Source organism: Impatiens glandulifera, chromosome 9, assembly GCF_907164915.1.
Source record: "Impatiens glandulifera chromosome 9, dImpGla2.1, whole genome shotgun sequence".
Classification (NCBI taxonomy): domain Eukaryota; kingdom Viridiplantae; phylum Streptophyta; class Magnoliopsida; order Ericales; family Balsaminaceae; genus Impatiens; species Impatiens glandulifera.
The window spans coordinates 32,329,139-32,390,086 of record NC_061870.1 but is presented as its reverse complement, the minus strand read 5'-3'; the positions used below and the strand labels follow the sequence as shown (position 1 = coordinate 32,390,086).

General features: G+C 30.7%; 5 protein-coding genes across 7 annotated transcripts; 2 read left to right on the top strand and 3 right to left on the bottom strand.

The window, feature by feature from the left end:
- Nucleotides 1–6,088: 6,088 nt before the first annotated feature.
- On the bottom strand, nucleotides 6,089–11,326 carry LOC124914102 (splicing factor 3B subunit 1). Of its 3 annotated transcripts, XR_007096800.1 has the most exons (4): nucleotides 11,204–11,326; nucleotides 7,083–11,089; nucleotides 6,608–6,730; nucleotides 6,089–6,393 (listed from the first exon to the last, which is right to left on the bottom strand). XR_007096800.1 is itself a non-coding variant. In XM_047454582.1 (3 exons), the coding sequence occupies exon 2, from the start codon at nucleotides 10,947–10,949 to the stop codon at nucleotides 7,104–7,106; it is 3,846 nt and encodes a 1,281-aa protein (XP_047310538.1). In that variant the 5' UTR covers nucleotides 10,950–11,089; nucleotides 11,204–11,326; the 3' UTR covers nucleotides 6,089–6,393; nucleotides 7,083–7,103. The 3 variants fall into 3 exon arrangements, 2 of the variants coding, with proteins under 2 accessions (XP_047310538.1, XP_047310537.1); XM_047454582.1 differs by lacking the exon at nucleotides 6,608–6,730; XM_047454581.1 differs by lacking the exon at nucleotides 6,089–6,393 and having other exon boundaries at nucleotides 6,479–6,730.
- Nucleotides 11,327–17,870: 6,544 nt separating this feature from the next.
- On the top strand, nucleotides 17,871–19,835 carry LOC124915484 (high-affinity nitrate transporter 2.1-like). Its single transcript, XM_047456207.1, has 3 exons — nucleotides 17,871–18,690; nucleotides 18,810–18,925; nucleotides 19,020–19,835. The coding sequence occupies exons 1-3, from the start codon at nucleotides 17,902–17,904 to the stop codon at nucleotides 19,678–19,680; spliced, it is 1,566 nt and encodes a 521-aa protein (XP_047312163.1). The 5' UTR covers nucleotides 17,871–17,901; the 3' UTR covers nucleotides 19,681–19,835.
- A 7,081-nt stretch (nucleotides 19,836–26,916) lies between these two features.
- LOC124915228 lies at nucleotides 26,917–28,284 on the bottom strand. Its single transcript, XM_047455906.1, has 4 exons — nucleotides 28,169–28,284; nucleotides 27,602–27,801; nucleotides 27,338–27,486; nucleotides 26,917–27,256 (listed from the first exon to the last, which is right to left on the bottom strand). The coding sequence occupies exons 1-4, from the start codon at nucleotides 28,215–28,217 to the stop codon at nucleotides 27,169–27,171; spliced, it is 486 nt and encodes a 161-aa protein (XP_047311862.1). The 5' UTR covers nucleotides 28,218–28,284; the 3' UTR covers nucleotides 26,917–27,168.
- Nucleotides 28,285–28,496: 212 nt separating this feature from the next.
- LOC124916480 (cell division cycle protein 48 homolog) lies at nucleotides 28,497–33,678 on the bottom strand. The gene is made up of 9 exons (XM_047457195.1): nucleotides 33,515–33,678; nucleotides 33,257–33,425; nucleotides 32,199–32,427; nucleotides 30,554–31,320; nucleotides 30,231–30,452; nucleotides 30,083–30,154; nucleotides 29,710–29,991; nucleotides 29,179–29,538; nucleotides 28,497–29,070 (listed from the first exon to the last, which is right to left on the bottom strand). Exons 1-9 carry the CDS (start codon nucleotides 33,541–33,543, stop codon nucleotides 28,759–28,761), a joined length of 2,442 nt encoding a protein of 813 aa, XP_047313151.1. The 5' UTR covers nucleotides 33,544–33,678; the 3' UTR covers nucleotides 28,497–28,758.
- Nucleotides 33,679–54,304: 20,626 nt separating this feature from the next.
- LOC124916643 lies at nucleotides 54,305–55,091 on the top strand. The gene has a single exon (XM_047457387.1). It carries the CDS (start codon nucleotides 54,467–54,469, stop codon nucleotides 54,989–54,991), a length of 525 nt encoding a protein of 174 aa, XP_047313343.1. The 5' UTR covers nucleotides 54,305–54,466; the 3' UTR covers nucleotides 54,992–55,091.
- Nucleotides 55,092–60,948: the final 5,857 nt, after the last annotated feature.

The window sequence follows — 60,948 nt, the reverse complement described above, 5'->3', positions numbered from 1 at the left end:
AGAAACTAGAGTAGACTACAAAGAAAAAACAATATCAAAACACAATTAAAAGACTTGAAACAACGAAAGAGATCAAATCAAATCGTAAGAACTAGCTCAAATCGATGCCAGTAATTATACTGTCGTGAATTTTTGGACTTTTGGCGTTTCTCTCTTTTTTCGATTTAATTTACTTCACTTCACTTCGTCTTCTCTACCCTCTTCTCCGATCTTATAAAAAAAAAAGTTTTTATCAATTCTTTTTCATAGATCATCATTATTTGTGTGTTTAAGAGCTTCCTTAAATAATATATTCTAAGCAAGATCTTATCTACATTCATCATAAATAAGCTGAGGTAGCTCCATTAACAATGTCTAGAAGAAAAAAAAATGTAATTGTGACTAAATATTATATAATAAAACAAAAATAAATAGAAAATAATATTTGAGCACGTTGGAGGATGAAAAGAAAGTTTGCTGAGTCAAGTAGGGAAGAAAGTACCAATAATTAAATATGTGGTACAAATTAGATATTCCTACTTTTTAAATGGCTTTATTCAATCTGGGTGATTACCCTCAAATTTGTCCCAAGTTATTGTAAAACCAAATGTTATGATTCTTTCTACTTTTTTATGTAATATTCTTTTGAAATATTTCGTTTTTTAAATTTAATTTTTATTAGATGATTTTGAGTTTGGGTTCTTTATTATTTATGTGAATAAAAAATTCATTATCCCGTTCAATAAAATCTCTTATAACAAAATCGATTGTATTAATGGGCTGGGCTTTAGTGTGGAAATAAGATCCAGTCCAAAAGCTGTAAGTTTAGGCCTAATACAGTTTTAAAAAGGAAAATAGAAAAACCTAAAAGGGCAGGGACCAACAAAAAGTATAAAAACTCTCTCTATCAGTGGATTCTATGGACATCGGCCAATCAAATGATGAATCCCTCAATTTAAAATAAAATAATATATATTTTACTTTGTCACTTTAACAATTATTTAATAAAAAAAATATAGTTTATTTATTATTTTTAGCATAAATAATTAAAAATGTATTTAAAAATTTTAAAAACTTTTCGAAAAATAAAAATAAAATTCTTCTATATCAAACAAAAATGTGACACTAGCTAATACCAACTCATCTAATCTATATCTCAATTGTAAAGATTTAATATATGATATTAAAGTCTTAAATTTATTTTGTATTAAAAATATTTTAAATTATATAAAAATATTTGTAAAGATAAATATCAAACCACAACTCTAGCTAGGATATAAACTATAAATAATTAAGTGGACATGATTAAGATTATTATTTCAAAAACTATATAAATCAAAATGTTTGAAATGATTTAGAAAAAATAATTAAGAAATTAATTATTAAATTATGATAGTAATTTTGAAGCATGATAAGCATGAAATCAAAAATGTTACGGATTTGATTAAGTTTAGGTTAGGAATCATATCGGGCGGATTGTTTCCCATGTTTAAAAAAAAATAATAATAATAATTTTGAAGCATTATATTTTTTTTTGATTAAAATAATAATGAATTGTTACGAAGGAAGGAGGGTATGAATAGCTGATGCGTCCGTCCTTAAAGGGTTCAAATTCTCCGAATTGAAATTTCATTGTGCAAGAAGGAAGATTTACTGCTTGGGCATTTGCATGCCAAAGCAAGCGGGTGTCTTTTGAAGAAAACAAGCTTTCCCCCATTTCCAAACAGCTATTGACGCCTGTAATTTCTTTTGGCGGAATCAGCTAGGTGAGTTTCAATTACTTTACTCATCAATAGGGTTAGCCTACCACTCTTCCCTTCTTCGTCTTTTCCGATGTTGCTGCCTTTCCTTTTCGATTCCAATTGAGTTAATTCAAATTTAAGATTGAACCTGGATGGATGATGTTTCTTGGCTCCTTTTCTGAATTCTGTGTTTCTTGTTCCTCAGATTTTTATGATCTGTGAGTGTGACTTTGACCGTTCAATTGCTTGCTCGAGGAGAATATTGCTAGAAGAAGCACAGGAGGGTACTCATCTAAATCAGGTTTAACTTCTTTTCGAATGCTGCAATTTCATGTTTATTTGATAGGTTTTATTTAAGGGATTCATTCCTCTTTAATTTAATTATGTGGACAAGTGTCTTATGTGGGATACAATCAGTTTGGATGGTAATGTTGTGGCAAGTTGGATAAAGAAGAGAGATGATAGACAGCTTAAGATTAGGTTTACCAGTTTGAACATTTATCAGTCGAGTAGGATATGTCTGAAGGCTATACATTTATATCTGGGTCCTTGTTTTAGTGTGCTTAGTCCTTGCCTTTGTTTGTGATGAGCGGCTTGAAGTTTGATAATGGGTGCTTGTAGTTACTTGAAAATATTTTTGTTTAGATTTCATAAATATGTAGTAGTATCACAAATCAGTCAACTTTAAGACTATAACCAAATCACGTCTTCTGACTCTTCTGCGATTTTTGGAGAAACTGGATTCTTACAGAAGGTGATTGACTGATATGGCTTTGTCTTTTATAGATGTTGCATTGTTTGTTTTCTCCAGTTATTATTAGTGGAAGTTTACAAATAGCTTAAAATGACATGCTATGGTCTTGGTATCACTTAATCCCGAATTTTGGAGTTTGAACTTTTATTGTGTAAAGTATAATCTCGTGAATAATAAAGTTTTTCCTTGTTTAACTCGGAAAGTTTAGCCTTTCAATATCTAAACAAAAAGTAGGTAACCAGATAAGGACTTTCCTTGTTCGATTTGGCAGTTGGAAAAATAGGGTTTATACGCAAATATACGTACAATGGACAATATTTGTTTATATTTTACCTTAACAAAACAATCTGATAGAGTCAAAACTCTAGGGGTTTAAACAATCTAGGAAGAGGTTGTGAGATGCCAAGGGAATCTAAACGAGAAGTATATAACCTTCTTATAACATAGATATGTTCTTATACTAGTCTAGCCCTAACCTGGAAAGGTAACGCCTATCCTACTAATTTGGAGCAGATAAATACTATTCTTATAAACTAGAAAGATAACTACTTCCATAATAAATTGGAAAGATAAATACTATCCTAGTGACTAACTAAAATAAATTACAATAATTAAATATGCTAACCCTAATACTATTTATTCTCCGGCCACGTGTTGTTGATTGATTGGCCCTTCGGAACATCTAGTTTTCCTTTCCTCCGCATCACAATCACACATTCACCTGAGAAATGAAGAAAGGATTTACCAAAGACGATTTTTAGCAGAAGAGAAAATTTATTTTTTACAGGACATATTCCGTAAGGAAATGATTGACAAGACTGTATAATAGGCTTTCTGGGCATGAGATTAAGAGTCTACTTTTTGTTGCTTTTTCATTTCTTCCACTGAAGTTCCTCCATTGATTATACACATCTAGATATTAGCTCAATCAAGTAATGATTAAAGCCGGAATAAGCACAAGAATGCACATGACAGAATATGTTGGACTTTGACTTATTTCATAAGTATACTAGGTCTATGTTTCGTTCGAGCGGAATTCAAATTGGGGGTTCCAATTCTAAGTACTTCTTTGTTTGACGACTTAAAATAAGGAATTGATATTATAAATCAAATGGAATTGAATGTATATACTTTCCAAGTGTCAATTTATCATTTCCACTTCAGAATTGCAATTCTACAATTTCTCCAAACATAATAATTGAATTGTAATTCAATTCAATTCCAATTCTTATAAAATATTGGAATTATGATTCTAAATTTCAATTATACACCTCCAAACATAGCCTAAGAGTTGTTGTGATATCAATTCAATAGTAAAATTGAAGGGTAAACCCTAGATGGTGGACACACAATAGATTAGTATCTAATATGTTAATGTTTGTTTTAGCATTAATTTCATATGTAAGTTTGAATTGCAGTGGGTTGGACCTGCCAAGTGTCCACTGTGAACCAGTTTCCATGTTGGGAAGTATAATCCATTGGTGACTAAAATTATTTTCTCCTTTTGTGAAATCATTGCATTATAGTGATACCAAGTCAAACTATGTTAATGGAAAATTGTGTGCCTTATGTTGATTTGTCAATCCCGGTTGAAGTGCTTGAGTTGCTGATGTCGGTCTATGTTTTAGTCCACTGTTGTGGATGAATTTTGTGATCCAATGAGTTTTTTTTTCTTCTTTTTTTGTCGCCTTTATTGTTTAATAGTTTGCTTGATGGCTTTATTTTGGAGGAACTTATTGTCATAATAGTGAACATATTGTTTCTTGTTTGCTTGACTCCGTGCCAGCTAAATTTGTACTGCATAAAGGGTGATTGGGTTTCTGGTAAATTATTTGCTATCCTAATTTCTTAACTTGTAAATAGTAAGAGTCGTGAACTAAGAGGCTGCACTCTCAAGAGTTCGATTCCCACTGAGAACACGTGATTTGTGTGTTGAAGTTGAATATTGGTTTGTACAGCTTGCTTTCAGAATACTAGTTGTAATCCTTTGGAGTTCAATTTATATATAGGGAATGATGCAATTCTACATAATTCATGACCATATAATATGTGTGTATATTGATTTTGCTTACTTTTTTTTATCATGATAATGAGATGAGACTAATTGGACCTGCATGTATATCACATTGCATATGTTATTGGCAGATTGTGAAACTTGCAGTTGGCAATTCGATATGAACCCGTCATTTGGTGAAAGTGAAGTAAGTCTAGTAGGACCTACATACATGTATAAAAACCAACCAATCAAAGGATCTTATCTAATCTATTATCATCAAACTAAACTTTACAGGAGGAGCATACTGTGGTGGGATTTGAGATTCCAAAATCACCGGAATCAAGTTACAACAATGTGTATCCAGGGAATGAAGATGCGACACGGGACCCGCCTCTAGCCCCTTTGCAACTCCATCATACAATCATGAACTGCCCCCCAGCAAACCTGGACCACTACCCTGGATCATCATCCCTCCCAGAACCTCAGAATGCGATACTCAACCATCTTTACATAGAGACCAGAGAGCCTTCAAGACCTGTTGTGGCACTTGGCCTCACTCATCGTTTTCGTTCCAAATTCGTGACGGTTGTTCTCTATAAACCTGTTCAAAGAAGAGGCAGTAGTGCCAGAGCTTGAACCGGTCGGTATCTCTCTTAACATCCTTTAATTTGCCCAGATTCTTTAAATTTCAGTTCTAACTGTTTTTAATCATTGTAGGGGTTAGTGTTTGTAAGATGCAAGAAGGGAGTGGAGCTTTGAATTGGAAAAGAACAACTTCCTTGGTGTGTCTGTCCTTAAGAATTTGAGATGAAAAGAATAGATGGTGGGATTGCAACTGACAACTTTATTCAATCAATCCGGCAAAGGATAGAACTGAAATTATTATCAGTTTATACAACTTTCAATATTGTTGGTTTTCCCTCCAGTATTATATTATATTATTATTATTATTATTAATATTAGCTTTATTTGTGAGCTTAACTATGAATAGCTTTATTGTCTGAGAATATCTTCCTTGCCTCCTTCACAGCCATGTGTTGTTTAGCACAAGTTAGAATATCTATCAATGAATTAGTTTATCTGGACACTACCACTCTTTTTTCTTTTTCATTTTTTTATACATGAACTCATGTAGGTTTTTTTCCACATCACATCAAGCAGCAGAATGAAGGCAAAGTTATTTATCTGATTTGTTGATGCTTAAACTGAGCCCATTTCAAAACACTTTTAACATCATCTTATTTTCAAAATATGTATTATAATTTTTGTTTTTTTTTAACTTCTCAACCTTGACCTACACAATCAACCTAAAAGGCGGATATTAGCTCAAAGCTTACCTTGGATTCGGTCATATCATCATGAATCGGTTCTTTTGGTTCAATTTATACTTGTTTGGTTTGTTTCTCTTGCACCCTTAGTTTCATGAAACCAATGTGGGGGCTGACTTATTTGTTTCAAGAAAATTAAATATTTAAAATGTTCTTGAATCAAAAATGAAAAATTCTTGTCATTTTCTTATCATTATTAATTGTTTATGGGTTTATATAGAGAATAAGAATTGCTTTTTTATTAAATGAGGTCATTATTATTTAAATAGTTTTCAAAACAATTAAATCATAATGAAAATCAAGTACATGTTTAAGTAGTAAGAATAATAGTGTCAAAAATAGATCAAAAAAACAGTATTTGCATAAGCCATTGAACAAAAACAAGTCCAATAAACATAAGAGAGTTTCATCAAATTCAACCTCTCCAAATCTCAAGATAATCCCACAACAGTTGGGATTATTACCTATATAACTATTTAAAGATGAATCGATTTTTTCATGTATCCAATCTGCCACCAAGCATTGTATAGAAGAGAAAAATGATAAATCATTGGCAGTTTCTCACTTATATCCCATCCATCCATCCATCCAAATCTGTATCCACAAACAAGAAGTCATTATTTGTATAGTTCTCAAAACAATTAATATATATAATAAAAAAAGCATCATAGCATACACATGATGAAATATATATAATTGTTGTTTTGTCTGAAATTGCAAAACCACATACATAATAAACAAACAAGTCAATAATCAAGAAAGAGTTGTTGGGATTAACAACAATCACACAACAGTTGGGATAATCTACCATAGTCATTTCGAATTTCCTGTATCCAACCCACCACCACCAAGCATTGTATAGAAAAAAAATAATAATAATTCATTGGCTGCGGTTTGTCAGCTTATATCCATCCAATCCATCCATCCAAATCTGTATCAAAAAACAAAAGTGTTCCTTTCTTTATCAACTAGCAATTAACAAAGTTAAATAAGGCGAAAAACATCATAAAGAAGAAACTCCCACAAAATGGCAACAATTTCAATATATGAAGTAGTTTTAACAATGTAACAAATCATTTCCAGAATATCGAAATCCCAGTCTGCGTCAGGTAGCAATTACAACAAGGTTAAATAAGAAGAAAAACATCATCAAGATTCAAGAACAAACTCACAAGAGCATCATAGAAATTAAAACTCTACAAAATGGCAACAAATTTCAACATATCAAGAAGAATTCCCATGTCAAACCAAATAATTGAAGAAAAACAAATGGATAAACTTACAAGTTTTTTGGTAGCTCATCTTCAAACAAACATCATCAACTCCGGTCTGCTATACGAATTACTTCCTTCATCCTCGAGAACCGGATAAGCAGCCACAAGAGCATCCTGCCCACCAATATACAACGAATTATAAATCTTCCAATAAACCTCCCTAACTTTCCTCGCCGGATGAAACAACCCCTGAAGACAATAATTCAACACAACCGCCGCCCCCAACGCAACCCTCATCCCCTCGATCGCCTCCATAACCGCATTTATCACATGAGGCGAAGTCTCAAATATATTCGGCCAAACAAAATTCAACAAATGAACCAACGCATCCTCACACCCCAAACCCGCCACTCCCAAAGCCATATGCTTCACAGCCGAAGCCGCCGTCTGCCTATGAACCAAATCCCTATCCATCAAAGCATCCTCCAACAAAGGAGTAACCGCGTATATATAATCCTTTCCCATCTCCCCGATGTACTCGAACAGAAACGAAAGCGATTTCAAAACTCCATTCTGAACATTCAGCTCTGGCACCCTGTACTCGTTCATCAGCGCCGGCAAGACAGTGAAGGGTGAACAAGTCTCAGCCACAATCGCAATCGCGACGGTTGTGCAAACACGATTCTGCCTCTCCTGAACCTTCAAGTTGTTAAGCAAGGTGGCCAACACGTCTTGAGGACCGATCGCTTTCGCGATGTAACCAAAAGTGTTGACAGTCGCACGACGAATACCCTTCTTATGAGCCTTCAGCATCTCGAGAAGCTCGAAACAAATCCTCATCCATTCCCTAGCAGGCACGAATTCTGCCCCTCGATCTGCTATCCTCCCCACAAGATCGATGCAATTCTCCTGCACCTTCTCGTGTCTGTTCTTCAAAATCGGGGTTAATCGAGGGAGAAGATCTTTAATAGGAGGGGTCATCTTAGTCATACCAATTACATTCACGATAGATTTCAAAGCTCCCAAAATCGACCCCAAAACTTCTGGATACTCCTCCCCTAAATATTCGTACAACACGACCCCGAGATGACCCATCAGCTGTTCTTCCTGGCATTGTTTCATCACAACTGCAATCCTCGAGATCAAATCTGCCGCCTGCTGCCTCACCTTAGCGCTCTTGTTATTCAGCCTCCACTTAATCGTACCGCATATCTGAGGAAGATAAGGCTTCACCTTCATTCCAAGAGCATTCACAACCGCACCAAACCCATTAAGCATCACATTTGCATCGTCACTAGTCTGCTCCTGAAACGCGTAGAGTATACCGTCGATGAGAAGCTCCTCCAAACGAGAATCGATATCGGAAGCACCCAGATTCGCAACGACTTTCTCGATGGTTTCCATAACCATACGTCGATAAGGCTCGCTCTCGTCTTTCAAATCCTCGACTATCCTCCCCACTATATCCGCAACTCCAACTTTGTTCGCTATCTCTACAGTAGTATCCACCAGCTGCCTGTAGTTTCTCCGATCAAGCGCCATCCTTCTCACCCAGAAGTTCCTGAAGAATTCGGGGAGAATATCGCTACGAATATAATCAGCCTCCACACCCTCCGTGCTCACACATTGCTTCACCACTTTCAGAACGATCTTCTTCATTTCTTCGTCGGGCGACTGGAACTCGCGAATCAAGATCACCATGACTTCTTTGGTATAGTAGCTAGCGTATATAGCGTCCATTAGAGGAATGATAAAACCGATTGCCTTCAAAAACGCAGCGAGGACCTTCCCACGGTGTGATCGAATACCCTTCCATAGAGGCTTCAATACAGAATCAAAGCTCTCGATACCATAAGGAGCAGCAGCCTCGGCAAGTGCAGCCAACGATAGCGCAGTAATGGTTCTAACCTTCTGATTCTCGTCGTTCAGCCCGTGTTCGATGATCTCCACTAGTGACCTTAAATGAGGAAGGACAGCACAACCTATTAAAATAGCAATCTGCTGAACGATCTTAATCCCAGTGTGACGTGCCTGCCATGATTTCTTACTCTGACAGACTGCTTTCAAGAATGGTAACAGAGCAGGAATTCCGAGAGCTGATGCGACGACACTAAAAGCTCTTGCAGTTGTGTTTCTCACGTATTCGTCTATGTTATCGATATCTGGACGCATAGCAGCAATCATCGTAGCCAAACCTGCAGCCTTGCTGAGATTTGAAATGATCTCACGACCCTCCACACGGGCATAATAATCTTCATCGATCAATAAAGGCTCAATCACGACTAAAATCTTGTGTACGTAGGGACGAACAAGTTCATCCAACTTATACAACACCCTGTCGATAACCTTAACCAGAAGATGCCTCTCTTGATCTTCTAAAGTAGGCTGCATGAGCAAAGGCAGGATGCGGTTAAACAAAGGGCCAGCACCGAGCTCTCGCGCCTTATCAGTCAGCTGTCTCAAAGCTGTCTTCCTCTGAGGAGGCGTCCCGTTCTTCACCTTGAGCAGAAGTTTCATTATCTTACGCTCCTTCTGCTCTTCAGGAGATAACTCCTCCTCGTTTTCTTCGTTCAATAACGGAGCAAAATACTGATAGTCTTCCGGTTTCATGAACGGTAACCCACCTGGCAATTCCTTCGGAACGTCGAACTGCTGACCGCGATTCTCCTCTGGGATCGAATAAAGTGGAGTTGCTAGTGGTGTGGGAGTAGCTAGAAGCTTCCTTGCAGGTGTTCTAATGGGAATGTAAGATGCAGGTGGATCTAGAATCTTGTACCCATCTTGTGGGAACATTGAATCGAGTTCTTCATCGGTCAATGGCCTATTCCTTTCTTCAATATCTTTCTCCCATCGAAGAAGGTTGTACTGCTCGGGTGTGATCGCACCGCGAAGATTGATGGCACCGGGAGTTGGAGTTGCAAGTTCGACTCCACCGATTGGAGTTACTCCAGGAGTGTAAGCAGCTGTGGGTGTGGCTCCGGCCATTGGAGTTGCACTTCCCATTGTGGCTGGAGTTTCGTCCCATCTTGACCTTTGCCTCTTTGGGGTTGGGGTAGCTAGACCGCCCAGCTTTGGAGTAGCATCCCATGTCATACCGTGTGGGGTGGCACCAGGAGTGGCACCGCCAGCAGATGGAGTCACGTCTGAATCAACCAATCGACCGGGGGTGGGGGTTTCGTCCCATCTGTTTCTTCTAGATAAGGATGGAGTTGCATCACCGATGACTCTTCCTGGTGTAGGGGTCGCATCCCATCTTCCACTTCCAACTCCAGGGGCGGAATCGGGCATGTCCCAATCGGAATCCATCTTTGCTTTCTTAGCAATTGAATCGTCCTGATTCTGATTAGGGTTCTGGTTCTGATTCTGATCCCACCTGTTCCTCCTCTTCTGGGAAGGCTGAGAAGCAGCAACCGGCTCCCTTTCCTTCTCAGATGACTTATTCTCCTCTTCATCCTTCTTCTTCTTAGCAATCAACCTTAAAGTCTCCTCTTTATCTCTTTTCAAAGCTTCATCCCTCATAATATCTGCATATGTCCTCACATTAATATCTGGAGTCTTGTCCCCAGAAGCGAATGCATCATGCCTGTCTGGAGAGATGATACGAGTCAGTCTCCTCCGTCGGTAGTCATCTTCTCTGTCAATAATCCTCTGCGGCTTCTGAAATCCACCCATGGAATCCTCCTCCTCACCGCCTTTAGGGATTTCGTTCATGATTGATTTTGGAGCAGTATATGAAGACAACTTCTTCCTGAATTCCGATTCCGTGGATTCCACGATCTCCTCTTCCTCGTTTACAGGAATCGACTTCTCGTACCCGTCGAATGGATTGTTGCCGCCATACAAATCAGTGTCGAAGGTAACTGAAGTGAGCGAAGCCAGTTGCTGCTCCATCTTTTTCCTCTCTTCCTGAGTCTTCGCAATCTCATCCGAATCCATCTCTCAATATTCGAGCTTCACAGCCAAATACTACTACGACAGTCACCCAAGAAAACTACAGCTATCGTGTTTTCTAATAAAGCTAGTCGAATTCAACAAGAAGCGCTAAGATATTGCCGTCAATCTTGAAAGAAGTAAACCTGTTGAAGAGAAGCATAAACAGAGCTATATAACTCAATCGTAAACCCTAAGTTCCAGAAACAAAATGAAATGAAAAAAAACAACAAAAAACCCAAAGAGAAACTCCGGCGTACCTGCTGTGATATACGAAGAAAGCTAAAGAAATTGATCTTGAGATCCCCGATCTTCGATTTGAAGCAGAGACAAGAAGAAATGAAGAACAGACCAATTAGGGCAAATCGCGATTTTGGGTATTGTTATAACACAGTGCACCATTTCATTTCTACCGAATATATTCACAATAAGGTCCTCCAATTTGTGAATGAGATACAAATGGTTGTTGAAGTATTTTAATTAATAAAAAGTATAACTATATTTCTAATGTTGACAAAAGTGGCGTGAAGTTGAGAGATTAATTTTTTTTATATAAAATACTTCAAGTAACTACTCATTAAATAAGTAGGAAATCTTACAAAATTTCAAATCAAGATGATCATGGAATATGATTTTTTTTTTTTAAATCATCTCAATCTCAAATAATACTTAATAAAGTAAAAAAAAACAAAAAAAAACATGGTTAACAATAATCGTTTTTTTTTTCTTTCTCATATTACAATTTACATGCAACGTTGAAGTTTATGTTGATTTCTTATATTTTACTTTGATAAGCTCTAAATAGTCTTTTCATTCTTAATCTATACATTTTTTTCATTTCTCATAGTTTGGGAGGCTCATTTTACTTTTGTTCCTTTTAGTTAAAACTCTATTTGACTTCCTATTGCTCAAACATCAATTAGAGATGGGCTAACTTCGTTAATTATCCTTTTCATTTCGTATCTTCTTAGTTTTGAAAAAAGAATTTATTGCTAATAATTCAATAAAATGGTATAACAAATGGGGTAGCTATTCTCAGGGGTGGAGCCAGGATGAAAAATTATCTGGGGCTGACTCCAACTTGCATCTCAGATTTAACTTTCTATGTTCCGCTTTTTTTCAATAAAATTTCCACGATTATTAGAAGATGGAAACTCGTCATGCTCTCTCAATGCACACGCTTGCAAAGTGAGTCACCGAGTAATTTCAATAGTTGCTGTAAGCCGTAATCTATTATTTTGTTTTTCATCTGAAGACTGTGCATTTAGTATGACAAGGATATTCATTAGATTATCAAGATATTCAACTGCCCTATTATGTGGTGAAATATTATATCCTATATGCATAACAAAAGAGCATATATCCTCATCATTAACTCGCTTTCAATATTTGAATCCATCTATTGTAAATGTAGGTTTTTGGGTTGCTTATGTTAAAACAAGAAACATGAGAAACAAAAAGCAGCATCTTTCAAATGAGAGTATTCTAACCAAGTAAATTTCTTAAACCAATGACTTTGGAACCGTCGATTTTGATTTCCAAATTTGGTCGGCGGGTACTCATAATTAATAGGTTGATATGACCCAATCTTGATATAAGCTCGTCTAATTTCATCCCTTTGATTAAAAGGATATTTCTATATCGGAATACTTAATGTTGGATCAAGTTTAAGAGAAATTACATCAACATCAATTCTATGAGATTTGTTAAATTCTTGAGTAGAGATATCAAATTCTTTATTTTAACTTGTTTATTAATATTAATTTTTATATTTTACTCTTATAAATAATTTGTATTATTAAAATTGATGCATTATTATAAAATAAGTTAAAGGTTCAATTCTAGGAGATTTGTTAAGTTCTTGATGAGTAGGGATATCAAATTCTTTAAGGCCATGGTTTGATCACCTGACCTCATATTCACATTTCATTAACATAGCCAACTAGGCTAAGACTCACATGTCAAACATATATATAAAAAAATTTCTTTTAGGATTTTAAATTAGGTGGGGCTGGAGCCCACCCTAGCCCATGGGTGGCTCCGCCCCTGGCTATTCTGTATAAAGAAAATTAGGATAACAAGCGCGAAACCCACTTGACAGGTGGAAGAAGCTATTTCGCTCGACTAGAGGGTATCGCACGCGTCAATGATCAGTTAGACCGGACCCAGATTTGAGACCATTACTCACGTTGAATGCCTCACAACCCAATCTTTAAAATGCAAGGTAAAGTCAGTCTATCTATTTTTCTATCGAGGTAAAGTTTTAGACTATATAATTTTTTGGGAGGACTTCGTACAATACAAATGACAATTCAAAGAAAATGTATAGATAGTTGAAAAGTGAGAGGGAATTCGTGAGAAAATAACATCTTTAATCTCAAAATATTTGTCAGAAAATATTTGGGCCCCATCTTGGTATGACATTTGTTTTTTATCTTGATCATTATAGGTATAGGCCACAAACACGATCCATATGTGATTACCAAACAAAACTGATACTCTAGAAAAAATAAAATAGAATCACTATTCTAAGCAATAAATCATTTGTCAAAATGAAATATTATATAACAAAATTTAACATAAACAAATATTTTACAAAAAGTTGTATAAAGAAATTTTAAACGTAACTTAAACAACTAGCACGAGTAAACAGGCCCATTGACATTTATATCCATAATCAAATTTTGAAGTTATATTTATTATTATAAATGTATATTCAAATCAATAAAAAAATTCATGTTAACATTAAAAATAAATAATGTTAAAAAACAATTACAATTGAGTTATACATAACCTTTAAGCAGTGAAGTTTCAACCTTAGAACCTTTGGAATGCCTCTATAATTGAACTTTTTCATCCTGTTGGATACAAGGATCGGATACAAACAGAGCCGACCTCAAATTTTGGACTGCCTAGCCCATGGTAGAAAAAAAAATTAATTTTTTGTTGTTGCCCTAGATTTTGTTTAAAAAATTAATAAAAAAAAATTAATTTGAGTGATATCTTTACTCATAACTAAATAAAATTTATAAGTTTGTACCGTGAACCATTAAATTATAAAATTTTATGTTTAAATAAGCATAAATTTATCTAAATACCTTGTATATTTTATTAAAGGGACTACGGGAGTGGGTGGCCTAATCTAAAAGCTTGCTGGGCTTACCGCAGGCCCGGCCCGAATACAAAGGATCCTTGTTCGCCCCAAAAATTACGAAAAAAAAAACTTGCATACCAAAGCTATTGTGTGCAATCTCCTGAAAAGTTCTCCAACGTTGTATAAAATAATTTTAGTTACAACAATATAATTTCAGAATTTGCCAAAAAGTAAAAAAAAAAAAATTAAAAATTGACATAGTTAGTTATACTTCTACTCCTCTCTTATTCTAAATTGTAAGTTTAAGTGAGAATAAGAATATTAATCTATATAAGTTTGAGATTGAAAACGTCAATAATATTTGTTTGAAAACACCTTCTCTCTTGCCAAATATATCTTTGAAATTCTAATTTAGATGAGATGCAGTGAATTAGACATATATTTACAACTTTGTTAAAGTTTATTAGTTCAAATTCAAGTCAATTTAGAAAATGTTTTCAAATATAATTGTATGTAGAGGGAATGGGTTGAGTGATCTAACAATTGTTCTTCATCCACTTAATTATTTTTGTATATCATTTTGTCAGAAACTAAAACTAAATTCATTTAGCAAAAAGAAATGTTATCATGATCAAAATTTTATATACGTAATCTAAAACTTTATTGAAAAAATTACTTTTCAAATAATTTTTTTTTCATCTATATATTATAATTATATTTTGCAAACAATATCATTTTCACCTTTTATTTTGATGATTTTTACATGTAATTATAACAAAACAACACTTTTTTTTTACATATATCATAATAACTTGTTATTATTAATGTTATTTAACGGTTCTATTTATAAATTTAATAAAATATATTTTTACTTATTTTATCGTAAAAAATTGAAACTTTAAATTTTGTTTTTAATTAAGACTCTTCAATTTAGTAACAAATTTTGTATTTTGTTAGAAAAAAAACTCAATAAGTTATTTTAACTTTTAGAAATATTATTATGCATAAGAAATTAGTTTCCATTAAAATAATAATTCTATAAATTAAAACATAATAATACAATAAAAATAACTTCTCAAATTTATGTATAAAGAAGGTAATAATTGTTGATTTATAAACATTAACAATTATTTTACGAAATTGTAATCTCCAATCCAATTCATATTCAAAAGAAAGCAAAGTGATCTTACACAAATTGTTTTATTATTGAATCTTCTCTATTGAAAATTTTAATTAAAAATTGTTTATACAATTTGATATCTAGATCATCCATTTTTTAATTAATTTTGTATTGTTTAATAATTAATCTCTTAACTCTCAATAAATTGAAGTAAATAAGAATTAATTCTTTATAAAAAAAAACATAACAATTCACTACTCTCAAGATGATTCAATCATATTTTTTTTCTTAAAGTAAATGACTTACCATTATAAATTAAGTTTAAAACTTAGGTCTTACAAGGATTAATCAAAGTGGTATATAATCTGGTGTCATAAAATATCCTTGAATAAAAGAGGGTTTTAATTTAAATAGAAAGTCATAAAATGGTTTGTTGAAAGAAAGAGGGGGTAATTCTTACCATTTTTATTAGGCAAAAGTGAAGCAAATAGAAAATGGACCAACTTGATTTGCCCAAGAGCATCTAAAATGAATATGCTCAAAGAATAATTATATTTAAAAAATCATATTTAATACTTTGTTTATATGGGATATTAGTTGATTCTTAACACCCTTTTCATCTCGCTTATTTTGTGGTTACAAACTTATAAATCATTTAGGGTTTGTCTACTTGTTATAAATAAATAAATCATTTAGGTTTCTTCATGTGGGTGGTAGAGGCACTTAGTCAACCTCCTCTCATGTTGTTTTAGTGGATACAAAAGTATTTTTATAATATAACTATTTAAATATATATAAATATAAATTTATTTAAAACAAAATAATAAGTAAAATTCACTATAAAATATTTACAAAATTAGTTACATTATTTATTAGAATAAATAATAACTTTTTTTTAATTTATAAATATAAATTTATATTTTTTTCTTGTGAAATCAATATTTTTGTATATTTATATTTTTTTTAAATGATTCAAAGTGTGAAAACTCGAAATAACTAAATACATGAGTTATTATACTCGACCGTTGAATTTCATGAAAATAAATTATTCAATAAAATATTAATTTATTTGAGTTTGTAATTTGTTTAATTAAAATAATGTTTATATATATATATTTTTTACACAATTAAAATAATAAAATATTATTATTTTAATTAATAAATTAAATAATTAAATAAAAAATTATAAGATTTGAATAAAAAATTATAAACAACCCACCGACCATCAAATCAAACAAAATTTAAATTATTAAAATATTCTTTCACCAAATCTTTATATATTATTGAAAGATGGGTGATAAATGAATGAATTTGGGAGGGAGAATAGGAGAATTACGTGTCACTACATCATTGGGTTGAGCAAATGATAAAATGTGAAGGGAGAAGAGAAAAAAAATTTGTTATTTTTTCAGGAAATCAGATTGCACAACTTCGATCTTTTTCAATTACGCCATATCATTCTCTCACCCAAATTTCATGTTTTGGGTAATATCTTTCATCGTATGTTTTTCTCAACGTTTAGTACAAATATAAATATTCAATGTCACTTTTCCGTAAAAAAAATATTTACAAAAAAATATTTACATGATCACATGATCATAGAAAGCACATATATATATATATATATGATATACTGTACAATCAATTATATAGTAAAAGAGTATGAGCTAAAACAAAGGACAAAGGGCTTTTTTGGTTCAGGTTTGGAAAGAGAGAAAAGTGATTATTAGTAATAATTGGTGATAATTTTAAAGAAATTATGATGTTTTTTTTGGTAAAAAGACTTAAAAGGTATTGATATATATAAATAAAATAAATAATTATAATTTAAAATAGAGAGTATTTTAGTATTTTGGTTAATGATTTGATTGATTTGAAAGATGAGAGGGAAGTGAAGTGACAATTAATTTGGTTAAGTTATTTTGAAAACCCAAATACAAACAAGGCCAAAAGAGAAAAATGAAAAATAGTTATATATAATAAGTCAGTCAAACCAACCAGTTCCGTACAACAAAAGAGAAAAAAAAAAATAAAAAAAAAAATAAGGAGCTTTTATTAGAAAAGAAAAATGGTGCAAGAATTTTATAAGTTAATTTTAAGGCCTTAATTTGGACAATTCTATTACTTTTTATTTCCCTCAATTTTGAGAGATTATATATTATGCCTAAGAAATTACTTTTTAAAATAGATATTTATTTTTAATGAATTAATTATGAAAATATTAATTAATTAAATAATAAAAAATAGTTCATTCAAATTATAATAATCTTATTATACCAAAGTAGCCCAACGATGAGAATCGGCTTAAGAAGTTTCATGTTTTTGAGTTGAAGCACGACATGACTATAAGTTGTAATAAATAAAAAAAAAGTTATAATAATCCTACCAAAATCTTGTGAAAATCTATCAAAGCACATTATAATTATTTTCGGAACCCATATGAGATCACTGCAATATCGGAATCAACTTTTTTCTATGGTCCGTACTCTTAGTTTTAAATTTATTTCTCTTTAAAAATGTCTCAAAATCAACAAATTAATTAGTCCAATTTGATTTTACTTAAAAAAAAAAAAAGAAGAATCTTTTCCATTAAACAAATTAGACAATATAATTACAAACTAGTACAAGTTAATTACTAGGATTTTCATGTCAACGATCTCATTCTATAAATACCATATCCCTCTTCACCTCAATTCCTCACACTCACACACACACATTAGAAAAGCTTCATAATCACAAGAGAGATGGGAGATCATCAACATGCATCAATGGCAGGCTCTTTGTCAATTGATCATCATCAACATACAGAAGAAACCCTAAATGATTCCACCAAAAAATTTGATCTTCCAGTAGATTCCGAACACAAAGCCGAATCCATCAAGATCTTCTCCTTTGTTCAACCCCACATGAGATCATTCCACCTTTCTTGGATGTCCTTCTTCACTTGTGTCGTCTCCACTTTCGCAGCCGCCCCACTAATCCCCGTCATTCGTGACAACCTTAATCTCCTCAATTCCGACATAGGAAACGCCGGAGTTGCCTCCGTCTCCGGCAGCATATTCTCCCGGTTAGTAATGGGCGCACTCTGCGACCTTATCGGTCCCCGCTACGGCTGCGCCTTCATAAACCTCCTAGCCGCCCCGACCGTCTTCTGCATCTGCTTCATCACCACGGCCGAAGGGTACATTGCGATCCGGTTCATGATCGGGTTCTCGCTAGCTACATTCGTGTCGTGTCAGTACTGGACAAGTGTCATGTTCAATAACAAGATCATTGGACTCGTAAACGGGACCACCGCCGGTTGGGGTGACATGGGCGGCGGAGTGACTCAGCTCTTGATGCCCTTTCTTTACCACATCATCAAGGAATCCGGCGCCACCCATTTTACGGCGTGGCGAATAGCGTTTATGGTACCAGGATGGCTCCACGTCATCGTAGGGATTCTAGTGCTGACTCTTGGCCAGGACTTGCCTGATGGAAACTTTAGTGAATTACAAAAGAATGGTGATGTCCCAAGAGACAAGTTCTCTAAGGTGCCCTGTCATTAATTTTTTGTTTTTGTTTTTTTTTTTGGGTAAATTGTCTATGCGTGAAAATTCGAACCCATAATTTCACAAACGAAAAAACTAATTTTATCGGTTTTTTTTTACAGGTATTTTGGTACGCGGTTAGCAATTATAGGACATGGGTATTTTTCTTGATATATGGTTACTCAATGGGAATACAATTGTGCATCAATAATGTTATTGCAGGCTACTTTTATGATAGGTAGCTAGGCCGTATATAGTTATGTGACCATATATATATATATATTATTTAAATAAAGAGTAAATTTAAACATTTAACTTAATTATATGTATAGGTTTGATCTGAAACTACACACGGCGGGAATAATTGCGGCAGTATTCGGCATGGCAAATATATTCTCGCGTCCGTTTGGAGGGTATGCATCGGACATTGCAGCCCGGAGATTTGGGATGAGAGGTAGGTTATGGGCCCTATGGATACTTCAAACCCTAGGGGGACTTTTTTGCATTTGGTTAGGCCGTGCCAACTCCCTTCATATAGCCATAATTGCTATGATTCTCTTCTCGATTGGAGCCCAAGCGGCTTGTGGGGCATCCTATGGAATCATTCCATTTGTGTCAAGGCGTGCCCTCGGCCTAATTTCTGGCCTAACCGGAGCTGGTGGCAACCTTGGTGGAGGTCTCACTCAACTCATCTTCTTCTCCAGCTCAAAGTACTCCACCGCCGATGGACTAACCTGGATGGGAGTTATGACCGTGGCCTGTACTATTCCGGTCGCGATTATCCATTTCCCACAATGGGGGAGTATGTTCTTGCCGCCTTCTAAAAATACTAAGTATTCCACGGAAGAACATTACTATGCCTCCGAGTGGAATAAGGAGGAAAGAGACAATGGGTTGCACCACGGCAGCCTTAAATTTGCCGAGAACAGTCACTCGGAGCGCGGTAGAAGTTATGAACCCGCATCAAATCCGGTTCACTTTGATAATGTTTAATTATTAATTAATATGTTGTGTTTCGTAAAATAATTAATTAATTAATTAATTAGGAGGATATTATATATAGTTGAAGTCAACAAATATATAAAATAATATATATATATAATATTAATGAGCAGTTTGTAATATAATGGGAAGTCTTGTTTGTCTACACGGGAAATAAACCTCTGTCATACACAAAATGAAAAAGAAAAAAAAAAAAAAAAAAAGACTTTTGTTTATAATAAACTAATGTGCTACTTACTCTCTTTATTTTAACAATATGACTTGTTTGGTTCCAGTTTAAATGCTTTCACCTTAAATACTTTATTTTGTAAAACTTAAATAGTAAGGAGAGTTTGATTCGGCGTTTGCGTAATAATATTTTATAATAAGGTAATACAAAAATTATAATCAAACATATTTTGTGTTCTTCATTCGCCTAACGAATAAACTGAATAAACTGAATAAACTGAAACGAATAAGATGAATATGAGTTAATCATATCCAAAATACCTAAGAATAAACTAAATCTTGTTTGATGTATAAGATTTTTAAGAGTTTTTACCCAAAATTTAACCATTATTTCATACACTTATCACTATTTTTATATATCAAAATAACAAAACTATCTTTGATTTAATTATTTCATTTAAGATGCATAGAGAGAAAAATTTGAGGATATTTTTGACCATTTCTTTTAAAAACTAAAAAAAAAAACAGTATTACATCCACAACTACGACCCCACATAAATTCAAAGCGATATTCAAATGGAATCGAATCTGTGACCTTTTAAAAATGGAACAACGAATTAAGCACATATCTCGCAAATACACTTAAACTTTTAATCAGACGCATAATTTGTCGCCTGATGAGCTCAAATTCAGAACCTCAGGGAGCCTGAGAATATTTACCTCTTCTTGCCGTTAGGCTAGAAGAGTGGAAGAAAATGGAATAATGAGTTAAACACATAACTCGCAAACACACTTAACCATTTAACCAGACGCAGAATTTGTCGTCTCATAGACTCAACCTCAGAACCTGATAATATCCACCTCTTGTGGACAATAAAAAAAATGTTGTTTTTTTTTTAATTTTTTTTTTTTATCAAATTGGTTATATTAGGAAAAATCGTCCAAATTAAAAAGTGATATTATTGTGAATCTACTATGTTTGAATTAAAAAAAAAAGAAGAAGAAGTGATATTAGTATTGGAGGTTGGTCGCTCAATTTATGTGTTAATTTGGAATCAAACTAGGCCTATATGTGAATGTGCTATTAGAGAATTCTACGGGTTCCGTACATGATGTGGACTCAAATAATCGTACTGGATGCATTTAACCGTACTTATAAATAAATAAATAAATAAATAAATAAAATGACGTCTAAAAACATGATACTCCAACTTATTGATTATAAATGACCAGATTTAGTCAACGATATTCAATGACATTAATTTGTAATTTTATAAAATGAGTTAACTTGCTTTGGAAAGTTTTTCTTTTACGAGAAGAGACTTATTTTGGAAATTTGATTGCATTAAAAACAATTATATATATAATATATAAATAAATAAATATTGGATCTTTAAGAAGTAACTCTTTTAATACCCAAGCATCTTTCACGCCTCTCAAAACTATTAAAAAATAAATCAAATATCATATATGTACTTGTAATTTTCTTTGAAAACATCTAGCCATCTAATATATATTATCTCTCGATTCGATTGCACTCTTCTCATCCCCGATCTTGTACCCGATTGAGTATCTTTTTTCCTCCTTATACCTGACCCGAACTTAATTTAAAATACCGGAACCCGACCATCAAGTATATAGGGTATCAAACATACTGATATTGACATTCCTACTCTCGAATAAGCTTTTTTCTAATCTAATAGTTAAAGAAGAACTCAAAAAGAATCAACAAATGGTAGAAATAGAAATTGATTAGAACGCCCAAGTTGAATTGAGTAGATTTACCTTCATCAAGATAATTAATAAATTATGATTTCTAGAAAAATAATTAAAGAATAAGAGAAATTTTAAAACAAGTAATGATATTTATGAGTAGTGCTAGTTTTTTTTTTTTTTAAATTAAAATATTTAAATAGAAACGTGCATTGGCATAGGAAATGAATATTCGGTATTGGCTATTAATGATGAATTTATCACTCCCACCTAGATTATTAGATGATTCAATTAAATAATTTGTTACAACCAAATAAGTCATTAACCATAACTTAAATTATAATTATATACTACTGAACGTGGAAAGGTGATGTTTGAAACCGCGTACTATAATTGATATAAAATATTTTATTTTATTTTTAAAATGGGATAAGTTGACTTTATTTGCGGATATCATGTTGCATGTGGTAGCTCTGAGATCATGCACTTATCGCATTTAAGTTATCAATTAAAAACATTGGACTTCTGACCTACTTAATTTAATTATATATATATTTTTAATTAAAACTATAAATCTACCGTTGTTACGTAGATATGAGGTGGAAGTTTGACTTATGGCTCATGCTTGTTTCATCCTCATGCAATTTAAAATAATATAAAATCTGTAATTCAATTAATTAAATGTTTAGATAATACAAAAATAATTAATAGATCATGCCTAAAAAACTTTTGGTCCATCTTTACGTTATCAATTTTTAATTTCTTATGCAGAAGCAAGACAAAATGCTGTAGTTAGTAGGTCGTTTGGTAATTTTTACAACATGGTGTGCCACCCCCCTTGTACAGAAAAGTTGAATAATTTTAATCATAGCTTAGAGGAATTAGGTTGCCTACTTCAATATTGAAAATAGCATGAATGGATTGATGATCTCAATTCTTGAATTTTGATTTAGAGTGTAAGGTAAAAAGTCATGTTATAAATCCAGTAGTGGCAAATTCATGATTTTTTTTTACTGGGTTATCATGAGTTTTACATTATTACGGATAATAAGTGAGCATTTTAAGCATCTTAATCGAACTTATCCACGAAAATCTCTACTAAAATAAAATAAACTTTGAGCATTTAACATTTTTGTTAAAATGTTCACTTATTTTCATCAAAATTTTAACACATTTCACTGCATTACTATGTGATAAATTAGAACCTGCCACGTGAATTAAAAATGAACATTTAACTTCATCGTTAACCACTCTCAATTATTAAATTCATCAATATTGAACGAAGGATTAAGAGTTGATTTCTTTTAAAAAAGAAAACAAAAAAAACAAAATATTAAATTCTTTGATGACTCTAAATAATGAAACTTTTCAAACCATGAGTATTGAAATTTATGATACTGAGTTTATGATCCATACTTAGTTTTTGGATACTTATTCAACTTAGGTTGATATAGGCTCGTTATAATATAAGCTCGCCTAATTTCATTTTGCTGATTAACGGGATGTTGCAATATAGGAATTTAAATTACGGTTTATCATTCAAAAGTATTAAAATCAACAAGTACCCATTCACTCAACATCATTATATATTAGTTAGTTAAAAGGTTAACTTATATTAATATTAAAACGTCCCGCGTTTATCAAATTTGGTGTTGAATTTAAAATATAAAGTTTTTTTAGCCTAGTTGGTAAAGAGTTTTTATTTTGTTAGGTTGCAAGTTCGAAACATACCTCTAGCATTTTTAATTTTATTTTTAATCGTTTTAAATTTAAAAACGGGTCAACCCACAATCCGACCCAAGTATCCAAATTAACCACAGCTCTCGACCCGGCAATCCGGACAGTTTAAAAATTAAGTATCATTATATATATATAGATTAGTTAGTTAAAAGGTTGAACTTATATTAATATTAAAACGTCCCGCGTTTATCAAATTTGGTGTTGAATTTAAAATATAAAGTCTTTGTAGCCTAGTTGGTTAAAGAGTTGTATTTGTTTTGTTAGGTTGCAAGTTCGAAACATACCTCTAACATTTTTAATTTTATTTTTAACCGTTTTAAATTTAAAAACGGGTCAACCCACAATCCGACCCAAGTATCCAAATTAACCACAGCTCTCGGCCCGGCAATCCGGACACTTTAAAAATTAAGCATCATTATATATATATAGATTAGTTAGTTAAAATGTTGAACTTATATTAATATTAAAACGTCCTGCGTTTATCAAATTTGGTTTTGAATTTAAAATATAAATTCTTTGTAGTCTAGTTGGTTAAAGAGTTGTACTTGTTTTTGTTAGGTTGCAAATTTGAAACATACCTCTAGCATTTTTAATTTTATTTTTAAATATTTTAAATTTAAAAGTCTTTGTAGCTTAATTGATTAAAGAGTTGTACTTGTTTTGTTAGGTTGCAAGTTCGAAACATACCTCTAGCATTTTTTATTTTATTTTTAACCGTTTTAAATTAAAAAGCGGGTCAATCCACAATCCGACCAAAGTATCCAAATTAACCACAATTCTCGACCCGGCAATCCGGACACTATAAAATTAAGCATCATTATATATATAGATTTGTTAGGTTGCAAATTCGAAACATACCTCTAGCATTTTTAAAATTATTTTTAACCGTTTTAAATTTAAAACGGGTCAACCCACAATCCGACCCAAGTATCCAAATTAACCACAACTCTCGACCCGGCAATCTGGACACTTTAAAAATTAAGCATCATTATATATATATAGATTAGTTAGTTAAAAACTTGAACTTATATTAATATTAAAACGTCCCGCGTTTATCAAATTTGGTGTTAAATTTAAAATATAAAGTCTTTGTAGCCTAGTTGGTTAAAGAGTAGTACTTGTTTTGTTAGGTTGCAAGTTCGAAACATACCTCTAGCATTTTTAATTTTAATTTTAACCGTTTTAAATTTAAAAACGGGTCAACCCACAATCCGACCCAAATATCCAAATTAACCACAGCTCTCGACCCGGTAATCCGGACACTTTAAAAATTAAGCATCATTATATATATAGATTAGTTAGTTAAAAACTTGAACTTATATTAATATTAAAACGTCCCGCGTTTATCAAATTTGGTGTTGAATTTAAAATATAAAGTTTTTTCTAGCTTAGTTGGTTAAAAAGTTGTACTTGTTTTGTTAGGTTGCAAATTCGAAACATATAGCATTTTTAATTTTATTTTTAACCGTTTTAAATTTAAAAGTCTTTGTAGCCTAGTTGATTAAAAGTTGTACTTGTTTTGTTAGATTGCAAGTTCGAAACATACCTCTAGCATTTTTAATTTTATTTTTAACCGTTTTAAATTTAAAAACGGGTCAACCCATAATCCGACCCAAGTATCCAAATTAACCACAGCTCTCTTCCCGGCAATCCGGACACTTTAAAAATTAAGCATCATTATATATATATATATATATATATAGATTTGTTAGGTTGCAAGTTCGAAACATACCTCTAGCATTTTTAATTTTATTTTTAACCGTTTTAAATTTAAAACGGGTCAACCCACAATCCGACCCAAGTATCCAAATTAACCACAACTCTCGACCCGGCAATCCGGACACTTTAAAAATTAAACATCATTATATATATATAGATTAGTTAGTTAAAAAATTGAACTTATATTAATATTAAAACGTCCCGCGTTTATCAAATTTGGTGTTGAATTTAAAATATAAAGTCTTTGTAGCCTAGTTGGTTAAAGAGTTGTACTTGTTTTGTTAGGTTGAAAGTTTGAAACATACCTCTAGCATTTTTAATTTTATTTTTAACCGTTTTAAATTTAAAAACGGGTCAACCCACAATCCGACCCAAGTATCCAAATTAACCACAGCTCTCGATCCTGCAATCCGAACACTTTAAAAATTAAGCATCATTATATATATATATATATATAGATTAGTTAGTTAAAAAGTTGAACTTATATTAATATTAAAACGTCCCGCGTTTATCAAATTTGGTGTTGAATTTAAAATAAAAAATTAAAAGTCTTTGTAGCCTAGTTGATTAAAGAGTTGTACTTGTTTTGTTAGGTTGCAAGTTCGAAACATACCTCTAGCATTTTTAATTTTATTTTTAACAGTTTTAAATTTAAAAACGGGTCAACCCACAATCCGACCCAAGTATCTAAATTAACCACAGCTCTCGACCCGGCAATCCTGACACTTTAAAAATTAAGCATCATTATTTATATATATAGATTTCAACCTTGGAAAATTTAAAACAGATGGCTCTTTTTATAGTATTAGATGTATTACATTTAAGATTTACCTTGTTAACTATGAATGTAGACGACTTCTTTCATGTTTAAAAAATGACAATAATGATTTTTTATTTTTACTTTTTTAATTTTCTATTATAATCTATTAACAAAAACATATAATCATTCCGAGAATATATATACTTTATACAATATTATACTATTTTAAAAATGAGAGAAATTAGGTAAAGAAAACTAAACGAGGTTAGAAAAACGAAAGATAGTTGAAAAAAATAAATCAAAGAAACTTAATAATTTAAATTAATTGAGTTTTAAATAAGTAAAGGATTCCCGGAGGATCCAACTATAGGAGAACCAGGAACGGAGAGCTTTCCACCCTTTTCTATGACTATTTGATAATAAAAATGCTGGTTTTAAGAATGAGTGATTTGCCTCTTCACAATTTACATACTATGACTAAGAATGTAGTAAAAAAAATTTTAAGCATCTCCTAAAAAACAGTATAAAAAATTAAAATAATTTTCTTCTATTATACAAAATAACTAACTCATTTTTTTACAGGTTCCACTCTACAAGAACTCCGAATCATCATGATCTGGCATGTACAGAATGAAAACTTCATTATCGATTCTACGAGATTTTTTTTGAAAGGATAACTATATAAAATATGCGACCACCCTGGGTTACCCGCCCACCCTAGCCCGCCAAGTGGCTCACCCCTTGAATCCGGGTCAAAAACAAAATCAACAGGATATGCAATCTTCTTCTATATATATGGACCCAAATAATATCTGTTTCATTAAATCAATAATAGTACTACTTGTTCCATGAATGTCAATTTTACAACAAACCCAGCATTGATATCTACTGTCACTTATAGCTTACAACATATAGAATATGTGACCACCTCTTTAGATGTTGCCAAATAAAATAATGAAACTTTGAATAGTCATGATCTATATTAGTCATTTATCTTCAAAGAGCACCAATTTTCCACACTTTAACACTAGTAGCAAGAGTGATGATCTCTATGAATTTGGTAAATTTAGGTAGATCGTAGACCACCCGATTCATTGTATCGAAAAGGAAGATGTATGACTCTGACATGGTCCAATTAATTTCCAATCCATTTCATCTTAAACAATATCAAACCAGATGCATATTTCATTAGATAACATTAATTTCATGGTTGATCAGCTTATCACTATCAAATCATCTCTAATTAATGTTGTATACTCAAAATACAGCTTGGAAGTTTAGTATACATACCACTCCTTGAAGAATGTTACAGAGAATGAATGGGGGAATGAATTACAGAGCTCAAATACGTACCCAAAATTACGACGCAATTAAAGAAGCTATAAGCTTATTTTCCCACTGCCATCACAGGTAGTGCATGAACGGCTCGATGTGCATTTACTGCAATAGCTCCATTTCTTAGGAAGCCTGTAATAAGGTGATAGAGCTATTCAATTTAACCTGTAATCAAAAAGATAGAAAATTAAAAAGAAAAATGATGATGCATACGCAGCAGTATATCTGGTAGCCATATTTTTTGCATTCAGTCTAGCTTTCTCTGCATTCTCATCTGTCAATCTCTTCACTACAAATCCTTCTCCTTTGCAGCTTGGGCATATTCCAGAACCACCACAAGCTTCACACTCTCGCGTGGGATTCTGAAAGACGAATATTGGTCACCCTTCAAATTAAGGTGTTCATATAAAAGAGAAACTAGCAAATTTCCCATTTTTATATGCAGAAAAGAAGTTATGTTTACATTTGAGTTCTGACCTCATTTACTTCTGATGCCTTTGTTCTCTTTATGAGAATGGAAGCAGCTGTACCAACAACAGTTGCAGCAATCGCAACAGAGGCAACTGTCTCAAGTAGGGCAGAAGATACGATCGATGATTTCGACTTCACAGGAAAGCAAGAATGGTAGTTCATCATCCCATAAGTAGTATAACCATCTTGAACTTTGCAGAGTCTTTCTGATCAAAATTGTCAAAACCAAAATCAGCTACAACAATATTAACGTTTTGTAATGTTCTATATTATATATATGGTTTTTTGCCTTTGTGTTAATTAGGTAATGAAACCATCCAATGCACAAAGAACATGTTTAATTTGACAATTTCTCTAGTAATCTGTTTCTCCTACTTCTGCAGGCATACCTAATCGGGCAGAAAATCCTTAACCACGAAGAAATTTAAACATTTATATAACACATGAAGATTAATATGATGACAATCAACAGATGATGATTTCTCCTTTTCCAGAAAATTAAAAACCACTGCTACGATCACATTCTTAAATACACGAGAAATTAAGAGAAAAAGAGGCAAGAATTGATCATACGTTTGTTAGACAAGGAGGCGATCGGTAGCAATCGCAAAGTGAGCTCCATTCTTGACCAGAATTTGCTCCTGCCCGCTCATTTTTTCTTATCTTAAAAGACATTTTTTGGATAGTCAATTTTCCCTTACTCATTTGATTTCAATAAACTTTTATTTTTTAGTCTAACCCAAATTCTTATCAATTTATTTATTTATTTATTACACATTCATTCTTATTATAAATAAATACTTGTTAACTAGTAGTATTTAATTTTGAAGAATGTTACACAAATCTCATTTAAGCAAACATAGAAAGAACAATCAACAACTTAATAGCATTAAAAGGAAGGTAAAGAAATGATATGAACTAAATTCAAAGTTATTAAACAAATGCAACCAACCAACCATGTTGTGAGTATATTCTTGTCCAGAAATCAATCACCAACTGTCAGTTGTAGCGTTTTCCAAATCATAAATGTAAATAGAATGTTAAATAATCTCAAAAACAAAATAACAATGGTTTCTTAAATAAACTTGAAAAAAAAAAATAACAAGTGTATGCATGCATGTGAGTGGATGGGAGTGAATGAAGGTCACAACTATATATATAACCTAACTATATAGATCATCTTCATCTCCTCCACCGGCAGCAGCACTTGCAAACGGGTCAGATCCAGCACCAGCAGCAGCTCCGGCTCCACTTCCGGTCTCAGTAAACCTAAATTCGGTGCCAAAACCGCGAGACTGCTGCAATGTCTGTGCAAATGCCTGATACTTGCGGATGTCGGCATCGCTAACACTCCTGCGTGCATACTTCATCGACTCCTCAAAGTGACCCGCCTTTATCTCGGACACTTCGTCTTCAACAATATCCTCATCCATCGATTCCGGATTATCCCTCCTTGCCCTCTCTCTTTCAATATCCTGTTGTTCAAAAACAAATCAATATTTCAGAAAAAAACTCAATATTCATCAGCATACATAACAAAGAAATCCAATGAGGAGAAAAGAAGGGTTTCAAAGGGCACATACTTTCTCAATGTTCTCTCTAATAGCATACTTGCAAGCTCGTTGGCATATCTCTGTAATGTCAGCTCCACTGAAACCCTGTGTATACTTGGCAAGAGCTCTTAAATCCACATCTTTAGAGATGGGAGATTTCCTCAAGCAGGCCTTAAATATCTGTAGCCTAGATTCCTCATCAGGCAAGGGAATATATATCAACTGATCAAGACGGCCTGGACGTAGAAGTGCAGGATCGATAATGTCGGGTCGGTTAGTAGCCCCAATTATGAACACGGTTTTCTTAGCATTCATTCCATCCATTTCAGTCAAAAGTTGATTCAGCACACGGTCAGCAGCACCCCCTGCATCTCCAACACTACTTCCTCTCTGCAAGAATATTCAGAAAACTCCCTTAGCTCATCATCAATAATTTTAAATATCAAATACAAAGGATATTTGATTCATTTAACCCCAATAATCCATTTTTTTCAGACAATGGGGATTATTTCAAAAAAGAGCCTACATCAAAGTCTGTAATTATGACAACAAAAAACAAACCTGAGTAGCTATAGAGTCAAGCTCGTCAAAGAAGAGAACACATGGTGCAGATTGTCTGGCCTTGTCGAAAATTTCTCGAACATTAGCCTCACTCTCACCAAACCACATGGTAAGAAGCTCAGGTCCTTTGATACTAATGAAATTGGCCTGACATTCATTTGCAATTGCTTTAGCCAGCAGAGTCTTTCCACATCCAGGTGGACCATAGAAAAGGACACCTTTTGAGGGTGACATGCCAAATTTCTCAAACTTCTCTGGATGCTCCACGGGATATTGAACAGTCTGAAATAGAAACATAAAAATAATGCATAAGATCTCTTCTCTGCTATCATTCAAATGATAATACCTACAATACAAGAAAATTTTCAGTTACCTCTTGAAGCTCCCTCTTAACATTCTCAAGCCCTCCAATATCGGCCCAAGTGCAATTGGGCACTTCAACAACCTGTTCACCAAATGAAAGTCAGGTGTTTCCGTGTGAAAGAAAAGTAACTAAAAGTTGCATTTGAAAATCTGCTTACTGTTTCTCTCAGTGCAGATGGGTTGCTTGTTCCAAGAGCAGTTTGGAAGTGTTCATTTGTGACTGCCATGGAATTCAGTATCTCAGCATCAATGGTGTCATCATCTAGGTCGATAACATCCATTTTCTCTCTGATACACTGCAGTGCAGCTTCAGTACATAGAGCAGCAAGATCAGCACCAACATAACCATGGGTATCTTTGGAAATCCTTTCCAAGTCAACCTATACAATAGAAAAGAGAACAAAATACATCAGTAAATCATCTTCATGATCCAGAATAACCATCCCTAAAATAAACTAAAAAATAGTCAAAGTAAATCTACCTCTTCTGAGAGTTTCATGTTCTTGGTGTGAATCCGAAGAACTTCAAGACGCCCAACTTCATCAGGGACACCAATGTCAATTTCCCTATCGAACCTGCCAAATCTCCTTAAAGCTGGGTCAATGCTATTTGGCCTATTTGTAGCACCCATCACAATGACATGGGCCCTGGATTTTAGACCATCCATAAGGGTCAAAAGCTGAGATACAATCCTCCTTTCAACTTCACCATTTGTCTTCTCTCTCTTCGGAGCAATGGAATCAATCTCGTCAATAAATATAATAGATGGAGCATTCTTTTCTGCCTCTTCAAATGCCTTCCTTAGATTGCTTTCACTCTCTCCAGCCAATTTGGACATAATTTCAGGTCCATTGATCAAAAAGAAGAAAGCACCAGTCTCATTTGCAACAGCTCTAGCTATTAAAGTCTTTCCAGAACCTGGAGGGCCAAAAAGTAGAATTCCTTTAGGAGGCTTCACACCGATAGACTTGAAAAGCTGAGGATGCCTCAGAGGCAACTCTACCAATTCACGAATTTGAGCCATCTGTTTTCTTACACCACCAACATCATCATAACCAACCTCATCCAACCTATCCTCATCCTCCCTCCTCACAGGCTCCCCTTCACAAAAGATCTCTGTATCTGGAGCGACTACACAGTATTCTCCTGGATCAGTCTCAATAACCTTGAATTCGACACTCCTCATACCACCTCTAACAAGGAAATGATCACCTTTCCTCATAGGTCGGTATGCCTCAACAAAGTAAGCTGCAATCGAGGAAGTCAAAATAAGTGAGAAACTCATGATAAAGACCAAAAGAAACCTTATTTCCTACGAAATAAAGCAAAATTAAATATCCCTAAGAAATTAAGAATCTACAACTTATGCAAATGAATATGACAAAATCAAAACAAATTTGTATGCAGTACAATAGTAGGATGCCCTGTCTACACAAAAGTCCAAGTCTCAAATTGATTATAATGAATAGTAAAGAATGTTAAATTCAGTCCAATGTCAAACAAGACTTAGTTGTCAATAAGAACCAAATTCTTATGGCGAGTAGTTAACAATACAGTTAACCTTCTAAGAATGGACAATTAAACTGGACGAACCAACAAAAATGACAAAAAGTCAGAAAATTTAATTATTAAACTTGATCATTCCAGTAAACCGGCAAAATATTTGAAGAAAAAATAAATATATCAAAATAATTTCCTGAAGCCTCACTCATCAATCAGCAGGGGCCACCATAGCAACAAGAAATGAAACTATGTAGTACAAATGTGAATATGAAAACCTACTTCAGGAATAACTGAGGCAAACAGAACAATTACCCAATAGATTAAGAAACCTCGTGGAAATTACCAGTTTGGACCCCCAAAATTTTACATAAGCTTTGTCGGTAACAACAGAGAACAAATATAAAAATTCCCCCAAAATCAAATCAGCCTATCTCTAGGAAAATCCAAAAATGTTGATGTGGAATTTTGGATTATTTGGAGAATCCCAAACACTCCAAAAAAGCTTAATCCAAACAACCCCTTGTAATATTAGAAGAATGAATTTTAAAATTTGTCATCCTTGGAATTCAATCCTCAACATGTCTCAATATGAATATGCACACACATATAGATTACAAACTTACGCTTAAGAAATGCATCAAATAGATCTCCAGTGATGCCTTCAATAGTATCATCTATGGGTAGTATATGGACACGTTTCCCATACTTAACATCAGGGCACTGATGAACAGAGACGATATCACCCAGACGAACTCTCAAATTTGACCTCACAACCTTGTTCATCCGGATCTTCGGCTCATCACATGATTCATCAGCTAAGGCAATGCAGACTGTATCCTTCCTCTTCTTTCCCTGTGAAACATATATACACGAGAAGAAGTATTAGCAATAAGATTAATATCAGAATAAACATCCTATAAACAAGAAAGGGTATGTGGATATGCCAAGTTTATTGAGAAGTATTCTATAACCTGGTATAATGTTTAAAGACTAATTTTGTTTGAACTACTAAAAATTAACAAAAGAAAACATGTACAACTAAGACCAAACTTATAATGCTTTTTCTAAATTTTATTACATGTGTGAAGCATATTCATAGTATACATGAGAGTCAACTGATAAACAAGGGCAGCATACTTAATTTCAATGGTCCAAGTCGCAGAAATTCTATATATAATTAAATTGAACAAATCGCACCCTACCACAAATAAACGATGCATGTATAAACCAACTATTCTTTCACTGATGGTTCTCTCATTGTTCACTAACAGTTACTTGAGTCATCTATAAAAAGTGACAGATCTGATATAAACAAGCATATTTCCGAGTCCCTCACAACATTGTTCCATTCAGCTAAACAAATCAGCGTGGATCATTAACCCCATCAGCCATAATTCACCCTTTATATGGCAAGAAGGGGTCATATTTATTAAATGGATACATCAATATCATCGTGTTTGTGTCAACTAAAGATATATTCCAAATTTCAACCTAATATTGCGGATCGGTACATTATCTGCATCTACCTCGACCTAACAGGCAGATCTCGCTAATAATACATATATAGAATAAATCTAGAGAAATAAAGTAGTTGTCATCTACTTCTTCTAAATCAAGCACTACAGACCTAATCCAGATAATCAGCAAGATGTAAAACAACAAATTAAAGAAGAAATTTCACCTTGATAAGGATCGTGTCCCCTCGGAAAAGCTGTAGCTTTTCCATGGTATTAGGGTGAAGAGCGACGACGGAATTATCATCGTTGACGGCCTCATCAACAACGAGACGATTCGGAGCCTTCTTCCGCTCGAGAATCGCGGTGGAGAAATCCTTCTTAGACGAACCAATCCTGAATATGAAAAAGGAAAAAGGGGGAAATCAGTGAAGTTCCAAATACAGGGTAATCGATCGTGGAAGAGTGAAGGTAATATTGCTCACGCATCGGATGATCCTGGTTGGTTACTCATCCTAGAATGCTTGAATGAAGATCGCGCAAAAGAGCCAAGTGCCTGCGGAGAGACCGGAGAAGAAACTAGAGAGAGAAAGCGGAGGATGGAGTACGGGGCAAACAAAGACCTTGAGGACTACTTCATATAGTTTTATACTAATTTTTTTACGACTTAAGGAATTCAATCAATTATATTTCGTTTATTCTCCCTTCAATAATCTGGATGGATGGATGGATCTGGATTAGTCTAGAACTCTACATTAATATTTTTAAAAATATATTATTATATATATTCAAATTCAAATTATAATTTTATATCAATACCATATTACAACTACAACTGGGTTATTTCCATAATTAATAAGACTAAAAATTTAATCAAAATAATATTTGATTATCCACATAATATTTGTAACTAATTAAGATTTGATCAAAAAAATATATAATAATAATTAATTTGAAAAAAACTCGGTCTTTGTTAAAAAATAATAATTAAATTAACATTTTATCTGTTCATATATAAATTAATTAATTAAGATTTACTCTTAAAAAAAAAAATTATTTAAGTTGTGAAAGAACAATTTTAATTTTTTTTCTTACTTTTACTTTTAATGTGGATAAGTGTTGGCTTACTTTGCTTGTTAGACTTAATTATAAAGATTCTCAACCACTAGAAATTATATATTTATATTTTAATTTTAAAGATATATCCTAAATTAAAGTTATTTTAATTATACTTTTTCAACTTTAATTAAAGTTTAAAAAATAGGTTGTTACATAAACTTTATGATAATGAACAAAATAGGGAATCAAGCGGATAGGCCCGTGACACGTGAATACTGACTTTTGATTGGATCTAAATTGCTAATGGACTTTTTGGGCTTTGGGGATCAACCCACATACCATGGACTTTTTAGTTGATTAGTTATTTAGATAATTTATAGATATCACATAATAGACATGGACAGGGGTGGATATATTAAGAAATGGACTCAAGCCACTTTGTAAAAATAATTGTGATAAAAATTGAACATAGTTTTCTAATTTTTTAAAATTTAATTCACATTCTCAAAATTAGAAAAAAATAAATAAATTCAAGCCCACCTATTTTCAATTCCTGGATTGAACCTCCATAGGACTAAGGCGGTCAAAATCGAGAGTTCGTAAAATTGTTGGTGAATTATAAACTCGTAAAATGTAGAGTTTATTTGAAATTGTAGGAGTTTAATTTGAAAATATATTAGTTAAAATATTATTATTTATATATATAATTAAGTATTTTATAACTAATCAATTTTAAAATTTTATATATTTAAATATAAAATTAATTAAAAATTAATAATAAGTAAATAATATTATAAAATAAATTAAAAAATTAATTATATTAATTAATTAATTTAAATAAATAATAACTTTTTAAATTTATAAATATTGAATTTGTTTTTTTAATGTTAAGTAGTTTAAAATCGTAAAATCAAAAATATTTATAAACTTGTAAAATTGTAAAATCTTATTATCATAAATTTATAGTTGTAAAAATTAAAGTATTTAAGAATTTATATAAAATCTGACTCGTTAATCTTTTCTGAAATCGTAAAATCGTAAAATTTTAATAAGATTGTGTAAGACATTTTTCTACTTCAAAATATATGATGACATTTTTTCACATGCGCATGACATATTTACGAAGTTTGTGAGATATTAATAGGTTTTTGTCATTCTTTAGTGCAAATGTTGATTTTAACAAGTTTTCATTTTATAATGAAGTCCGAAAAACAATATTGAAAAAAGGCCGAAGATTATGTATAAAAAAAATTAGTGGAGTTACTGAATTCTCCTTTTTAATTTAAATTGTCTACTATAGTAGAAAAAAATTCTGTTAGCATTATTTGAGTAATGTACAGACAAAAGTGGAGTTACTAAATTCTTTTTTGAATTTAAATTGTCTACTATAGTAAAAAAAAAATCTGTTAAGAAATGGGAAAATACAGTGGTGAGAAATTACATATGAAAGAATAAAGTTTCCTTCATAATCACCAAAGAGACACTTATAAAGAAAAATGGGAGGAAAAATGGACTAGAGAAAATTTTAGCAAATGTACATGATCTCTACTTTCTGAAATTTAAGAATGGATCAAATCTGGATGAAATTTTGAAAAATGGACCTACATATATTTGATCTAACTATATGAAGTTGGAAAGATTGTTTGAAAATTTGAACATGTTAAGCAAACCTAAGGAAACAACTTAGATATGGTTCAAACTTTGGAATATCCCTGCACACATGTATAATGTAGAAGCTCTTAGTCATTTAGCAAGTGTATTGGGTAGACCATTATATATGGACCTAATTACTAAAGGAGGAGAACAATTTTCCTTTGCTAGAATTAGCATTAAGGTGCATCCTCGAAGTACATTACCAAATAAAATGTGGGTTGACAAGAAAGAAAAATCTACTATCATGAGAATCATTTATGAGTGGAGGCCACACAAGTGTTTATTCTGCAATACTTTCCAACATGTCAATACGAAATGTGCTCAAGCTAAGGAAGAAGAGCAAAGAATATTATAATACTATGAAGAAAAAATGCAAAAAGTAAAAAAGAGGAGTCTAACAATAAAGAGTAAAATGTGGAGGAAGAGCAAGATGAAGGGGAAGAAGGTTTTATGAAGTAACCGGTTTATATGGAAATAAACACCATGATTGGAGTAGTTAAGAGCTGTTTTTGATTGTATTCTTTTCATTTGTAATATTTGTTGTTTGTTTTTGTGAAAACTACTAATCAATTTCTATAGAGTTTTTTGATTGTCATATTTTAATCACAGTTAAGATTTGTCTAACTTTTGATTCATGACTCTCACACTTATGTGTTTTTTTAATGAAATAAACTATTTTCTAAAAAAAAACATAAAATACTAGCTAGGAAGCATGCATTTTAAAGAATTTGAATTTTAAAATAAGTCTACCATCTCTCATTAAATGTGAATTTTAAAGTACTTTACTTGTATGATGGTTCATTCAGACATATTAAAAAAAAAGTCATGAATTTGAAATAGCAATAAAGATCTTTTAATGAATTGGATACTTTTGGATTGTGGGAAATGGAAAACAACCTTAAGTGTAAAACCCTTTAAAAAAATTACTGTTACTTATTAAACCAATATACATCAATAAATACTAAAATTTTACCTAACTAATTTATAAAAAAATTTATATTTTTTAATTTATTTTCAAATAAATAAAATCAAACTAATTAATCAAGACAAAAACCTAATTAAATTAATTATTGTGATAATTAAAATTCAATTAATTAATAAAAAATAGTCAAAACAAAAAAATAAAATTATTTGGGATAATTATTATACTCATTTTATCTTCAAATAATTTTAGAAAAATAAAGAGATTAAAATAAATAATTTAGAATAAAATTTCATCCTCAAAAATTATTTATTTAACCCAAAAATAAATAAAATAAATTAGAAAAATATTTATCATATTTATTTTTATCATTTTTAAAAGAAAGAAAATTAAAGGCAGAATAGTAAAAGAAAAATCAATTTCAAACAAACTCTTAAGGTTTTAAAATAAAAATAAAATTGTAATCGGGTGTAGCCGAAATCCTGGAAGATAGCTATAGCCAAAATCGCTTCCATCGGTTAGGCGCTGTATTTTCATTCTACGCCCCAAACGCGTCCGCGTAGCCCGTTGCATCTAAAGGAGCGCGCACTCGCGAAACAGGCGATCGGCTAACGCTCGTTAGCCAAAACGCAATGGAGTGCTCGGATCACAAACAAAATGCAACATAACACCAACGACGCGTTCCACGTTCGCCAAATATGCCCAAAACGATATTGTTTCACCTACGGTTCATCTTTATCGCGATCTCCGGAATGATAAGAACAACTGCCATCTTTGATTTTTCAAAGATAGAACTCAGATTTTTTTAAACCTTTTCGAATGATTCGAAAAGTGAAATGATCACCCTACTTCGATGATCATTTCCCCTACACAATTAGGCACAATCACTACCTATTCCGACAAGTTGATCCAAGAAAAGCCAAAACTCCATTATTGGCTTTTGGCTGATTCAATCCACTTAGATTCATCAACCGACTACGATTGACTATAAATAGTCTCCTTCAACAATTTTGAGGCCAAGGGAACCACCGATTTCCAACCTCAAATAAATAATCAGAAATCCATCAATAAAGTTTCTAACTTTCAAATTTTTCGAAATCTTTGTAAAAGGATCTAAATCTTGAATCTAGACATTCCAAAAGATTCCTCAAGGTCTAATGAGTGTTCTCAAATCCTTTGTATGTTTCCAATCATCATTTAATTCATACTTCTAGTTTGAAATTTAAATTTTTACATTTTAATTTTCATAAGTTTGTATACTAGTTGTTGGATTTTAGGGTTGGAAATCAATCATATGATCATTTTCAAGCTTTCTATTTAGATTAGAATCAATGAATCAACTTTAAACAAAAAAAAAACAAATTTAAATTTTAAAAATCCAAAAATTGGGTTTGCTGTTTTTGGACTAATCTTAAAAAATGGTTGACCAAAAAGCATCCCAACATGTTTCTAATGATATTGGGCAACAATTTGGATCAAGTTTGATCCATCCTAATCATGCTTGATCAAAATCAAAATAATTTTAAAAAATTGAGTTCTTGATTTAGTCCAAACGAATAGTTAGTGTTCATGTTTTGATATCAATCAAGTATATAAAGTATAAAGAAACTATTGGCTAGCTCCTTACATTACGAAAAAACTTTAAACCAAAAATTGGACATTTGGCTACACACTCTTTTGAATGAATTGATCATCACCCAGGTCAATTGATACCTTAAAATGATATTCTAGGGATAAAAAAATTCAAATCTTTATCAAAATTGCAAAACTTGAAATTTTAATGTTCTTGAGGACCGACAGGTCTGACATAGAACCAAGAGGTTCGACCGAGAAATCTAACATAGAACCAAGGAGTCTCGCACACGACCGAGAACTCCCGAACCCAAGACCAAGAGGTCCGACCGAGAAGTCAAACCAAGGACCGAAGAGTCTCTCACCCGATCGAGAACTCCCGAACCAAGGACTGATGACTTCCACCTAGGACTGAGAATTATAGCACCCGACTAAGGATTCTGGCCTAGGACCGTGAGATCCAACCGATGATCTTGAGCCCCGACTGAGATGCTGCAGACCTAGGACCGATGACACCAGTCCTAAAGCCTGTTTGGTTCCCATTTTCAAAACTCCAAAATTATTTTGATAAACTATTTTCTAAAAATCCCAAAATATTAGAAAATAATTTCAAAATATTTTTGAGATATATTTCCATACAAAAATATTTTGACAAAGGCTTTACGATTTATTTTTAAATCCAAATGTCTTTTAAATAATATTTTTCAATTATTTTCCTCCTTAGTCAATGTCATCTGCAACAGATACCAGCATTTAAATATTTGTTGTTACAATTTTTTAAATAACGCTAAACATATGCATGCCTAGGACCGGGGGAATAATCGGTAAAAATAAAACATTATACAACTGATTTTCTTAAGCCAAATTTTTAAGTAGAGACCGTTTTTAAAACGGGTACGGAGGATGAAGCGCGAAATTCCTTTTCCGAATATCATCAAACTACGAATTTAAAGAAACTCTAGTTAAAATACGTGTTCACGTATACAATTTTTATTGATTTTTGAAAATCAATTGGCGACTTTGTTTCAAATAAATAATTTTTTTAATTAATTTAAACAACGAATTTCTAAAAAATCAAATTGAATTTTGATTACCGCAAATTTCTCAAATTATTTAAATCTGAACCAAAATTAATTATTTTTAATTAATTTTAAAAGTTGTCAGAAATTATTATATTTATTTTAAAATAATATTTTATTTTAAAAAAATCATAACACGTAAACCGAGATTGAAATTCTCGAACCTCGAGCTTGCCATGAAACCGAAAAATGTTTTTCGGGGGTCACATTATCATCTTTTTTAATTACTAATATTTATACTAGATTATTTATGGGTTGGTGTTAGAGTTGGTCAATGTATTTGATCAACACTAACCAACACGATACAACACAATATTAATACGGAACGATACAATATTATCTCACTCGGGTCGTGGGTTGGACACGATACAAATACGAGACGATATGATCACGACACGATTATGAGTTTATACAATCGTAACACGATCACGAGTCGACACAGAAACAACACGAGTATAGATACAACACGAGCATGAATATACACACGAAACAACATAAACACAATTACTCAACTTAACATTAACATTTTCTCTAAATCTATTTATATTCTTATTCAATTAATAAATTATTTAATTTTATAAATATAATATATATAATTAAAACTAAACATACTAAAATAAAATATTAAAACAAAATACTAACTTAAATAATATTAATTAAAATAAAATATAAATATAAAAAATAAATTATTTGAATAAAAATATGAGCCTCCAAATAATTTTCTCTGATATTACTTTTATTAATTAAATAATTTATTTATTTTTAAAATTTTAAATTATTTTTTAATTTCAATTATTATAAATACATTAAATAATAAATATATTATAATAATTTAATTTTAATAATATAATAATATATATTTATAATTTTTACTCACTCTTTCATTAAATTATAATATAATAATATATATTTATAAATATATCAACTATAAATAATTTTACTTAAATAATTATTTATAAGTTTTAAAACATATTTTAAATTATTTACATTCAAATTATTATTTATGAATCTATGTATTAAAATTTATATCTACACATTTACATATTTAAAATATTAATTAGTTTTTTAAATAACATATTTAACAAATTTAACTTATTAAATTAATTTTAATTTTCTAAATTAAAATAAAATAATTAATTAATAAACATATTTTATAAATTAACATGAGCATGACACACATTAAAAGAGACATCAACACGATACGATTGAGTCTAAACTTTATTCGGAATAACACGAAGTACGAATTTAAATACGATTTAACATGACACAAATAAACTCGTGGATACGAATTAACACAACACGAAAGAGCCCGTGGACATAATATTTTGAGTGAGTTAAGACATGATACGACACACATAAGATTAAAACACGACACAATTGAGAGTTTAACACGACTTGTCCGAGTCGAATACGGCCGTTTAGGCACGATGCCTAGTCCAAAATATTTTTAAAACACGTCTAAGTTCAATTCTTACTAATTTATTTATTTATTTTATTTTCTTCAAGTTAATCCATCACAAATTTATACTTATAAAAATATTAATCTTGTATGGATTGTACCATCCCACAGACAATAGCATAATTGTAAATTTCAAGTTCCAAATTTTACTACTTTGAGAGATAACATGTTAACCTACAATGAAAAACAAATCTCTTTTCATCCATGAAAATGAAAAAAAAAATATCAAATTAATATATATCGAGTCGTATCACAAGTTGTAAAATAAAAACTTACAAAAATAAAAAACGACATTAAGTTGTCAACAAACATAAAAGCATATATAATTAATCAATTTGTAAGAACAAAAATTGATGTTGATCAATTAAAATTATTAAACTCGCCTATTATTGATATATTTACCAAAGCAACACTAAAGGAATATCGAAAGTTTTGATAGATCCCTATTTTGCAATAATCAAGAAGAAAAATTGTTGAAAAAAAGTCCAACACATTACAAAATTCATCAAAAATTCAAAATTAGAGAGAACTAGTATAAGAAAGAGATAAGATTTAATGGAGAATTATTTGAAAATGAGATTGAAGGCCACACACGTCGGAGTTTTGGAGATAAGGATGAAGCACCACCTGAGTAGCACGGAAGCCGTATGTATATAAGGGAAACATTAATATGGGTGGTCCCAAAAAGCATAATTCCAAACATTGCTTTCCATCTTCATGTCTCCTCCTAAACAATTCATTGTTATAATTTTGTACCAAAATTCAATCAAATTTGGATTGATGCCCTTCTTTTAAGTATAGACATAACCCATTAATTTACAACGTTGGTATAGCTAGCTAGCTTGCAAAATTAAAATATCTTCTATTGTTTTATTATTCCAAGGGGAATGTATCTGTCTTTATATTACTTATCTCAAATTCCAAATGTCCAAATTTGAACTTCTTTAACAATACAAACAAAACACGAGAAAGAAGGGGTTGGTATTAATTTCTTTGTCTTCCTCACATGATGTTGTTAAGGACTTCATAATAATACATCTTTCAAATTCAGTTTGAACTTCATTTTCCATGGTTAAAGCAGCAGCTATCACCAAAACACTATTATTAGTCTTTTTCAACAAATTAAACTAAAATTATTAATTAGCACCGTCACCATGCTTTTATATATATCAACGACAAGTAATATGATTTTTATTTTATATTTTTCAACTGCAAGTAATTAATGTTGATGATCGATCACGATGGAAACAATATTTTAAAATAAAACAAAAATGAGTTTAATTAAAGTTATAAAACCAACGATCGATGTTGAATTAGAAGAAAGGAATTATGTGAACAGTTTTGCGGACTGGAGTGGGGCTTAAATATTTTTAAGATAAAAAATATCTATATATTAAAAATATTAAAATATTAAGGCGGTGACACACAGAGTAGAAAGAGTCATCGATCGGTCCCCATAAGAAGCAGCTGCATGCTAATGCCAGCAAATAATTTTAATATATGGCCCTGGCCATCATCAACTTTTTGCTCTTTTTTTCGTTTTCACCTGGACCCATCATGCCACGTGGACTTAAAACCCTAAATTAATAATCATTCATGCATGCATGCATGCAGCAGACTATACTATTCAATATCCCAATTTAATTAACTTGCTAAAAATACTTCATTTGAAGTCCAATCATATTATATATGATATGCTAACTAATAACATCTTAAGGAATTATAAACCCTACATAAACAAAAATATGCCTCTGTTTCATTTAGCTTATAACATGAGCTTATACACATTTTGCTTAAAGTTATTTTAATTAATAAGTCAACCCAAAAATTATATATAACTTATATTGCTTATAATCTCAAATATTTATTCTATCACTTTTTACAATTATTTTATTCATTCACTCTTCTTTCTTTTTTTTCTTTTTTTTTAATTTCTCTTTTTATTTTCTTTTATAATTAAATAATTATATATATATATATATATTAAATTAATAATTTATATAAAATTATAATAATAATAAAACATATATAAATCTTCTTCTTCCTCATTTACACATAAAAATATAGTCACGTAATAAATTTAAATTTACATATATCTTCACCATATTTTTATTTATTATTTAAAATAATATGATATAATTTTAGAAAGATTAATTATATATTTTTGTGTAGATAACACATCAACAAAATATTAACAAATAAAAAAACTGAAATACTACTTTATTTTTATTTAATTTGAACTTTAAATACAAAAAAGAAATATTTTAGTAAATAAACAAAAAAATATATATATAAATAACAAAATCTTAAAATATTTTAGAAATATTCGAAGTACTCTTATATTATTAAACAAAATCTTAAAAAAAAAACAATACTAAACAAGTTTTTAGATGTATTTTTTTAAATTTTATTTCATAATTTTTTGTTTATAAGAATTTATTAATTAATTTATTTTAATTAAAATTATATATTAATAAAAACTTATATAACATATCATATATATATATATATATAATATTAATTATTAAATATATATAGATAAATATAAAAATAAATATTTGGATACCAGGATTAACGATCAAACATAAGTACTCCTAAGAGTAAAGCCGATAAGCAAATACAGATTAAAATTACGCCTTAAAAAAGAAAAGAAAAGAAAAGAAAAGAAAAAGGAAAAGATATAGTTGACCACTTATTGAATTATATATTATCTGCAATTCATGGTCCAAGCCAACTTGCTTACATGCATGTTAAACTTCTGTAGCTAAAAGCGACGGTTTTTTCACTTATCGACAACGCCTAGCTGGTTTGACACCTACCTATATATAGCTATTTATAATTGATCGTAATTAAGTACTTTTTCTTTTTTTCTTAACCAAAACAATCAAGATTTAAATATTTTTCTTCAAAAGTTAAATATAAAAATCTCCCAACATTAATAGTAAATATTAAGCACATCCTACTCAAAGACGCGGGAGAATGAAGAACATAAATAACAAAAAAAAGACATTCAGGCATCACAAAGAGAATCCTTAATTACAAAGTGTAGGAATCCTTGATCACTATTTTCTCATTAGCTATATATAGCTCATCTTCATTTGAATGTACAGACTTGAACATTGCATTTTCTTCAATGTTTTAAAAAATTACATATTCGTATGAGAATTTACCGACCACAAAAAGAAAAATAACTAAACTAGTTAGGTATGATAAAAATATCTTGATTAATTTTAATATATGAAAGTTTTCATTCATTCCTTCAATAGATATCGTTGTTTAAGCCAAACAACAAAAATATCGAATTAATTCAAAATATATCATCATTACTATCATATTCAATTATTCATGCATTCCATTGTTATGAGTTTCTCAAGTATATATATATATAAACATTAATAAGAATTTATTTGTTAGTTTTAATTTAATGCTAAAATTGAAGTTATGTCTTGTCAAGCAATCTATCTCTATTAATTTGCTTATACACCTTGTCCCATTATTTATATTTTTGAAAGGTAACGCTAATAGGTCATATTATGAAGACATCATTTTTAGATGCTTAAATTATGTAAAAAAATAAAATAAAATCCTACTCATAATTATATATTAGGATACTTTATAAAAACAAAATACATCTCATTTTTTATTATTAAAGGTATTCTAAGCTGGGTATTGATCATTTTTTCATTTTTTCATTATATTAACATTTTTTTTTGGTGAAATTAGACGTTCGTCACCTTCCCAATTAGTTAATAAAGTAACCGAATTTAAGGTCCTTAAAATCAGACCAGCTTCTTCATGAACTCTTTCATCTTATCTTTCATATCATCCATGGCTGCCACATCAATGTAAGTTGTAACCAAATTGAAGATCCATATCAGTCAATTGTTGAATATCCAGCGAAGTGCAGACAAAATATAAACAACAACAACAATAAATTATGTCTTAACAGAAATTGGACAGAAAATATTACTACGTTTATTAAAGAAGTTTGTGGACAGCAAAAAAAAATGCTGGCAGGATAAGTAATTGATGAAAATATTTAATTTTGCTTAAAGTGAATTGTTTCAAAAAAATTGTAAAATGTTGAAAATTTAATATTATCGGATGAAGGTCAAACTGAGAAAGAGTTTTCCTGGTTTGTTTAAATAATGCAAATGAGTTTGTTTTGCATTCAAATTATAATATATGGAATAATAAACTGAGATATCACAGATCTTCTATTTGGTTACATTGTTTTGCATTTTTTTAAAGAATATATCAAAATTAATCCAAAAAATACCTCAACCTGAAATGAAAGAGCTTGGATATGCTGTTCCAAAACTCTGGACAAAACGACAACGTTTTAATATATTTTAAAAAAAACATTATTATTATTATTATTATTTATATATAAAAGATCATTTAAATGATGTGGATATCCAACGTTGCATAAGTTTATTAATTCCGCTTGAGAGTCATATAAGTAACAATTATAGATATATCGTTTGATTTTAATGATAAGTGTTATGATATTGGTTGTGTCCGCATCTTCTTGGTACTCATCTTCTTTTGGAATCCTCTTACTAATTAGCAATTTTTTTTGTAAAATAAAAACAGATCAGAAATTGTTTGTGTAAACTGCTGCCTTTAATATGGCGTTTAATTCGAACATTTGATTATTATAATCAGTAATTTCGTGTAATAAGTTAATGTAAAATCTTATAATAAATATATTTTACTCAATTTTCATTCTCTTATAAATTGAATAAAACTTTACCCAATTAAAAACATGTTGCAGAAAGAAAGAGACGTACTAAGTCATAGGATGACTAATTGACCAATTCCCTCACATCACATGCATTGGTCTCCCCCTCTCTCAGTCACACGCACAAACAAACTGGACTAGTACTGTGGCAATAAATTAAGTTCATAGTATCTTGCCCTAGTTAATTGCTAAGGGCTTGTTTGATCTTTGGGTTTTTAGGATTTTTATTTGGGATTTGGGGAAAAAAATAATAAATAATTTAATAATTATTATTTCATAAATTTTAATATTTTGATGGATAAAAAGAGATATGATTGATTAAATGAAAAGAGGAAAAATATTAGGTTTTGAGTAAAAAAAAGAAAAGAAATCACAAACAAGCTCTTGTACTTACACTTTTTACTAGCTAGCTAGTGTGTATATATATATAAGAAACGTGGAGGCTTTCTGAGCATCAATAATAATATCATTCATGATTCGATAACACATTTATAAAGAGAATCGGTCGATCATCGAATAATTAATTAATTAATTAAGCTACGTACGTACACATGACTAAGTACATGAATATGATCTCCAGCGGCGGTGGCGGTGGCGGGGGAAAGAGAAAGAAGAGCATCGTGAAGCTGAAACTGGTGGTGGAAATGCTACAGAAGACTGTATTAATGCCTGGATCCTCAAAGAAATCTTCACCTCAAAGAGACAACAGCTTCTTCTTCGACGACGTCGAGATGAGTGGCGGCGAGGGCGCCGCCGTTCCTGCTGATGTGAAAGAGGGTCACTTTGCGGTTATAGCGGCGACGAAGGAGGGGGATCAGGTGAAGAGGTTTGTGGTTCCATTGAGCTATCTGGAGTATCCGCCATTCATGAGGCTGCTAAAGGAGGCAGAGGAGGAGTACGGATTCGATAATCACCATGGAGCCCTAACGCTTCCATGCCACCCGACCGAACTGGATAGGATATTATTATCCCATCAACAAGAGAATCGTAGGAGAAGAAGATCAGCATCAGGATCATTTATGCTAATTAACAGGATGATCACTAATTGGGTAGCTCTTTCTACCTAGCTAACTACTATTTATCTCTCCTTAATTACTTACCACTGCTCTTTTCATTAATTAGTATTCTTCCTATGTTATTTGTCATCACACTTGCCTTGAATTTATCTTTTACCCATTATTCTTGTCATTATCACAATATATATATATATATTTATATATTTATCTATCTGCTGATCAATATTATTACATGATTTGTTCGTGATCAGTAACTATAAACACAAAATTAGAGTAAAGAACTCAATGAACAGTCAACAACTAATTAAGCTAAGATTACTGAACAAGTATAATTAATAAAAGTGTATGAACGAGTATAATTAATAATAAAAGTGTAGGTTAATACTCTATAATAATTAACATTACCATTAAAGAGTGTATTTGGTTTGGTTAGAGAAATGTGTATTTTATTTGCACAGTAATTAACTATTATATATTTATAAACTTTATTAAATTTGTTTATACTCTTTTTATTATTACTTAATTAAAAAAATGCATAAATAAATTAATTATGTCAATATATATATATATATATATATTATAATAAGTTTTATATTTAATTTTTTATTCACTTTATATATTTATTAATTATTATTATTACTGATATAGTTTGATTTGTTTATATTATAAATGGTATATATTTATTTGAATAAAGTTAATTTTATAATTATTAATTTATATTAATATACTTTTGTTTTTGTAATTGGTTTTGATATTAAAAAAAGTATTATCTTACTATGTTTAAACAAAAGCATTCATAATAAGATAAATGATTTTAACATATCTAAATAAGAATGTAACTTTTCAAAACAAAATTATCACATTTTTTTAAATAATATATTATTCTGACTAACGGATAATCTACTCAAATAGATATTAAATCACAAATAATAAATACAATTTTATAGATCCACTTAAATAAAAGAAAATCTAATTTTAATTACTATCTTATAAAAAATTATATGTACTAACTTGTGAATACGAGAATAAATTCATTTTATTGTTTATTAATTAAAACCATCGTACCAAACATGGTTTTGGTACATGTTAGATAAAACTTAATGATTCATTTGAGAATTTTGTTGCTAACTAGAGAATTTTCAAGTTAAGTACTGTAATTGTATTTCTTTTTTATTTTTGTTATGAACATTAATTATTATTTTATGTTTTTTATGGTGGTGTTGAAATGATTTTATTCACTTTTTTAAATAGTAATATAAAGGTGGACACGGAATTAAGTCATCCGTAAGTGAGTATCAAAATTAATCTCATGTTTCATGGTCTAATTAAGTTATAGTTAAAAGTCTAAAAAATTTCACTAGCTAGAATTTTCAGATGTAGACATATTTACATTTGATTTTTCTTAGATAAAATCAAATTTCTTTTTCCAATAGATATTAAAAAGTTAAACAAGTATATATAATTAAAATTGTAACAAGATAAATAAATTTAAGATATATAAACAAATATATATATTATTTTGTTGTTGTAATTGTTATAATACAAAATAATATATATATATATATATATAATATTATCATAATATATAATTATATTATTATACTAATTTTTAAAATATTTTTTATTATTTTTTTTTAATATTTATATAATTTAACATAAATTATGTAACTCGATATATAACATTCAATACAATTTCTTATAACTTCAAACATGTTGTCAGAGTCTTATCTTCGTTTTTGAGTCTATCAAATCGTCTCATTCGCTGCCTTCATCAATGACTAGCTAGTGATAAATCGCTCTCATAAATTTATTATTATATTCTTTTAATAATATATATATATATATATATATATATATATATATATATATTTAAATATTTTTTTATGATGTTTTTATTTTTTTTTACTATCATATTTTTTGAGATTTTTTTTCCGATTGTTGTTTTACTATATCAGTCAATATATAAACATATTTTTGTTGATTTTAATCTAATCATATGAGATTTTCTACTGGTTATTTAGTCAACACAATGTCATCCTATCGTTGAATGAATCTCAACATTCACCAGTAACATTGGAGTTCTTTCCGTTGTTGTTTCACCATAACATTTAATTCATATGATTCTAGATTCTTTGTTAATTTATAAGTTAATAAACTGTCATCTTGTAATTGAATGAATTTTAATACCCACGAGTTTACCAAGTTTGAATAATATGAAATTAATATTTTACAATCTCATTTTTAAGTTTAAATTGTATAAGTTGTAAGGAGTATAAATTATGAGAATTTATTATGAGTATAAATTATATAGATTTTAGTGTTTGGTTGTGAATATAAAATATGTATAAATTATATAGATTTTATTATTTTGTATTTGGTGGGTGATAGATTTTATTATTTTATTAATAATAAGTGTAAAAGACTATTTTGTCCTTATATTTATATAAAATATTTTTAATTATTATTTTAATATTTATCAGGTATTTTGCATTATTAATTATACAAAAAAATTATAATGTAAATATATTTTTAAAATAAATCATACTATTATATCATTTACATTATTTTATATATAATTCATTATAATTTAACTTATATAATTATATAAATATTTCATTAATTAATTCAATCAAAAATACAACACAATCACTAATAAAATAGACAACAAAAAAATATATATTAATTTCTAACATTTGGTTGATTCATATCATTAGTTCTAACTTCATTATTCATGTATCATTAATATAGCAAATTCTCCGGTATTATTTTATTTAAGCACAAATAAAGTTTATAAAAAAAATAAACATAGTTGTATATTTATTTTGATAAAAACTCAGCCCAACTCACCTATTTTTAAAATAAACAAATTTTTGGGTATTGTTTTTTTTTTTTGAAAATAAGTAAAGAAGAAGAAATGTAGAATATGTATTCCTTAAAGATTAAATAAAAAAAGTGAAAGAATGAAGAAAAAAGAAGATTTTATGAGAAATATAAATATAATGAAATTAAATAAAAGGTAATAGTGGAATAAATTTTTAATAAAGGCTGGTAACTGATTAAATAAATTTATACACAATTTAAATTATAAATTATATCTTTTAAAATTCTGTATTATAAAATTACACAATCAAACAATTAATAAGTTTGACTGTATATATATTTATACATGACCACATGAGTACTATAGTACTGCTTACCAAACGGAGGCAGTAGGTAAGATATTATCACAATCCCTATAATAATGTTATAATAATGTGAGTGTAATTATATTATTATACCCAATGTCTTTATTAGTTTCTTATATATTTAGGTAGCTTTTGGTAGGTGGTACAAATTATATAGGGTATAAGTTGTATAGAGGTATAAATTGTAACGAGGTATAAATAATATAGGGTAGTATAAATTGTATAGGTAATTGATGTTTGGTAAGAATTATAAAAAATGGTATAAGTTGTATATGGTTTATAATTTTGTGTTTGGTATAAGGATGTAGTATAAGTTGTATAAATAATAAATATTAATTTAAAACTATTATAAATATTATTATTTTATTTAATTATTTATATTATAAATAATATTGTTTTGTGATTATTTAATAATTATGTAATTTATTTAAAATATAAAAAATTAATTATAATATAAACGATAAATTATGTTTATTTAATTTAAATATTATTAATAATTTTAATAAAATAAACTAAAATAAAAATATTATTTATAATATAAGTAAATATAGAAAATAATAATTAATAAAATTATCGTTATAAAAATAAATAAATATTTTTTAATTAAAATATTGACTATTTAAAAAAATATATATTAAAAATGATTATATATAATAATAATAATATTAAAACTAAATAAAATATTTAATATATTATACAATAATAGGTTATATATAATATTAATAAAAGATATAATAAAAAAATAAAAATTAAACTATATAAGAATAGTATTGTACCTATGGGGACTAGTTACTATTTTATACCAGATATGAGGTATAAATTATATAGGGGTAATTTATACCAACAGTGAAAAGGTAAAAGAACACTATATTAAAACACTATTGGTATAATTTATACTATACCAATAGTGTAGTACCCCTCTATACCTTTAATCAAACATACCCTTAAGGATAAATGATAATTAAATCTTATGTAATTCTATATATCATCTAACATGTATTACTAGGGTTTTTTTTTTCTCTTGAAAGTGTTCCATCTAATTTTCTGTCAATTTTTTAATCATTTATTTTACCTTATATATATATAAATATATATTTCTGGATCAATTAAAAAACGTCTTGCCTTTATTAAAATAAAATTTCATGAAACATATAAATGAGATACCATTAACTAGTAGTATGATTTGCTCATACCTGAGAGGTCAAGCGAGGAATTTTGCTGATACATACGTAGTTGGAATCATATATGATAAGATGACCGATGAGAGCCATTCATAGGGTAGTGTCGTAGATGTTAATTGATAAGATAATAATAAAATAAAAGACTATTTTGAGGAGAACCAAAAATCACTTTACCAATAAACGGTGGATATTAACCCTAAGTTCTTGGGTTCGAACTCGTCAGGCGACAAGTTCTGCACCACGCAATATGTAGTTTCCAGTATCGTTCCCATCCCATTGTTTTGTGGACAAATGTAACTTGTTATATATGTGGTGGAGGAAGAATCGTTACCATTTGATTAATTACAATCTATATGTAAAATATCTTGAGGGAAGTTTCTAGTGGAAATGCACGTTTAATGCAATGTGTGGTGGAAATAAAGAGTTAGCTCTAAGTTGTTGTTTCCAAATTAGTGTGGAGCCAGCCATATATAATGGCTAAATGAATGAGCAATATGTGGTGGAAATAAAGAATTAGCTCTAAGTTGTTGTTTCCAAATTAGTGTGGAGCCAGCCATATATAATGGCTAAATGAATGAATAGTTGTGTAACAGTACTATGGTTTGGATCCACTAGTTTAATCGTGATGGGGAGATTTTAAGGTAGCCTTGGGTCATTTCAAATCTTATTGTTAATTTGTACTTACCAACTTAGTAGCGAATACATTTACGTATGTGCAGGGTCACGAACTTTGAGCAAAATATAGTTCTAAGAGGGTGAGTCAGAATTCTTTGGTAGAGTTTAAAAAATAGATTTGTTCTTGATAAATTTAAGAAGTAACATCTTGTCCGAGGATTTAATTATTAAACGATACATGGAACATCCAGGGTTCGGTTCAAGTGAAGAAGCGTTGAGATGCTTAAGCAAACAATAATTTTAGCTAGGATGAATGCATGGACCAAAATGAAACACACATATGTATATAGACAAATTAAGTTCAGGTGAAATTATTTGATCAAACATTTTAACCAGCAATACACTGATATTTATTCATTTTTATAACCCTACCAGGCTACCACCTCACCCCACAAAATAAATAATACTATTTAAGAAGAAGGAAGACACTGTTTGAGATTGAGAATTGGCATCTATATATCGTACAAAGTTGGCACAACCATTTATTCAGGGACGACTCAGGATTCGTTACTGGGTGGGCTTAAATTTTTTTTGGGTGGGTTAAAATAAAAAACGAGAAAATTTTAAATAAAATGGGTAAATAAAGGTAAATTTTATCATTTTTTTAATAATTAAATAAACAAAATATTGGATTCTATTGAATTTAAAAAAAAATTAGGGAAATAATGTCACATTTTAACCGTAATTTTTTTTCTTTTCTGAGTGGGCTTAAGTCCACCCTAGCCCCTACCCATATCCGTCCATGCATTTATATTATATATTTGTATTTTTAAATAAAAAAAACTTATTATAGTGTAAAAGTTATAAATATCTAAATAAATGAATGCATTATAATAGTAAATTTGTAATAAGTGTATATAATTAATTAACAAAGAAAATTAACACAAAAATTAATAGTGTCTAGCTATTTGGAAATACCCCAACTGTTAGCTTTGTGTGATGTTTTGAGTTTTTATTCTCAAACTAAATTATAAATACGTAAAATTAATATTTAAATAAAAAAACACATTTAAAAATTGTAAAAGCATATATAGTTTGTGCTGTCGATACTAATCATATGTTTAAAATTAAAAATTAGTGTTTCATTGAAATTCTCTTTGCCGAAAACAAGAAAATATATAATATAATATATAGGAGTGATCTTATATATTATATAATTTATGATTCTTGATTATAATAATGATAAACTAATCATGAAAGGAGATATATATAGAGAGAACTTAGAAGACGACTTTCCATAGACTATTCCTGCACATGCATTTGTCTAATGTCCTGTCACCACTGGCAATTATATAAATAAATATTATGAAATTAATTATTGGCGGATCATTTAGTTTGTAAAGATTGTAGGACCTTCGAGAATCGTTTATTTCACAAGGATTCAAGAACTTTTGGACTAATTAATGGTGTTTTCTTTCTTGTTATTGTTTACAATATTGGTTATATATCTGGTTTTGTTTAGAGTATTTTAAGTGTCATTGGGCTCTTGTTTTTTTTTTTTTATGTAAATAAACTTAAACGACTCCTGTCTTATTTATATAATATTGCACACTTTTAAAAAAAAAAATTTAATCATGTTTATTGGTAGATATATGATTATTTTTTTTGTTTTTTATAAATTGAAATTATTTTTTATAATAAATAAGATAAATTCAATATAAATATAAAAGAACACGATGAATCGATAATAAATTATGTGCCAATACGGATAAATGTGTTTTGTGTTCTTTCTAATTAATAATTATTTTTTAAATGTTGCTTTGGATGATTTTGTTGTTTCTTTCATTTGTTAGGTTGTTTCTTCTTCTTTAGTTACTTTCATATGACATTAACTTCGGATTTTGTTATTGTGTTTTGAAGCGCATTCAATAATTTTTCATGAAATTAATATTTTCTCGAGACCAATGATCTCCAGGCGGTTTTGATTTAGGGCAGCTGAATGAAAAGTACCATTTAAATATATATATATATATATATATATTAATTAGATTTATATATGAATGAAAAAAAAAATTAAATTAGACTTTTCATATATTTATAAGTCTTAATTATTTTTTTCTCTAAAAAAAACTCCAAAAAAGAAAATGAACAGTAATTTTATCTTTCGAATTTAATTCTGTTTTATTTGGGACATTTTCTCCTCATATATGTAGACTGTTTTAATGATTTTTCCACAAGTCTATATCGCAATAGTCTGATTTGAAGTTATTTCTCATTTATTCATTTCAATAATGAGTAGTTCTTCTATTTGGAGACTCTCTTAATCTCTTACATGTATATATATCCTCATTTGTTTTGATGAGTTTCTCATTATTTTACCTATATATATATATATATATATAATCAGTTATCACTTAACAAAACATTTTTCGACATTACTCACCAATATACTCACCAATATACGCTCAAAACAATTTTAATTGTCGTCCAAAATATTTAATAGATATTCTTCCAACAACATCGCTTAATTGGTTTATTTGACTTGTGTGTCTTTTCAGTCCCCTTACAAAAATAAGATTTTTGGATTTTCTCTATTTAATTTTGTAAATTTAATATATTATTCAACATCTAAAATATTATTTAATTTGGTACATTTAACTTTGTTTTTTTAATTAATAAAAATTATTAATATATATATATATATATATATATATATATATATATATATATATATATATATATATATATATATATAAATCTGCATGTGGGTGGGGGGCAAAAACAATTAAATTCACACACACACACATCTTGCCCTAAATGGCTCTTATATATATAAACAAACGAAACCAACACCAAAATCATCATTCACTTTGATATTTACACAAGTTATTTATAAAGCGCCGACACTAGCTAGCTCGCTAACTTAAGCGTACTACCCTAGCTAGTCCTCCCATGGCTAAGTTGAATATCCCATCAGGCGGCGGGGGAAAGAGAAAGCAGACCATTGTGAAGCTCAAACTTGTGGTTGAAATGCTACAGAAGACTGTCTTATCTGGATCAAAGAAATCCCATGATAATAATCAAGCTTCTTCACCCTCCTTCTTCGAAGACGACGACGACGACGACGAGGAGGAGGAGGACGTGAAGGTAACTGGCGGCGGCAGAGTTCCGGCAGACGTGAAAGAGGGTCACTTTGTGGTATTCGCGGCGACCGGGGAAGGTGAAGCGAAGAGGTTCGTAGTTCCCCTAAGCTATCTAGAGTATCCGCCATTCATGAGGCTGCTGAAAGAGGCGGAGGAGGAGTACGGTTTCGGTCGGGAAGGAGTACTGACGGTTCCTTGCCACCCGGATGAACTGGAGAGGTTATTATCATCTCACCAATTGCAACAGAATCGAAGAAGAGCATCAGGATCATTTATGCTCAACACCCGCTTGACCAAATGGGTCGATCTATCTACCTATAGCCCTGTCTATTAATTATTTGTTTTAATTTAATTAATCACAATAATTATCAGTACGTACTTGTTTTATGTTTAAACAATCTCATTATTTGTTTTTAATCTATTTTCTTTCAATATTCATGTCACTATACTTATAATTAAATAATTAACCATACATCCAATAATCGATCTTCCAAAATTATATTAATTGAGATATTAATTAAAACAACATATGTGATTCCATCCATCACATCCTAATTTCTAAATCCTCTGTATATATCAACCTTAATTTGACAAATTTATCTAAAGTATTCTTACTTACCCTTTAATTCAATCAATAATCCTTTTCTTCTTACTTACCCTTTAATTCAATCAATAGTGTCTCATTTAACATGTTATTCTCATAATTAAACTCTTAATTTTGAATTTTTGTTTAAAATAATGAGTAATTGGACATGAAATAATAGTTTTGTGGGTGAAATGTAAATCTTCTAGCGTTAATAATTAGTGTGACCAAATTAAACTCAATCTTTTAAGCTTCTTATTGCTGATCTCATTTTTTTTCTAATTGATATTTTGTCGTGTCCTCAGACCAATAACAAATTATCTAATTTTTTAATTAACTCGTTATATTGGAAATATTAATAATTTTGAACTCAATTTAACAAAAAAAAAAAAAAAAAAAAAATCTAAGTTAGTTGATAATTTCACTTAAATATTATAACAATTAGTTGAAAACGTGTAATTACCGATGAGGCTCACCGAGAGCGATTAAATACTTTCGAAAATTTATTTTTAACCGAGAGCATCAGGTTTCCCTCGATGTATGTGAAGACCGCCGAGAGCTATCCCTTGCAAATAATATATTTTTCCAAGGGTTTTTGATGTCCGCTTTTCGGTGAAAAGTTCTTTCCAAGGGTACGCGACTACGCCCTCGGTGACATATTTATCAATTATCCGAGCCCTTCTTTTCTTTCTTCTTCCTCCCGCTTCCTCCCTTGCCCTCTGATTCGTCTTCAACCTTCCACCCTCCGATTCGTCTTCAGCCTTCCGCCCTCCGTCCGCGTCTCTCTTTCCGCTCTCCGACCGCCGATTTCAATCCCGATTTCTCCTTCACAGATTCTCCACCCTCCGCCGCTGTCAGCTTCCAGATTTCCACCGTCATTCCGCGGATTCTCCTCCACAAGTAATGTATTTTTGATTCCATATATTTTCCTTCACCGATTTCCGCTGATATAAGATTTTGTTGAACTTCCTTCGTAGACCTAACTTCACCTCCTCTCTCACCGCAACAGTAAACTTCTCTCTACCTGCTTGTAAATTTTGTTGATAGCATTTGGTCAAAACTGCTGATTCCACATTGTTTGTAAAATTCCAGATTAGGAGCATGTAACATTAGGAGCCTGGTAGCTATATAAGATCTGAAAACCTATAAGTTTAGATTTGATAATATATAGATTTCTATTTCTTATGTATGAGTTATTCAGATTAGATATATATGCTTATATGTTTATATGATTGCTGAAATGGGTGTTTTCTTTTAGTGTATATATTAATTAGTCAAATTGGTGCTGAGTTTTATTATTATGTTTCCTCCTTGTGTTTGGACTATAGGGTATTTAGTATGTTTTCTAATTTCAATATGCAAAATATTTATTAGAGAATCTGATTCTAGTATGACAATTATATTGTGTTCCCATATGATGTTTGTAATTGTAATTGGAACCTATGTTAGTTTGTTTGGATACTAATTCAAATTCTGGCCATAGGTTAACCCTTGTTGTTGTTAGACTCGCTAATGAGTGTATAATATTGTTTTCTTTGAGACGTTAATATGTATATTTTTAGAGTATAAAACTTGCCAGATTTTATGAAAATTCCGGACAAAAGTTGGATGCTCCTACGTCGAGATCATCCACAATATATGAAAGGCGTTGACCAATTCCTAAACTTTGCTCAATACTCTACTGGAACGAAAAATATTGTTTGTCATTGCGTTAAATGTGCAAATCGAAACTATGAGAATGTTAATGCTGTCAAGACACATCTAATTATACACGGTATAAGAATGGACTACGATTTTTGGTGTTTTCACGATGAAAGGAACTCCACAACTAATATTGTTGATGATGGCGTTGATGATGTTGATGACGAATCAAATAACGAAGACTATGTTAACGAGAATATCATAGAAAAAGATAATACAGTTGATGATATTGTTGATAATGATGTTGATGACCAGTATATGAAAGATATTCTCAATGATTTGTATCTCAACATTCAACACTCTAGTTTAAAGATCCGGTTGACGATGATAAAACATTCTACAAATTGTTGGATGATTCAAAGCAGCCTTTGTATGAATGTTCTCGAATTTCAAAGGCTTCCACATTATTAAAGTTGTTTCATATTAAGAATGTTGGTCAATAGACAAATACATCATTCGACCTATTGCTAAATTTGCTCAAAGATGAGATTTTACTAGTAAATTCTCATTTACCTAATTCTTATTATGAGTGTAAAAAATTTATTACAGATATCGGTCTTACATATGAAAAGATCGACGTCTGTAATAATAATTGTATGTTTTACCGTAAATATGATAATAATATGCAACGTTGTAAGGTGTGTGGCACTTCGAGATGAAAGATTGATAAGTCAAGTGGTGTAGTTTAGAAAAAACAGAATAGAAAACACATCATAACTAAGGTGTTATGTTATTTTCCATTGACATCAAGGCTGCAAAGGTTATACATGTCTTAAAAAATGGCTCCACTAATAAGCTGACACAAAGATAGTCGAGTAGACGACGAATTCTTGAGGCATCTTGCAGATTTTATAACCTGAAAGTCGTTTGATGAACATTACCCCAATTTCTCTTCAGAGCCCCAAAACGTAAGACTTTGTTTGGGTAGTGATGTGTTACAACCATTTAATAATGGAAAACAATCGTACAACATTTGGTCGGTTTTTATAATACCTTACAATGTACCACCAACGATATGCATGGAATCAAGTAACTTCATGTTATCCATATTGATTCCCGGTCCTAAGAGTCCCGGTGATGCAATTGATATTTTTCTACAACCGTTAATTGAGAAATTGCAGGCTTTGTAGCATACAGGTACTCAAACTTATGATGCATCTACTTCAGAGTATTTTAACATGCATGCTACATTATTATGGACTATTAACGACTTTCCTGCATATGCAAATCTATCCGGTTGGAGTATTAAAGGAAAATTTGTGTGTGCGTGTTGTAATATTGGTACCGCTTTAATGAGATTGACAAATTATCAGAAAGAGTGTTATACATGTGTCATAGGCATTTCCTCCCACCTAACCACAAATTCCGGAAAGAACGTGAAGCCTTTGACAGTAATACAGGATTTCGAATGGCCCCTTCACTATTATCAGGTACGGACGCCTATATGCAAGCTCAGAGTTTAAAAGACGTTTTAAGTTCAAAAAAATCAAAAATCCGTCATGATGTGCGAGGAGATAATTGGAACAAATTATCTATATTCTTTACTCTACCATACTGGAAAAGTTTATTGTTGAGACATAATTTATATGTCATGCATATTGAGAGAAATATTTGTGATAACATTGTCGAAACAATGATGAATGTGAAAGAGAAGACGAAAGATGGACTGAAAGCTCGGAAAGATTTACAATTGATGGACATAAAACACTCGTCACTAGTAGAAAAATGATTTTTAACGAGGGAATAAACCTTCGGAGAAAGCTAAAATGCCCTTGGTGATTATTTTCGCCGAGGGAGATAAATACCCTCGAACTATGTCGGTGAAGAAAAAACCGAGAGCAGTTGCGGCTCTCGGAGATAATTATAATTTTTTAACGAAAGTAGAGAATTGGCTCTCGGTGATAATCAACATTTCTAAAAAAAATATTCTAAAATCTTCATCCGGTTTTGATATCATTTCTCATTCCTTCACTCATATCTTAGTTTGATGCAGCAATTAGGGTTTACAGATGCAAATTCAATCTCCTCCATGCCTTCATAGTCTCCTCCTACCTGTAGTAAATCACGGTAACTTTTAGCATTTATCTCATTTTCAAATACCTGTAGAAAACACAAAGAAAACACAAGAAAGAATGAAAAGTGAAATGAATACAATAAACTAGATAGATTGATTTACATATCTTAATTTTTTTCAACTTCATTGTGAAATAAATACTCATCATCATAATCATTTCTCTTTTCTTTACCAATATAACATTACAAGAACAATACTTTAAACAACAAAGATCATCATCTATATTTGTTTGTACTAACCGTATCAGGTGCAATTCGTCGCTTCCTCATTTCTTCAGCTATTTCAAATCTGTGAAGATGGATCTGGTGAGATCGAAGAGCCGCTAGAGAAACAGCGTGAGCTCTACGCCGTTGTTCTCCGAATCCTAACTGTTCGCCGAATCCGATGAACTGAGAAATATAATTTCCTCTAACGAATCTTATCATCTTGAATCCCTAACTGTTCGCCGAATCCGATATTAAATGTATGATGAAGAAGATTAAGAGATGGAATGGATAGATCTAGAAAAAGAGAGAGGATGCGATATTGAATGTACGATGAAGAAGATGAAGGTCAAATCCGATATTGAATGTACGATGAAGAAGATGAAGAGGTGGAATGGATAGATCTAGAAAAGAGAAAGAATGCGATATTGAATGTATGATGAAGAAGAGGTTGAATGGATAGATCTAGAAAATGAAAGAGAATGCGTTAATGAAGAGATTTAGAGAGAGAATAAGAGACTTTGGACAAAATATATTTTTTTTAACGAGAGCAACCTTCTACTATCAATTATAATTATATTTTTTTTACCGAAAGCACCCCTTTGCTCTCGGTTATATTAATATCACCAAGAGCATTTTTTCGCTCTCGGTCATATTTCTCGGTGAATGTGCATTTTTTACTAGTGCGTTACATCCCGTTAAGGTCGATGGAGTCAAAAGAAAAAATTCTACGGATTTTTGAAAAAAATAAAGATGCCGAAAGGATTCTGTTCTAACATTGCGGGTTGTGTTGACTTGGATGAAAAAAAAGATTCGGGGTTTAAAGAGTCACGATTGCCATATCATATTAGAATATCTTTTTCCTTTAGCAACACGTGGCTTACTTTCGAAAGATGTCTACAATGCAGTTGTGAATCTATCGAAGTTTTTCCGGTTATTATGTTGTAAGTCGTTGAATAAAAATGACTTGGACCAACTTTAACTTGATATTGTTATAACGCTATACAAGCTTGAAAAAATATTCCCGCCATATTTTTTGACATAATGGTTCATTTGTCCGTATATTTGGCGTTCGAGGCTTTTTTTGGAAGACCCGTACGCTATCGATAGATGTATTCTATTGAGCAATATATGGGTACATTGAAGAATTATCTTAGAAATAAAATTTTCTCGAGGGTTCAATCTGTGAGAGTTATATGGTGAATGAAAGTATTAGCTTATGTGTAAGATATTTAGAAGATCAAGATCCTCCGCGTACTTCATTACGAGATTCAACTCTATCTGTATTTATATATTTGAAAGAGTTATCAAAGGGGATTAGTTACACGTACGAAACAGGTGATCGAGAGAGAGCTCATTCTTACATATTAAAGAACTGTTTGGCGGCAGAATCTATTTACAAGTAAATTCTCTAATTTTACTTGTAAATTTATCTTTCAATTTACATGCATGGACTCAAACTTTCATTCAAATTAATATGCAGTGAGTTCAACCGAGAATATGATAATCATTTCATATCAATTGATGAGCGTGATAGACATTACGTAACATATTTCAAGACAAGAGTGAGTTACAATGTATATATAATTTTATTGTATTACATTATAATTATACTAATCTCATTATATCTTATTAAGTTTCTTCTAGGGATCTAGGAATATTAGGAAGTGGTCCTACTTGTTATCCAAAGAGATTCATGTTGTGTCGAATTAATGGATACAAATTCAACA

Excerpts from the sequence above, each read along its gene's own strand:
- LOC124914102 (XM_047454582.1), bottom strand. The coding sequence starts at position 10,949 with ATGGATTCGGATGAGATTGCGAAGACTCAGGAAGAGAGGAAAAAGATG.
- LOC124915484 (XM_047456207.1), top strand. The coding sequence starts at position 17,902 with ATGGGAGATCATCAACATGCATCAATGGCAGGCTCTTTGTCAATTGAT. Across the intron at positions 18,691-18,809 it reads CAAGAGACAAGTTCTCTAAG|GTATTTTGGTACGCGGTTAG; the intron begins GTGCCCTGTCAT and ends TTTTTTTTACAG. Across the intron at positions 18,926-19,019 it reads GCAGGCTACTTTTATGATAG|GTTTGATCTGAAACTACACA; the intron begins GTAGCTAGGCCG and ends TTATATGTATAG.
- LOC124915228 (XM_047455906.1), bottom strand. The coding sequence starts at position 28,217 with ATGGAGCTCACTTTGCGATTGCTACCGATCGCCTCCTTGTCTAACAAA. Across the intron at positions 27,802-28,168 it reads CGCCTCCTTGTCTAACAAAC|AAAGACTCTGCAAAGTTCAA; the intron begins GTATGATCAATT and ends AATTTTGATCAG. Across the intron at positions 27,487-27,601 it reads AGGCATCAGAAGTAAATGAG|AATCCCACGCGAGAGTGTGA; the intron begins GTCAGAACTCAA and ends TTCGTCTTTCAG.
- LOC124916480 (XM_047457195.1), bottom strand. The coding sequence starts at position 33,543 with ATGAGTAACCAACCAGGATCATCCGATGC. Across the intron at positions 31,321-32,198 it reads ATTTGATGCATTTCTTAAGC|CTTACTTTGTTGAGGCATAC; the intron begins GTAAGTTTGTAA and ends CCTCGATTGCAG. Across the intron at positions 29,071-29,178 it reads TTAGAGAGAACATTGAGAAA|GATATTGAAAGAGAGAGGGC; the intron begins GTATGTGCCCTT and ends TTTGAACAACAG.
- LOC124916643 (XM_047457387.1), top strand. The coding sequence starts at position 54,467 with ATGGCTAAGTTGAATATCCCATCAGGCGGCGGGGGAAAGAGAAAGCAG.